At 35.1% G+C, this 72089-nt stretch overlaps 3 protein-coding genes across 5 annotated transcripts in view; 1 reads left to right on the top strand and 2 right to left on the bottom strand.

Annotated features, from left to right (window-relative positions):
• Positions 1-1333: 1333 nt before the first annotated feature.
• On the top strand, positions 1334-22761 carry LOC110455280. Of its 3 annotated transcripts, none has more exons than XM_021505314.1 (2): positions 1334-1645; positions 20584-22761. In XM_021505314.1, exon 2 carries the CDS (start codon positions 20680-20682, stop codon positions 22429-22431), a length of 1752 nt encoding a protein of 583 aa, XP_021360989.1. In that variant the 5' UTR covers positions 1334-1645; positions 20584-20679; the 3' UTR covers positions 22432-22761. The 3 variants fall into 3 exon arrangements, with proteins under 3 accessions (XP_021360989.1, XP_021361007.1, XP_021360997.1); XM_021505332.1 differs by lacking the exon at positions 1334-1645 and adding an exon at positions 16939-16963; XM_021505322.1 differs by lacking the exon at positions 1334-1645 and adding an exon at positions 19047-19156.
• Positions 22762-25268: 2507 nt separating this feature from the next.
• Positions 25269-57727, bottom strand: LOC110455559 (SCO-spondin-like). Its single transcript, XM_021505745.1, has 13 exons — positions 57477-57727; positions 47041-47234; positions 45958-46125; positions 44998-45171; positions 44279-44443; positions 42258-42425; positions 40090-40257; positions 38117-38284; positions 32896-33069; positions 32280-32453; positions 30108-30281; positions 29634-29804; positions 25269-27185 (listed from the first exon to the last, which is right to left on the bottom strand). Exons 1-13 carry the CDS (start codon positions 57578-57580, stop codon positions 26998-27000), a joined length of 2190 nt encoding a protein of 729 aa, XP_021361420.1. The 5' UTR covers positions 57581-57727; the 3' UTR covers positions 25269-26997.
• A 13271-nt stretch (positions 57728-70998) lies between these two features.
• Positions 70999-72089, bottom strand: part of LOC110455296 (C-type lectin domain family 17, member A-like) — a 1632-nt gene continuing 541 nt past the window's right edge. The window contains exon 1 of the mRNA XM_021505345.1: positions 70999-72089. This exon is cut by the window's right edge and continues 541 nt beyond it. Within this exon, the coding sequence (XP_021361020.1) occupies positions 71883-72089 (207 nt within the window). The 3' untranslated portion in view covers positions 70999-71882.

Here is a 72089-nt window from a genome sequence, read left to right on the forward strand (position 1 = left end):
ACATACGTATTGACGAGGTTATACTGTTCGCTTTGTCTACAAGTTAATGTACATTTGTAGCGTGCGTGATGATCGTTCTAACACGATTCTATGTCGGGGAGGTCACCCTGTGATACGCTCGGTAATTATTGATGATAATAAAACTGTTATAATCATCTGTCGCGACCGTGTTTTTTATTTCAATGATTTTAATGTATTTCTCTATGGGTTAGAGTTAAAGTCAATACAAAATTTTGTAAATATTTTGTTGGTTATTTGTCATAAAGACCGATCGCTTCGATCATTATTTGTCATGATATATAAAGTAATATGGTAAATCAACATAACACAGTTTTTCATTTTTTGATAGTTTTCAATTGTGTTCTATATTTTGCTCATAACGTTGTAAATATGTAAAAAAAACCATGTAAAATTGCTCTAAACATCTTAGTTTAGGTCCAAATATAGCTGTAACAAATCATCAGGTCCCTTTGATTTTGGATGATACTGCAAGTATTAGGGCTAATATTAAAATGTTCGATCAGGTTTCAACAAGGGAGATTACTCGTTTAACCCAAGAACGTCATTATGCTGCCAAATGTCAAAAGATCTCTTTCTTTCCCTGCCTAAGTCACAATTAAATATACCATTCCGTGTTATACAAAAATGCAATTATATCACTTGGTCTTTAATTAACACATTAAAAATTTAAAGTGTAACCGAAAACTAAGAGTGAAGTGGACAGGGGAATAATTAAGCAGATAAGGGGACGGGGCTTGAATTAAGATCGGGGCTAGAGACAGGAGTGAACAGTCGGCAATTGGAATAATACTTCTTAATTAAAGAAAAATTAAACAATTTTTGTTGTACTTGTACATACTTTTTAAACTTTATTGAGAGATTGACTGACAGTTCATAAAACATGAAATATACTGATAATAATTCTGTACATGGAAGTAGTACTAGCGCATGCCTACCTTTGTGGTAAAACTCCCACATGTACAATTGGTCGTTTAAGACGAAGTAGCGTATCTATCAATACATCTTCAAACTCCATTTAATATTTATAAACAAGATACCGGAGTTTGTTTACTTGTAGAATTCCTCCGATCTCACTTGCAGATAAGATTTTTTTTAAGGAAAACAAACGCAAAAATTGGCAAGGAAGAACAATTTAGGATGACAAAAAGATCTAATTTCAAAAGAAATTATTATCGTTGAAAATCAGTTACACACACTTCTGTTGAATGTGTCCCCGGGGTGGAAGGTTATCACGTGCCAGTAGACAGCACGTGAGCCGTGTCCGTCCAACCAATCGTATTTCAATACACATACCGGAGTTCATTATTTCACACTTAGCGGTGCCAACGTATTTGACAATGTACATAAATGCATGATTTTTATATACAGACTATGCAAACTTGCCTAGGTGTACAAGGGGACAGGTATACATACCTGTACAAAGTTTACCTGTGTGTCTAAGGTAAACCTGTTGTTACCTGCATATACACAGGTGTTCCCCGAGACGGGTAAGTCATCAACAGGATGGTATAACGATACTCCAAATACGGTGGTGTGCAACCAAGGTCCCGGACACTTTAAACCCATCGGACACACACAGGGCATATCCATGGATCTATGGACAGAATCCTACATGCTTAGTGAGGTGAGCGATTTATACGTAATTTTAAATTTTGTAAATGTTTAAATTTAGATGTTGACAACGTATTGTACGACTGTTTGTATATAACATAAAACTAATTAGGGCTCATTAGCATTACAGGTGTATTCAGATGAACATTTATATACCTCTGTCTGCAGATGTAGCGCTAAGCTGTCTTTTTAATGTTGTGTACACACACAAATATATTTATTTCTCCTTTAATTGGCAGAATCGGACAATGTATCTAGTTGCAAAGGTCTCTGGCAGTTAAAGTTTCTCGGCTTGAAGAAACCCCTTAGCATAAAAATTTCATTTAAAAATGTATTTTCCTTTTTTGGAAACTTCCCACAACCCGTGAAAAGTTTGGAGACTCCTGGACTGGTTGTCCGATCTGCCCCAGTGTATCTAAGTTAAATGATTCACTTTACAGACCGTGTGTGGTTTTTTTTGTGGTAGAGTAAAGCTTACATAATCACTGCCTACCCTATCTGTTTATAGATTCAGTTGCATTGTTCTTTCTCAGTATTAAGAATCTTTATTGACTTAACCTACTCAAATGTCTCAATAGTTCAGTGCGACAGTCTCTGTAAACATTTACGCCTTGGCGAGACAACAACAATTTAAAAAAAATTAGATATAAAGAATTTTTAATATTGCAATCTATCATATGGATTTAACGACATTTAACTACAATCTTTAAAGCTTATTTATTGCAGTCCTTTTGTATATTATATACCTTTCTTGACAGGTAAGGAATTTAATGTTTAATCTAAGAATGAACTATTGCATAACTACCGTACCCTGGACGCTCCTCGGAAATGAAAATGGGAGGGAGATGGGGCATCAATAAATAACTTGGTTTACATGCAGCGATACATCTACATTGTGAATCATAGCCTGTATTGCTATACCTAGTGTTAAGACAGTTTGATTGATCTTCCTGTTAATATTGCACATCTGGTCTTTTAAACCCCATTAAACTGCATTTTATTACCGGCCGTCAACTTTTATCAAGTCATTCTTTTCAGTCTTTTCGCACTTTTCAAGGCTGGGCAGGATTGTTTGTATTTTTACACAGTTGTAAATCACGACTAGTGCCTTATTTTATCTGTTTACGAGAATCGGTCTTTCGTTGAGACAGTGCAACGTATAACGCACACGGTAAATATCAGAAACCAAATTAACAATGTTTTGATGAACTTTACCAATATAATTCATCGACCAATACCAAACTCGTTTCTCCTATGCAGTCGAGGTAGAAATCGTGATTAATTTGCTCGTTCAATAACATACACTTTGTCCCCATACGTGTTTTCTTTACCGTTTGTTTTTAAGAAATTCAAGTTTCTTATTTTCAATAAAACCATGTTCGATTAATAAGCGTACAATACCGGGTTTTAGAACTATCATATGTACAATAATATCTTGGCGTTTTCAAATGTCCAAGCGTTACGCTCGCTTTCGCTCTCTACACAGCGAAAGTGTTCCTATCTAATCACAGCGAATCCACTTAAGATTCAGTTTTATTAATATTCATGGTTTTGGGACGTAAACAAGTCTAGACGATCGCCTTAACTTGCGCTATCAACAATCTCACTCAAACGACTGACCACACAATACAATCAAATCCACGCTAGTGTTTTTCACATGGCCTTTATGTAAATCATATAGGTTATATAACATTTATATATATGTCGTACTTGATCAATAAAGTCGATCTGCGAGCTCATGCCAATCTTCCATCGTTTTGAAACTGTTTTGATATCTAGCGATTTTAATTAGTGTAAACTTTCTTTCTTGATGAGATATTTGCATTTCAATCACATACATTTTTTTCCCTTAGAAACATACCCCGGTAGCAAGCTTATGAAGCTTACATAAATCCGTTTTCTATAGATGGAGATAAACTATGTTAAAATAGGTGTTACAGAAAAACACGATTTAACTAAGAAGTAAAGAGTTTCTATCGTAGTGAGGGAAGGGGAGGTGGAACAGTCAAACAAATTTCTGATTAAATAACTTGTAGATTCATGCTGAAAATATTTTCGTTAGTATGTAAAAACATAGATACATATAAATACTGACATGTTGATCTTATGTGTGACAAGTACAGCTCACCGATATATATACAAAACGTTTGGTATCAGCGATATAGTTTTGAACATAAAGTAAAGATAAACTCGTTTTCAACCAAAGGAAAATGTTTGTCTCATGAAAATATTTGCGACGTCTCTGTCCTTTAGTAGAAAATTGTAAAATGTCATATAATATTAACATTACAACAACATCGATCGTAATTGTCTGGTATGTAAGGTCTCCATACCACTGCCAAAACCTATCACTTTGTACAGGAGACTTTTGTCCGACATGACTAGCAATAGCTCATTTCTTGAAAGAAAACTATCCAAATTTGCCCTCCGAAACTTTCATGAAATAAAAATAGAAAGATTCTGAGTTAAAAACCAAATGGGGCCTGCCCAGGATTCGAACCCTGGTCCTCCGATCATTATACTTTTCCTTTAACTAACTGAGCTACATTGTCTATGTTTGCCCAGACAAACTACAGCTAGACATATCTTGCGGGAAGGGAGGGGTTGGGGCGGAGGCGGTGTACTGCATGTACTAAGAACTACATACAAAATGTAGGAACTCTCTAGTGTTTTGCTAGCAGTGGGACAGGCATCCTTAATGTTGTTTCACAGCGCTAATCGATTTCCATAGTCTGTATCTCATTTCACTCGATTTTCTGGATCATCCAGGTGAACACAAGCAAATATTGAAAACCGTTAAAACATTCGTAGGATAGGTCGTTTACACTTTAAAATACTGAAGCGCAAATTACAGTTACAAATGTAGAGTCCTGCATCATGGCTGAACAATATGGTGTCACCTAATTGTGTCGGGTTAGATCATTCAAGCCTACCAGTCCAAGTAAACGTTAGGTTCCGAGCTGTATAACAAAATGTGTTTGAATATCATTTTAACTTCACCCCGTACACTCTAGTCTAGCATTACAAATACATACCTGGTACAATTGTAGGTCCCTATATTTACATGCTGTTCTCCCTTTATGTGAAACGTCGCTTTGATACATTGTTGCGTTGAACCTCACCTTAATACATGTGGTTACCGTACGTATATAATCTAAATTCACGGTTTGTAAAATACTAATATCACACATTAATCTTAAGATATTTTCGTTAATAACGTCTCTGATCTATACAAACTTTACGTGGCTATATTTTAAGCACTATTTGATATATCCATGTCTTCTGTAATGGGATACGTTGTTCTATTAAACACTCATTCTAAATTGTTAAAATGTCGAAAAGGAAAAACACATGAGGATAAAAAAGCTTTAACGTGTTTTAAAGTTACAATTAATGATTTTAAACAACCTTAATTATCCAGTAGCCTAAACCTAAATTTATCAAACTTAAATTAAGGGGTCGCTTTGTCGGAAAAGTGCAAGTTTTTGTCGCCCCTTTAACAATGCGCAAACGTCTTATTCCGTTCGGAATGTCTCAAATGGTTTATATATGGAAATAGAAATATCAGTTCCTAAAACGCGTGCAACGTTTAAGATATTTCTTCTATGTTTATTGAAAGACGTGTTCACGAAAATTGTAATTTTAGCAAATCTACTTGAAGGCTAGCGTATTTTACATAATTTAGAGTACTTAAGTATTTTTTTGTACATGTATATATATATCCCAACACGCTTGTTCACACTAGCGTGATATAATCCTCCAACGACATTGAAAGTCAAGACTTAATATGGCTTCTTGCTGAATTGGATGATTTCGGTGATAAATGAGGCGGAATTTCTTACAATAAACACGGGAAGGTCACTGAACAAAATGTATGAAATCTATCAAATGAAATATGGAGTTAGTTGGTGCGATAAAAAGTGTACTGTGCCCATTTTGAATTAACCTGAAGGTCATTGATCAGATGGTGACTTGGTGCCACGACTTTAGACACGTGCAGGGTAGATAGATAGATCGCATTATAACGACGCTACCTAAAAGGAATTTGCATCACTGAAACCTTTAAAGGGAAATAACTAATCTTTAACTATCCAGTGCAAATGATTGAATTGAAATTGATTTGATTTTAATCTTAACTAATATATATATGTGTGTATTTATTACGTTGTCTGTGCTATAAGATTTCGACGAGAACTTCGATTACGCGAGATGCAAAAACTAATCATAATTTAGCAAATAGGAAAATAATTACTTTATAACCATTGAAGGACATTGTATCACTCAAATATGCATACATCATTTTCAGAGCTAATTAAGTAGAGATATTTTGGTGCTTGAAATACCAAAAGCAAAATCAATGAATGCATGGATACAGTTGAAATTCGAACACATTACTGTTTCCAGTCTTAGAGATGAGCCCCAGAGTTACACAATTTGGTTAAATGATAGATAACTTTTAAATAACACTAAATTGATTGATAATGATATTCTAGTACAAAATGTAAATACCCCGTCGTTAAAAATTATTTTCGATGAGCATACATTCTTTAAAATCAAAATCGTTTATTTTTCTTAAAATTTGGATCTATTTAAACGTCCCGCTAATGCAAAAGATATTTCTATATATGTGTTTTTTACGGATATATATATATCTACATTTACACATTCTACGACACATTCTCAAGACCGGAGTTATCACATTCGTGAGAAAATAAAACCAGTTTCGTTAAAACGCAAAACAGCTGGTGAAATCAACATATTTCATACAAAATCATGAACATTTGGTTTCGCCTACAGATATTTCCGTGTGTTCATGCTGTTTTTCCTTTTGTTTCGGTGTCTCCTCTGTTCCTGCTGTTATGTATTTGACTAACTTGTGTAGTATCATGCTGGTGTTCTGGTATTTAATATTATTTCGCTTCTGAACGATGACCTTCTCAAAAAGTGATTTATAGAAAATAAAAAAACAAAAACAGATAAAACATGCGAACATTTTAATTTTGTTAAGTACAAACGAGACAATACAATTCTGCCATTCCCCAAAGAAGAACTAATCCAAAACCACTAAATTTACTGTAGTGTGTTCGTTGCCAGTGTAAGCAGAAGGACTATTCCTTGATGTCGTTTTTATGTTATGAACGTGACATATAAAGAAAAAATATCTCACAAAGGAATGTATTCAATGAGCCGAAGAAAAGATGTTGGGCTGTGCTGTTAGATTATGTAAGCTAAGGTACATTTACATGACAGCATGAAATGATAACACTTACAAACTCAAAATGATAAACGATCTCAGTTTTTAAAGTGTCCTTTAATAAGAATGTATAAATACAATTTAATAGAATAATTGGTATGTTAAGTTTAACTCATATTTGATTTTACATTTAATATATTAAAGGTCATGTTTCTGTTTTTGTTAAATCTCAGATATTGAAGACACATTTTAAAGGACATTTCTATGATAAAAGTCAGGATTTTTAATGATAATGCAAACACATTCTAATGAATAGAAATAATCACTGTTTTGCCATTTAAAAGCAAATACAGCCATGACCTTTTCTATGCTTCCGATCGATGGAAAGGTAAATATTAAAATGGCTTACAGAGAACTTAAATTGAACTCTTTTAAGAATTACGGTACATGTATATCAATATGTATATATACATTGTAAATCATATGTTTTTAACTATTGTGAATGTTCAGCCGGAATGACGAAGGCACATATATTCATAAGATGTGGAAAATATGTAAATGATTACTGGACTATAATGACGGTCTTACATTGATTGAGTAGACTTCCATGACGAGACGTTTATGCCAACACATTTCATGTCTTACATAATTTAATTTATTCTGTATTAAGCTAACCATACAAAGCCTGCTTAATATTACTTTACACAACGTTTGCCTTTATTTTGTGGTAAACTAACATTACATCGTCTCTGTTACATTGTTTTACATAACGATTAAGTGTGTCCCACGGTACATGTATGCTAACCGTGCATTATCAGTCTTGTATTGTTTACATAACATTTGACTGTATTTTGTAGTAAGCTACCCATACATTACAAGGCTTACACCTTTTCTACAAATTGCATAACATTTGACCGTATTATGTGTTAAGGTAACCATACATTACTTACCTTACATTATTTTGTCTACATTTTTTTAGTATTCTAACCATATACCCTTTTTCTTACATTATCTTACAATTCATTTGACTCCCCTGTTGTGAGCTTACCATATATCACAAGTTGCTTATTCTACATGACTATATTCAGTTACAGGTTAAAACGATACTGTGGTTTGCTAGCCACACATTAGCAGCTTTAATTGTTTAAACGACAAACTGTATTCAGTCCTAAGTTTAACATATATCATCAACCTTACATTGTCTATTGACCGTATTGACCGTGTTTGGCCGTATTGTGTGGTAAACTGACTATACACTTCACCTTTTACACTGTTTTATAAACTATTTGACTGATTCTGTGGTAATCTAACCATACATTGCCAGTCCTTCATCGTTAACATTTACCTGTATTCTGTGGTAATCTAACTATACATTGCCAGTCCTTCATCGTTAACATTTACCTGTATTCTGTGGTAATCTAACCATACATTGCCAGTCCTTCATCGTTAATATTTACCTGTATTCTATGGTAATCTAACTATACATTGACAGTCCTTCATCGTTAATATTTACCTGTATTCTATGGTAAACTAACTATACATTGCCAGTCCTTCATTGTTAACATTTACCTGTATTCTGTGGTAATCTAACCATACATTGCCAGTCATTCATCGTTAACATTTACCTGTATTCTATGGTAATCTAACTATACATTGACAGTCCTTCATCGTTAATATTTACCCGTAATTTGTGACAACATTGTCATACAGGACACGTGTTCTGCAAAGAAAAGAAAAACCTAACAAGACATTTGCAGTCAGTCATTTAAATCGATAAAACACCAATATTTCTACAGTCGATTGTTGAAATAACCTATCTGATTGGTTTGTAAATACACTAACAAGTTCTCACGATCGGTGCTAGAGATTCAATTGGACCACTATCTTACTTTATATTTAGTTTAGATCATGAATCATATCTCGTTAATGATTTTGATATGGAGCGTTCTTTAAAACAATACAATGATGTTGAAAAAATACACCAATTTGAACTCGATTAAGAGCAATACCCATGTTTTACTATTTACTTACATTCCTAGACGCATGTCTAAGAGGGTCATTAAAACAATATCTTGTAACACTATATAATGTAACACTATATAATGTAAAAGAAGTCTATATTTTGTTATACATATCTATGATAACAACAGTGTATATAATGTACCCAATTTTTGTTTGAAGTACAGAAACAATTCCTTACATAAGGAACAAATGCTGTGTTAGTTTATTACACACAGTCAATATATCGATAATATTTTTATCATATGTATAAAATCATGTTCTTTTTCCAGGGGCAGAATCTAACTTTTTAAACAAGGGTCGTCTTTGTAGTTAAAAAATATTGAATGAACATTGCATTATAAAGTATCCTAATTAGCAAATCAGGACAAAACATGGTATATGTATTCCAGTACATCAAATATAATGATTTTTTAACCAAGAAGATTTTCCTAAAATGGAGATGGTTGCCTGTAAGCGTTCTTAGTTTTGTGGATAAGTCACCATAAGCACATATACGTGCATTGGGTAACCTACATGTGCCATTCGAGAAACACCCTTTCAGTGCTTTCATGAGAAATAGTGCGAACAAACTTCAAATCTCAAAATTAATTAACCTTCACCTTGGAAAAGTCTCCTGGTATAAAACCTAGACAGGGGATCGTACTTCGTCTAATACAATATGAAACGTCAATCACACCATGATTTGTAGGTAAAAGTACGTATGTAGATAATAAACATTCTTCAATAAAATATTTACAAACGGAAAAATTCGAATACAGAACTTAAATATATGTTAACGGTTTCTAAAATATGAAGATACCAGAAGAAACAAGGCCACATTACGTACCTCGATGCAACTGGCACATTATTTAGCTGGTGAACAACATCGTTTAACAGTTTTTTGTATGCCCAAGCGATGTTTCAGTGATAGGCAGAGAACCCATTTATGGTTTAAAAAGTCCATGTAACTGATAGGTGACAGTTTTAACACTGATGTCCCGTTTTAAAAAATGCCACTTAGTTTATGATTGATTACTACTTTGGTACAATTTTAATACACCGTCATACGTAGGTTTATACATTTTGTTTTAAAACTTGCATTGTAAGATATGTCAATTTAAATGAACAGATGATGAGTAATATAAGATTAATTATAAGTACACTTAGGATACATGTATTCTAGGCAGAATAAAAGTTGCCCAGGTAACTGCTACAACACGGCTGATTAAGTTAAGTAAAATAAAAGTCAAAAGACACAATCTATCGCAGTCTCAACGAACAAAGTCATAACAAAAACAAAACGAATAGACATGAACTCCCACTAAACAGAAATGGTAGCGGTTTCTGTACCCGTCACAACTTTTCCCGTAACATGAATGGAAATGTGTAGTTACATATCGTACGTATGATTTTAGAGATCGAATAAATCTCTAATCATAGTTGGAACTGGAGTCTCATAGTTTGAAATCGGGTCAAGATTAGTACTCTATAATTTCTTTGGTGTATATTGAAACATCTTCGGTAAGAAACCTTGACTAGGAACCTTTTGTAGTATTCATAGGAATTAATTCATCTTATACCCTGATACTTAGAGTAGACTTTGGTGTAGCGAATCAAATGCAACACAAGCATACATGCTAATGTGTTACTACCAAGTAAAGGTATGTAAGCGACGGTGAAACTTCAGTTGTCACTTTCGTCAAAAGTTGAAGGAGTCAGATACATCTATGTTATATCTTATACTGTCTGTAGCAGCCGTCACAATGTCTCCGGCAAAATTGCAGGAAAATCACCAGCATACTCTATAGAATGAAAATGTCGTAAACATATTAAGATTACTAACGGTATTCTAGAGAGGACCCTCCTCGATATCCAGGGGTTACATTCACTTTCGCTTTAGAGCGAAAGTGAACAATACGAAAGTAAAGTTTCACTCAAAACCGTCCTGTCTGATATGCAGGTAAACATTAATTTTTACGAAAGTTTAATTCGATTTTTTCAGTTGTAACATACCTGCTTTCCCTGTCAACTGTGGTTTGCAAGTCTGAGTTCACCAGTTCACCAAGAGCCTGTCACTCTTTAGGATTTTATTTTGTCTGTCATGTTTAAATGATTTTCTCCTGATCACGTCGGTAAATAAACGTCTTTTCTTTCTTTTTGGGGTGTTTTCTGTTAATGGATTTGTCTTTTATTTAAGGTTTGATTTTCTATCTTGTGATTTTCCATTGACGGTTGTGTCTTTTTCTTACTTACTTTGCCTAATAGATACAATTTTTTGAAACAATCTTTCTGATATGAATTATCGTAAGATTATTGAAATGAAGTACAGTAGTCTATTTTAAAATATCCCTATTGCCAGTTATACATAACTTATGCTACATTATAAGTATGTCCGCTCATATGAAGAAGTATACTGACATAGACCATTGTCTTTAAATACCTTAGCATAAAACCTAATATATACCCAACACTTAACACCAAAATGGCGGATTTTTGACACGAGTTGACCCTGAACGGTGAACAATACTGGTAAGGTCGATCGCCACATTCCTGATTCTTGTCTCAAATTCAACTAGTCTTCGCGGTGTAGTCTGTGAACAACACAGCGGTGTATAAAAGGCGGTCTCACAGATATTGATGAAATTGTCATCTAACAAATTAAATGTTAAGGTTTAAATGTTCCCATTGTTGTGCCGAGAACTCATGACTAGAAAAATAAACAATATATTTTTACAGGACAGAATCGGTCTGATGCCTATCTACACTAGGTATATAGACTCCGGTACAGTTGATTTCCTGGTCAATACAATCGTTTCCTCGGTAGCTTTTAAGAACCTATATTTGAAGATTGTTCACCAAGAAGACGGAATAATGGCTATTACCACGCGTGTGGCTGTTAAGATGTATCACTGTGCCAATTTTATTGATAGTTTGCTTCGTAAAATAAACATTTCCGTGATTTTTGCCAAATTATTTTCTGTATTTTGTTTGTATTGTAAACATTGCCCCTTGTGCATACCTGGTTTGTCACCGCGTGGGGTTGGCTTTTAAATGCGCTTTAAATGTCACATTTTCAGTGTTTAGACTAAACAAATGACATCAGATCTATGAATCATACAGATTTCATCATTTTCACATCGATTGCCCTGGAATGATATTGCTTGGCCAGGTTTGGTAAACAGTCTATTTCATCATGGTTATTTTCATGTTAAAAGTTGAAAAGAACTTCACTTGTGCCACAAAATTAATGTTCCTTTTTGTTCACATCTTTGATGGTTTAATCAATTACTTCGATTGTTTTATCGTGACAAAATTATATATCACAAGATGTATTTTGTAGTGAAATAAAGGTAGATATTGTGTACATCGTTATCAGACTCGGATATCACTTGGATGAGGATTTTTGTTTGTTTGTTTTAGTAATTTTTTGTGTAAAGATAACTATCATCACCTCAGCGAAAATCATCAAATGACGATCATTTTATAGATTACGTGCAATGTTAAAAAAAACATGAAAATAAATACAGAGATGTAGGTTCGCGAAATTAAACGCGTTCAAACTAAAATAAATACACAGTTTCAAACCGAGACTGCAAGATGAATGTGTCTTTTTAATTAATTCACCCCTGGAGACACAATTGAACTCCTCTCATTACAAGGACGAAAACGTTCACTAAGAAATTACAGGGGTAAATGAATTAGTCCAACAGAATTGGGCAGTGAATGCTAATGTAAAGTAAACTTTTTTTTTTTTTTTTAGATATTTTTAAGTTGGATTTGAAATTTGCAAAAGTAAATATATAATAGAATATCTGTTAAATTATATTACAACGGTCGGTGAGCGAGGACTGAACTAGAGTTGGGCATTCAGGGATTACTTCGTTAATTTTGATACCGTAAATTTCCTTTACCAGTAGTAGTATTAGAGCCTACCAAGTTCATGGAGTTAAAATGTCACAGTTCATGTGTTACTGTAGAGCCTGTTTTCAGTATCAGGAATTTTCTGGCTATTTACAAATAAACTAGTAATGATTTTCTATCTGAAATGTTATGATCTATGTTGAAAATATCCAGCTATGGTATTATTGTTGTCCTATTTTTGTGAAAGTTTGAAACTTGTTCACTGTGTCAAAATAGCTGATGAATCTTTGCTTCTCTTCATATTAACTTTATTATTTATATTACAACAATTATGAAACGAGTTATTTCAACTTATATTAATCACTCTTGTTGGCCCGGATGTTAGCGCGCGTGGGGTCTTATTGTGGGAGGAGACCGGAGTATCCGGAGAAAACCCACGTGGTCGGGCAGGTGACCCAATACCTTTACACGTCCGATCGGGGAATCGAACCCCGGCCGCCTTGTTGAAAGGCAAGTGCGCTATCCACTGCACCATCCGACCACCCACTGTGTTTGCGTCTCCTCCATTCCGCTAGTTATAGTCCGAATTTCGTCCTTGTGTATTCACGCTTGAGTATAGTATTCAATTTATTTCAGAGGCTGTGTTAGCTACATCCACTCTAGATATAAAAAATATGACGTAGCTATTTGGGCCGATATTGCCGAATAATTTCATGATATAGTAAGTGTTGTTGAGTTCTACAATAATGTGTATTCGATATCACGATTTCTATATAGATCATACATCCAATGTTAGCTGAGGTATTCGGTTTTATAATCTAAATATTTTATAGTGCATAGACAATGAATATAGCAAACATCGATATGCTACATTTTTATTAGCATATGAGCTATTGTTGTATACCTTTATAAATTCAATAGTATATAAAAAGAAAACGTCAGTTATTTTCATCGAGGAAAACGACCATTTAAAGATAACTAATTATCAAAGATTTAAACTACGAAGTATGAATAAAATCAATATAGATTGTGATCTTTTATGAACATCAATATTTGCACAACATATTATAAACACTGACACACACATACAACGCTGTTTGTATCGTGTTTCAATCCCACCAAAGATCTAATATATCGATTGATTATCATTGTGTTTGAATCCAACCTAAGATCTAATATATCGATTGATTATCATTGTGTTTCAATCCCACCAAAGATCTCATATATCGATTGATTATTATTGTGTTTCGTCATTGATCCCGGTTACAGAGAACATTGAGACACCTTTTATCAATTTCAGTTACATTTTAAAGAATAAGAAAAAAACCCACATGGATATAGTATATATTAAATATAGTGTTCTTATCAAGCAGATCCAAGCGATAATTGAAATAACATGAAACGTATTGATATATGTCATATTAACAAACTCCATCTGTTTTATTTAAGATATACCTGTATTACATGTATCTAGATGATACATTGATAGACAAACGGTACGTGATAGTTTACATAGTTCGGGAATTTAAATATGTTTACCTGTCGTGTTCACTACAGAGAGTAAACAAAGGGGTATTATTTTGTGTATCAATCTCACGCCCTTTCTAATGTAAACAAGTTGTTGACATAGACCACGATAGACACAGTACACGACACCATTATAAAAGGTAACAATGACTTCTTAATCAAGCCTATCGGCCGTCGTGTATCATGCCTCATTTGGCATTAAAATAAATTGATTTAAATATCAACAAAATTAATTTACGGCTAAATGAAATGTCAATTTTATTTTTTAATTTTGTTATGTTTCTTCATTGTGTTACGCATTAAGTGAATGTTTGAATTAAAAACATAAGAAAACATTACTTGCCAATAACAAATTTATTACAACAAAAAAAACAGTTTATCATAAAGAGTGGAATTAAGAAAAGTATTTCATAACTGAAACGATGATAATTTATCTTGATGACAGCTAAATCAGCTACACCATTAAGCTGCAACGAACACGGAACATACTGAGCTAAACAATCATTTATTTGTCAAACGATACATATTATAAACAAGTGACATTTCACAAGTGAATTGTGTTCAATGATGGGTAAGATATGATTTATAACAAATAGATTCTGTTTAATGGTATGAAACAAGAGAATGCTCGAGTATAGAATAAACACAACTAAAGAGTTCTAAAGATGGAGGACATTTTAATCATATCAAGAAAAGCAAGTGAAGTTGTGCGGTCTAAACAATCGAGCATATGTGACCAACACTATATCTTCAGGAAAATGCGTCTGATGAAGAATGTAGGACCTTGTAGCTACCCGTAACAATATGTTAAAGATTTATCTAACAATGATAATATTACATTGATAACGTTATTGTGTTTCCTCTATCTCTATATCTGGTTGGAATACATGCTACTTGCTTTTGTATTGTTCAGGATTTAACGTCTTGTACTTGTCATATTATAAACATATGCTTGTAATTTGCTGGGAAAGGGCTTGATATAAGTTTAATATTTGTGCCAAATCCATTTTGCTTGGCAATACAATCTGTTGAAACTAAACCACCGATTAGAAAGAGTAGGTAGCAAAGAAATGTCAAAGGTTTAATTTCCTTAATGTCCTTTAGACAGAAGACAACAATGTGGGATTCTTTTCCCGACCCTGCAGGTGGTTTTACATCCAAATGCTATTCTAATGAATCTTGGGTTTCGTTTTCGGGAAAGAAATTAAAGGCAGTTAGCTATGCAGAGCCAGTGGAATGAATCTATTCTGTCCAGTGTTGTCCTTATGAACTAAATTCAATATATTGAGTTTTGTAGAATACAATGTTAGCTTTCGGAAAATTAGAAATGTACGTCAATTATAATTTTACCGAAATCAAGTTATCCGTACATCCGCCTGCTCTTTAAGGTTCATAGAAGAAGTCCACTTTAAATAGCACAGGTGCACAGTGTTGTGCAAAATATATAATGCTTTGCTCATACAGTGTATCATGACATCATGTGTGTTATGACACGTCCATGTTCACTGGACCTCAGAAACATATCTACTGGAATCCATCCTTAATTAGCAGCTTATCTAAGTCGACACTAATTGTACGAAAAGTATCAGCACATAAAATCAACGTCTCAGTAAACCACGAACATGCTCGTATAATGATATTTGTTTCGGAATTTTTTACAAACGTTACAAATACAGCTATAACAAGTTGATATATTTCAACAGCATTTCTTGATAGGTTATGACAGATGAGTTTAGATCCGTAAATGAATACAAAATAGCCCGGTAAATAATGGTTATTTAGCTAATAAAGAATCTTTGATACTGCTATCTTCAGATGTGCTGACAGAATATTGGCACATGGTAAATACAATATGTAAGAATTAGCTTTAAATGTTATACAAAGACATGGATTCAGAAGAATACACCAATTGTTTCTAGAAACAAACGACTGAACACGGGGGGCTAGTCCCAAAGAGAAGGTGTTGAGATCGAGGCACGTGTCCCCTAACAACATTGCTGATACACGTGACCCGGTCCCTAGATACTAGCTTGTTCCACAAATGATCTCTGCACAAAGCATGTAGGGGAGATTCATAAAGACCTGTGTGCCCATGCAGAAATCTGTGCGATATCATAGGCCGCTTATTGTTAGGTCGTTACAATAGAAGTGTGGATTTATAAATGTGTCTATCTCTCGTCCTTATCGTAGCCCTTTAGCATGGTCGGTGATGTCAAATGGCGGTAACGTCCTTGTATCTGGTGTATAACACCATATAATGTGTTCCACAGGTTTATTGTGTCGGGGGTCTTGATAACTACCTAATATTTTTTGTTATTCGTAGATGTTTGTTATTGAAATGAATGTCTATTAATTTATTTCAAATATACAATATCAAAAGAAACTCATGTTGATTGTTCTAGTTTTAAAAAAACCGTTAATCAAGAAATGATATTGCTTGTCACCCAGGTAAAATACTAACCGCTTCCTACCGAATCGGCTAGGGAGAAATTCCCTTTAGCTCATTGGGTAGAGCGTAAGACTAGAAAACATATGTCCTCTGTTACATTGGCGCCAACGTAGGGTCCCGGGAGATATGAAGGGGGAGTATGTCACACTGGTTAAATACTAGCCGCTTGCTACCGATTCGGTTAGGGAGAATTTCTCTCTAGCTCATTCGTTAGACCTTAAGACTAGTAAACCAGAGGTCCCAGGTTTGACTCCTGGGGAGGCATTGACAACATAATGTGCCCTGACCTAGATCTGCAAGTATGTTGTTTTATAACGTCAATATTATAACGTATGGTATATGCAAATATTTGTTCTTGTCTGTTTGGTCACTTTTTTGACGTTCGATATTAGTGCTATTCTTTTTGCCATGGTTCATAATCGACGTGAGAACAGCCAATTTCAAAATCAAGTCATACGTCGATAGGATTTGATTTATAAAACAATTGTTCCTCCTTTACAATAGTCGCATAGCTTTACTTGTTCTAATGATTGAAATATTCTTGGTATGTAATCGAAATAATATCAATTTGTTCAAATCTTTGAATTTTATAATTGAAACAATTTCAACCATTATTTTATAATGTGAACAAAATGTGTTTGTTAGAAATATCTATCTTTTTTATTAATGTATGGTACTGTGAATATATATTAACTTGTTGGTGTATAACATAGTAAATATATATTAACTTGTTGGTGTATAACATAGTAAATATATATTAACTTGTTGGTGTATAACATAGTAAATATATATTAACTTGTTGGTGTATAACATAGTAAATATATATTAACTTGTTGGTGTATAACATAGTAAATATATATTAACTTGTTGGTGTATAACATAGTAAATATATATTAACTTGTTGGTGTATAACATAGTAAATATATATTAACTTGTTGGTGTATAACATAGTAAATATATATTAACTTGTTGGTGTATAACATAGTAAATATATATTAACTTGTTGGTGTATAACATAGTAAATATATATTAACTTGTTGGTGTATAACATAGTAAATATATATTAACTTGTTGGTGTATAACATAGTAAATATATATTAACTTGTTGGTGTATAACATAGTAAATATATATTAACTTGTTGGTGTATAACATAGTAAATATATATTAACTTGTTGGTGTATAACATAGTAAATATATATTAACTTGTTGGTGTATAACATAGTAAATATATATTAACTTGTTGGTGTATAACATAGTAAATATATATTAACTTGTTGGTGTATAACATAGTAAATATATATTAACTTGTTGGTGTATAACATAGTAAATATATATTAACTTGTTGGTGTATAACATAGTAAATATATATTAACTTGTTGGTGTATAACATAGTAAATATATATTAACTTGTTGGTGTATAACATAGTAAATATATATTAACTTGTTGGTGTATAACATAGTAAATATATATTAACTTGTTGGTGTATAACATAGTAAATATATATTAACTTGTTGGTGTATAACATAGTAAATATATATTAACTTGTTGGTGTATAACATAGTAAATATATATTAACTTGTTGGTGTATAACATAGTAAATATATATTAACTTGTTGGTGTATAACATAGTAAATATATATTAACTTGTTGGTGTATAACATAGTAAATATATATTAACTTGTTGGTGTATAACATAGTAAATATATATTAACTTGTTGGTGTATAACATAGTAAATATATATTAACTTGTTGGTGTATAACATAGTAAATATATATTAACTTGTTGGTGTATAACATAGTAAATATATATTAACTTGTTGGTGTATAACATAGTAAATATATATTAACTTGTTGGTGTATAACATCGTAAATATATATTAACTTGTTGGTGTATAACATAGTAAATTAAGCATCAACCTACCCGGAATACTACGGTATTCGTGATCAAACTTCATACATACTTCAAACAACTCGTAAAGACCCTCACAGCGTTAGATATAGATATCATCAGGGTAACGGTCCCTTTGTCTTAGTCAAACACACCTGAACTTAAGAGTCCACTGCCTTATGACAATGGCCAGGCATTGTTTGTGTACAGGTTTGAGATATTAACCATAGAAATATGAGTTACTTGAGAGCTAGAGGCTATATATTTCCATTATTTTATGTCAGTAATTTATTATATTTTCAATACAATAACTAATAAAGAGAACTCTTAGCGTGTTAAAAAGCAAAATTACTTCTCAAACAAGAAAACGATTAGCAGAAAAATTGCTGGTCAGTGTTAGCCAGCGTTGAGATTCATTAATATGGTTATTTATATAATCACCACTGACGATGTTGACACGAGGAATACATATCAGCTATCTGGGTCTGCTGACTACTGGTGTTTCCGTTGATGTTGTGGTCAAGGTACACTACGATAACGTATGGATATGATTCACATCGAAAGGATGGATTTTCGGATATTTCCCGTTTATTTCAGTACAGGTATGTTTGTAGCAATACGATCTAAAGTGTCTACTTTGTAAGGTTTATTTAAAGATCAAAATTGATTTTCCAAAAATTTCACATAATAGTGTCAGAATATATCATGATTGTTGCATTATGCTTTGAAACTGATGTTCGAATTTGAAACTAACAAAGTATGTTACTTCAATCATAAGCATTACACTTTTAATGCATATGTAAGCAAAGTAGGACCTAGGGAACATGTTAGAGTTCATCATCTATAGAAATTGTCAGGTCATGCAGTGACATTTACAATCTATCACTATTCTTGCATAGAAACGACTACTGAATTTAAACCATCAATAAAACCATCAATGATAAAACGACTAATGAATATTGATAATTTTAAAATAAACTTTAAGCTATCAAAAATAGACACATGATACACGGTAAAGTGAACTGTATATTTAGGCCAAGGTACACCAGGTCTCAAATAAAGCATCAACATATATGTATCTATCTTGATAACGACCGACCGGGTCCCCTGAGAGGGATTAGCTGCTTTCACTTATCAACAGTCAGTAGCCTTAGGGGCGTTACCCTTTTCATAAATCGTGTTACCAGTAACATCCCCGGACAATGCCGAACAATGCCGAACATTGTCGAACCATGCATATAATCACAACATCAATAAAATCCCACCTACAGGGTGACAAGTTATTTCATTGAAAGTAAATCCCTGATAATCAATTTCTTTATCATGTTAGCCCCAGCTGGTATGCCATTCTTGACAACATAACATTCTCATATTAACTTTTCCGTTCAGTGTAATTCACTGTACCTTAGTTATGTCGTAAAAGTCATCCCTTCATGATAATGTAGAACACACGAAGAACAGCCTCTAGATAACACAACATACACGACTGCTAATTGTTGGTACACATACATTGTATTGGTGATTATGGTTGAACTTAAGGATGTAAACTCATATTAGATATGACTTGTACAGGAAATGTTGAGGAACTGTTGATATTCAGGTAATGTGATGTATAAATTAAACGATGTATGTTTGGTATATTATACATACTTCATGTACATGTACCATGATAGTGCGTTTGTTTTTTTAGGGATTCGAAATGAAGCTGACGGAATATTGGCTTTTTTCATTCTTTCACAGAATACAGGTTACGACATTGGAAAGGAAACAAAGTTGTCAAATCCTTTATTCATATACCTCATTATTTAATGCTATTTTTTTGGAGCAGAATCGAAGACCGGTTGGTCGAGACATCCAGGACTTTCGTACCTACCAATAGTTTTATTATTTAATTGTCTTGTTAAAATATCTTTGAATTCGAAGTACATCTTAATCCAAAAGACCCGAGGACACCCGAAGTTTACATTTGCATGGTTATCCTTATCATCCTATAAATATTTTACTTCAGTTCTGTTCTTCTTTATTGCAGGTAGAGAATGCAAACACTGATATGTAGACGAGAGAAGCAGCACAGGACGATTGTCCTCCTACTCTTGGGATAACTCTACAAAATACTTCACCAATAATGGAGGACCCATTTCAGAGCAAACATGGTTACCTACCTTCGCTTTACAGACAAGCTACACAACAGCTTCCAAGCTCAAAACTCAGGGATGAGATTGACTCGACAATGCACAAAGTCCAGGAGGAAATTAAAGCACCAGCTGCATCAACCAAAGAAGCCTTCTCAGCTTGTTTTAAACATATTATCCCACACATCAAGAACAACCAGTTCGGACTGGAGCTGAAGGACATGCCAATTTACGCAGGGGACATATCCGCATGGAAACCGTACAAACCGGGATGTCCTTGTTATTTACTAACGATGAAGGTTGGTAAAATATCTGGGAAGGAACTTGATCCAGGATACGTTGTATTTCCTATGCCAAAAATAACGCCAAAAAGTATCAAAGTATACAACCTTGACGTCAGATCTGAGGACAAGCAACATTTGTGCCCAAAGAAAATGTATCTTGCCTTATTTCAAGTGTTAGAAACTGGACTAGATAAATTGCGGACTATTGTTGAGAAGGAGAAGTCGAGAAGTCGATTAAGTCGACGCTCAGACGCTACTATCAGGACAGACGCAAGTCCATCTCGACGAACGGAATCTAAACGTAGTCGTAAGAAATCAGACGCGAGCGCGGCGTACAAATCGTCAGACGACGATCCGGAAAATCATCGGAAGGATATCCCAAGTAGGACTAGCGTCCGCACCAACATCAGCCGTCAGAGGTCAGAACGATCGATGAGTCGGATGAGTGTAACGACCAATCAAACTGCTACAACAGTCAATGACCCTCCAAACGGCACCGTTAACGGAGGTACAAACGGGGTACCTCATGGAATCCTCCCTCAGCTAACAAGTGAAAGCATCCATCGAGCTGAGGCCATGCGTACGAGAAAGCGATCCGATGCTAGTTTCATAACGGACAAAAGTCGTCCAATGTCGGACTTAACTTTGTTACAAGTGCCCTTCTCTTTGGAGTCGCGTTCGAGTCGACGAACATCGACGACGTCAGAGCTCCGCCGACCCCCGTCGGAGGTAACAGTGATATTGGTACCACAACAGCCAGAGGAAAAGAAGCCGGATCCGGCAGCCAAACCTCCTATAGACAAACCAAAGAAACAGCCCAAGCCGGTTGAAATCATAGAAGTTCCAGATATCAGTTTGATTGAGGAAGAAGACAACAGATTTTTACTCATGACTCTTAAAAACGGAAATGAAATCGAACTCATCCCCACCATCACTGCCTCGAACGGAGGGGGTCCGCTTTTTGTGGCAAAGCCGCATGAGAATGACGAAAATGGCAATTCAGACCTTCGTTGGCGAATCAGTTTTGCTCCAAATGAGGAAGTGATTCTTAAAGCTATTACTTCCGGTGACAAAAATCAAAGATTGATGGCAGCGAAACTTGTCTCTAACATGTGCCAAAAGGAGTGGAAACTCCGGTCCATTACACCCTACCATATCAAAACTGTGCTGTTACACGATATTGACTTCCAGGTAGACAACACCCCGCGCTGGCAACGGTTTACTATCGACGAGTGCGTGCGCAACATTCTTCTCAGGCTCCTCAGCTTCATCCGGAGTAAACAGCTGCCTCATTTCTTCGAGAACGAGTTCAATCTCTGGGGACATATTTCATCTCAACAGTTTTCTATCATGAAAAATGCTCTAGAGAGGATCATGAGAGACGAAAGGGAGATAATTCGTGTTCTTAAGAGAATGAGGATACCCCCTATCATTCACTCCGAAAATGATAATTTCCAGTAAAACTTCTTATTTAATTGGGACTGTATGTAGCTTTTGTTCTGAATGCCATGTGATATAGAATATTCTATAGAAAAGTGAGTTGAGTCTAGCAGTTCGTGAGATGAATGGATATTGTTGTAATGGATATTGTTCTGTCAAGCGTATCTTTGAGGATCCCTGTACCACTACACAATTTGTTTTTCAAACTGTAACTATGCATTGGAATCTGTTTTTATCAGCATGACTACAGTTATATCCGGCATGATTATATCCGGCATGACTACAGTTATATCCGGCATGACTACAGTTATATCCGGCATGACTACAGTTATATCCGGCATGACTACAGTTATATCCGGCATGACTACAGTTATATCCGGCATGACTACAGTTATATCCGGCATGACTACAGTTATATCCGGCATGACTACAGTTATATCCGGCATGACTACAGTTATATCCGGCATGACTACAGTTATATCCGGCATGACTACAGTTATATCCGGCATGACTACAGTTATATCCGGCATGACTACAGTTATATCCGGCTTGACTACCTGATTGACGGAAGTACGTGTCCAATTTCTCTACTACAGTTATATCCGGCATGACTACCTGATTGACGGAAGTACGTGTCCAATTTCTCTACTACAGTTATATCCGGCATGACTACCTGATTGACGGAAGTACGTGTCCAATTTCTCTACTACAGTTATATCCGGCATGACTACCTGATTGACGGAAGTACGTGTCCAATTTCTCTACAACAGTTATATCCGGCATGACTACCTGATTGACGGAAGTACGTGTCCGATTTCTCAACTACAGTTATATCCAGAAAGAAGTTAAGGGGAGGCTACCGTATTTAGAAAACATCACAGTGGAATCTCCTAGCGTTTTGTGTGAAGTGTGACAGGGATCCTTATGCTGAAAGTCCTTTACCTGAACAAAATGAACGTACGATTATCTTTCCCTCTTTTCCGTTTACAGCAGTGAATACTGAAAATCAGTTTAGTTTCGCGTGCTCTTTATATACAAACTATGCTTGTAGGTTTTATTCGCGAATACTTGTATTCGCGATTGATATGGTGATATTTGGTCATCGATAGTAATAATCAATCGAATCAATATTCACGATTGATTGTAAACCATGGATGGGGTTTCTCACGAACTAACAGGTAATAAACTTCTCCCGAAAATAAGTTGATTTGCAGTAGGCTTGTTAGGGTAATCTACACTCGTCTTTGCACCTTTTGTCATGTTTCCTCAATATTCGCTGTGGTATAACGTGATATATGTAAACTTTTACTCAATATCTCAAGTTAGTATCAGTTGACGCTTATTTGAATGAAATAGTAATTCAGAAATTGGATAATTGAAAACTTAGAATAAGGGAGGCAACTCTTTATAAAATGTGATATAAATAACCGATAAATAAATCAAACAATAATCCTGTACAAATAGAATGTAAAATGTTTAGGCAAGACTTTTACGTTGTTGTGTCTGCTTTATTGTAGGTATATTGCAATATGATATCAGTACATGTTCGGATTTCTATTTATATAACGCATCCTGATTATGGCTCAATATGTCTATAGCATTTTGTTCCAATTACCTATTCACATCTTGTAAACTTTTATGATTTACGAATACATTTTACAAACATCTGTTAATTTGTTAGAGTCTGTCGATTCGTGTGGGTTACGGGACTTCGTTATTTTTCTGTGGAGTAATTTTATTTGTCATTTTAAGATAATTCAAACATAGATTCACACCTTGAAGTTTTTCGACGATATTTTACTTTCTGCATTTCTTAGTACGACTTTTGCACTCGTTTCATGCTATGTAGACATACAAATCAAATCAAGCAGAACTGGTCATTGATATCCGCTGTTTAATTAAAACAGACATTACAAGTATTGTATATTTGGAAAGTTTCGCCCAGTCAAACGTTCACCGTTCAAGGACAAACAAATATAGAACAAATAAAAAATGAACCAGAGGAAGATATTTATACAGCGACATAATATCAGATAATGTAATATATGTATATTTACAATTCTCATCAAAATGAGACTTCTGTGGATTTCATAGCCGTGACCATTGAATGCATAAACAATGTATATATATTATATATAATAATGACAAACAAAATATAGTTACAATATCAACATGTAATAAAATCTTCGTTGGGTTAAACCTCGTGTTTGCGTGATTTGTACCACGCCATCCTAGACGATACTGACGGTAAGGATTATCAACAATGATTTATTTTTTAAAAAATACATCATTTCATAATAAAGCAGAAGAAGAACAGTGTTCGTTTTATGTTCATTCCATGTGATATGTTAAAGATGGGTTTCCATTTATTTTAAATGATACACATGTATAAAACACGCTTTAGTGATCTATTCCACATATAAAGATGTTATAAACATTGTATGCATCAAATCAATGAATGGAATATGAACGATAATTTCACACAAAAAAAGACTTAGTAGGGGCCCACAATAAGCATATGATGGAACCACCTATACATGCCTGGGGTTTATACAGCTAATTCGGTAAACGTCAAGTCTAAAAGGTATAGTTGTGTAGGTATATATTGACTCTTGAGTAATTGAGGCTAGTTAAACCTGGGAACCAGTGGGGGGCACAGTATGCCACATCAAGAACTACTATTTAGTGAACAGCGGGTCCGGATGACAAACAAACAGAAATAAGAATGCTTTTTTTGGATCTTAGCTTGCTGCTCATATATTATTAGCTTCGAATAGCACCAGCAATATATTTTGTACTTTAATAAGATATAGAAATTTTGATTATTTTGATACATTACAAATAAAAATGAATGTCAATAATGAAAAAAGAAAAAAAATCGGGATCCTATCTTCAATATGAAAATTATACATACAATTTTTCTTGGCCTTCCATTAATGATTTTATAGTAATGGTAATAATGTACAACATTAATAAAGCGCCCTTTATATTTTTTGTAAAATTACTCTAAAGCGCTATACAATATATGGATAATAGTATCAGTTATAATTAGTAAACAAAAATGGCTTACTATCATCATTATACATTATGCAAGTACATGTACAATCATATTTAGTCTGAAGGGAATTCTTCAGAACGCACTTTTTCTTATAAGTGTATTGTTGATGGCCCTGATTGATTTCTGTTGACTTAATAAGATTGTGCAAGAGCGAATTAAAAAATGAGAAAAAGAGGGTTCTTAAACATTATTTTCATATGCAGAAATCACGTTAAAGGGAGTTAACTCTTACTAATCACACCATAATTCCAACACAGTCGCAAAATGTTTTAAAACGTAGAAAAAAAACAGATGACAATGTTTAGAACTAAGATATCACTCTTTCACTGTTGAATCATGTTTCAAACAAGTTGTGGAAATCCTTTTCTAAGATAATTCAATCAACATGTTTTCATCGAATAAAAAATGAACAAAACATAGACAAAAATAAAAATTAGTCCCTGAAAGGAATTATCACAAAAATAGCATTTGCGAATGTATATCGTTTAGACAAATACTTTATTATCCCTACTAATTATAACTAATATGATATGAATAAATTCTTAAAATTATGGATAATAATTTGATAGGAAAAAGATTGTTTAAAAAAGACATTATTATTGTGCACGACATTATATGTCATGATGAGTATCCTGGTTCGTTAAAATGAAGCAACAGAAATATAACTTAGTGTTACGTTTACCTTGTAAATGCCATTGACAGCTGAAAGGGAATAAAATGTACCGCACTGTGAATACGCAAAGACAAACTCTTAACATTATAATAAGAAAAAAAGAAAAAAAATGAAAAAGTAACTGAGACGGGAGAAAAAACAAACGAGAATATGTCAAGAAATCCTCACAAAATACCTGAGGCTTTACTAGGTATTTCGTGAACAACATGTAGCACAAAGTTAATTTAAAAACGGCTGTTATTTCTTTAGGCTGACAGCTGAATTAATAACAACGTACGAATTGTACCACTAGAGGATAAATCTGTATACACAAACACTAAAAAATAATAGAAATGACAACTACAAACTGATATAATCACTGATGATTTACAAAAATATCTAAACGAATTATGGATTTTTATCTTTACAAAATAATTGTAGTTGAAAGAGAAATAAATATATTAAACTAAAGATATATACAATGCCAGTATTTATATCATACACAAATTCACCGAAACTCTTTGACTTAAAATATATACAAAATCTTCATAAAAGATTGAAATAAAATGCGATAAAACGAACAAAGTAAATATGTTAGAAAAACATAAATATGCACCGGATTAAAATCATGTGTCGTATGAACGCTAGAGTTATTTCCTCTTTTATTTTAAGTAAAAATGTTGGATTGTTATTTACAATTGATATATACAATGTATGGTCCAACGTTTTATCACAAGTAATTATAAAAATAAGAGATTATAGACGTATTTACGAGACCCATATAAAAGCGATTTAAAAACAATAGGATCTAGATGAGAACTAATCATGTTTAAGATTAAAACGTAACAAGGGAGCTAACTGCTGTATCCCTGGAGAGTCAGCGACAGTTGGGTATCCGCCATTTGTAATCGCAAACCCCTCTCTCCTGGACCCATCCTGTACCTAACGGACACTGCAACTCCACTGGTATGGTCCAAAGACAATGGAAAAACTTCGTACAGTCCGTCAGGTGGGGGTAGAAGGTCCCGGACGACTGGCACACAGGGCGGATGTCCTTTATTTTATCTGTGACAACAAACAACTTGTATTTGACAGGCGTGTACATTATAATCTTATTTAAACAATTTATTGGGTTTTTTTTGTTTGAATACAAAATAATGTGTTGGGTAGGAGGACAGGAAGGTCAAATGTGTGTTTTACCTTGCCTTCGGAAAAAAAAAAATCTGTACTTAATTTTCTTTATATTGCATGTTTAAAGTTCGCTTTTCAGCTCTGTTATCCTATTTCGCTTACTGAAACGTTAACCTCCCCTGTCCTACATGTCCTCAACTATACATGTGAATCGCTGTTGTTTTATGTAGGATCATGGATGTGTAGTGGACACACATCCTTGGTAGGATCAATACATAGCAGCGATAGTAAGAAGTGTAGCTTTGGTCTATAAACCCCTCAATATGCACGTGCTGAATGTTCCAGCGGTCAGTCGCGGTTGCGATGTTTTGAGGTTCAGCTTATTGAAACGGTTGAACCGGTACACGAAAACGGCCATAATATCCTAAAACTTATCCCAGAGAGAAACATCATTTAAAATGTTTACAATATTTAACTACATAATGTCTCTTGCCAATAATGATTTATATTCAATACAAATTGTTAAAATATTTAATGATTTAATAATGATAATGAATATCGGCATTACAATGTAATTACTAATACTAGGTTTCCTCCGGGGGGATTTCGTATTTTTATGTAATGACTGTGTTGGCTAAATTATGTTATACATATTCCTACATAATGTATGTAAATATCTTCCCTTTTAATTAACGTCATAGTCTAATTTTATACTTGACTATAGTCATGTAAATGTAATCAAGTCAATGTTGTAAATCGCCTGACAAAGCGTATCCCCTGGGTTAAACCAGATACACGAAAACGGCCATAATATCCTAAAACTGATCCCAGAGAGAAACATCATTTATTTTTTTTACAATGTTTAACTACATAATGTCTCTTGCCAATAATGATTTATATTCAATAAAAATTGTTAAGATATTTAATAATTTAATAATAATAATAATGAATATCGGCATTTCAATGTAATTACTAATACTAGGTTTCCTCCAGGGTGATTACGTATTTTTATGTAATGACTGTGTTGGTTGAATTATGTTATACATATTCCTACATAATGTATGTAAATATCTTCCCTTTTAATTAACGTCATAGTCTAATTTTATACTTGACTATAGTCATGTAAATGTAATCAAGTCAATGTTGTAAATCGCCTGACAAAGCGTATCCCCTGGGTTAAACCAGATACACGAAAACGGCCATAATATCCTAAAACTGATCCCAGAGAGAAACATCATTTATTTTTTTTACAATGTTTAACTACATAATGTCTCTTGCCAATAATGATTTATATTCAATAAAAATTGTTAAGATATTTAATAATTTAATAATAATAATAATGAATATCGGCATTTCAATGTAATTACTAATACTAGGTTTCCTCCGGGGGGATTACGTATTTTTATGTAATGACTGTGTTGGTTGAATTATGTTATACATATTCCTACATAATGTATGCAATTATCGTCCCTTTTAATTAACGTCATAGTCTAATTTTACACTTGAATATAGTCATGTAATCAAGTCAATGATTTAAATCGCCTGACAAAGGGTATCTCCTGATCATAATGTTACTTATCAAAATGCACACTATTATCATGGACCTCCAGCAGATAATCCGGGTAACCGAGTCAACGTTTGTGATACTTATTAACTAAGAACATTTTTATATAAAAGGTGGTAATCTTATTACAGTGAAATCAGATATTTTCGTGGGGCCCAAATTCAGTGAAATCCCGACAATCACCATTTCGTGGGTACATGAATTTGTAGATTACGAGCACCCACTCAAACAGAGAATCGATTTATATCAAATTTGTAATAACTTCATGGACCTATGAATTCGTGGATAAAGATTACCCACTGTTTCAACGAAATTAAAAGCCCCGCAAAAAATAGTAATTTCACAGTATATATTTATATTCGAATGGTAAACTGTTGCCTCACTGAATTGTACATTTTCTCTCCTTGCACTGCCACATATATGTGTACACATACCTATTAAGGTCATATGAGTGTATTGCTAAACGGAAGCAGGAAGTACATCCCTAGTTGAAAATCCAATGTAGGGAGACAGTATCACAATTCTTGCATATTCTAATGTTTAATATTAAACTGATGAATATTGTATGTTTATTATTGACAGAACAGTGTGTTCTTTCAATATTAAAGTATTTCAAAGCAATCCAGGCAATAATTCAGTTGTTTTTTAATTAATGAGTCACATGCGTCCGTTGTTCTGTACTTAGGAAACCGGCTACCTATTTCACTACTGTGAAGTTTTTCAAGTCTGTCACACTTTCCTGTATTTGTCGATATGCATTCCCTCTGTATACTGACAGCCGCCCATCTATTCACCCCTCTATACACTGCCATACTTACCAATACATATTCCCCTCATACACTGCCGGTGTGTCGACTCCAGCGCCTGACAGTCTGACCGTCCACACGATCGTACTCTCTGAAGAGTTTGGAGTCCCGACCCACAGGACCGAGAACACGCCCCAATCTCCATCCAGGGGCTCCATGACGTACAGTTTTTATCGCACGTGTCTAATGATAAGAAAGCAAAAATAGTAAAAAGAAGTGCCAATACGTAGAGTTTACGATGATAATATTTGTTGCCAAAGAAGTAAGACTGAATGTGTGTATGGTTGTTTTTATGAACATAAAGGAAATACAAGTAAAACATTTGTTTTCACGTACTTTTTGTAAGAAAAAATAATAGAAAAAAGGTCAAAATAAATAATGTCAGCGCCTAAAGTGTTCAGAAACATATTTAGAAAGACTGCAAAATATTGATATTACATGGTGTTCTATGTTATATCATAGAGCTATATCCGAAACGACACGTACCTGGACACGTGCCCATGTTACAAGGTGCTGTCAAATTTTCATAAATCCCGCAATCTTTATTCTGGAACCGACACGTTCGAACCCTGGTACGCATGACAACACCTTTATCGCACGTGGTAGAGCAGACCACGCCCATCCACTGGCTCCATGGGTTGCATAAACGGTCACAAGTCACTGTTGGTAGGCAAAAATGTGATTGATAATAATTGTACAGCTAATGTATTATATTTACTGGTAAAATAACAATCAGGAGAAAACGAGTGACTGTGTGGAACTAGTACGTAACTGCATCTTTAAAACACAAGGAGTTTGCCATACATACATCATAATGTACCACCCATGGAATATTTCATGCGGACAATTAGGTCTCTGTACTCACAACTTTGCGGATGGTAAAAGAAGACTAGTTTGTTTTACGCCAAAACAATCGTGCGGCAACATAACGGTAAAATAGACCGGGCTTGAAGTCGAGTGTCGCTCCTCCGTAATCCTTAAAGGACAAGTATCATCTGAGCTAGATGTTACTTTCTTTTACCTTAAACGAACCAAAACGTTACTGCGTGCCTTCGATTTAGTCGTGACATATTCATCGGATGTAGAAAGGACATACACGTATGAACCGAGAGATGAATCCTTTGATTTTGATGATGCGGCATCTGGAGAGTTTATATTTAAATTTTATCAGTATCATGAAAAATTATCTCGTTATTTCGACCAACCTGTCTCGTTATTACGATATACCGAGACTTTTACGGGTACAGTAACTGGTAAATATGAGATACAATGTTCGTAATTACGAGGTGTCTTAAACCAGGCGATAGTAAAATATTATTACGAAATGTTACTTGGTAATTACAAGAAAAAAAATATAAACTGAAAATGTCACTTTCGGCTTCCGTAGAAGACAACGTTTTTAATTGATTTTAGGAGAAATTCACAGAGAGAGCTTACTTTTAAAACGTTCTTAATATGAACTCATTTTCATTTTGATATTCATAGTTTACTATATGATGGAGATCTAATTTCATGGTTGTGACGATAGGAAAATTGATTTTCCACCCTCCTAGCGAGTGGGGTTTACCGGCAGGTTATTGATTTCTGCGCCTGGGCATGGTTTATTTATCATAAAAATGGATTCATAAGGTTACACTACTCTTTATCGACCAGGTTTATAAGCTAATTAAGGATCCCCGTACCACTGCAAGAAATTGTAACTATGCATCGGAAATGTTTTTTTTCTTTCTGTCAAGAATGAAATTTTAATAAATCATTTCCGACAAGGATATGAGACTCTTTCATGCCCAGGGTTGTAGGATAGGGAAATTGCACTCGAGGGATTTTCAAATTTGGCAAAACCCTCGGCTTTCGAGTATTTTCCCGAGGGTGCTTCGCGCATTTATGCAAAATACACACATTTTTTCGGTATATATCGTATAAACCCAAAAATAGCCATGGGTATTCCTTAATTTTTTTTTTTTTCAGTCAAAGTATTTGAATGACATTTATCGACGTTCTTTTTAATAATTGAAGTCTATACGTTTAGTACAAACCAAACTGTGATGCAGTCTTTCCAATGGTATTAATAATATTAAACTCGCTTCATTAAGCAAGTTGATATTGTGCCACAATATGGCGTCTGCACACCTCGTTGAATCAAATGGTAAGCAATGCAAGACTATATTTTTACCATTAACGAATTATTAAAGGGTAGAAATGTCTCGCTCCCGGGAGCATAATTGGGGATCAAAAACCTAAAGGTATGCCGAGGTTTTTGATTCCAAATTATGCACCTGAGGGTGGGATATTTATATCTTACATATTTACATATGATCAAGTCACATAATCTTTCAATTTTGTTATTAAAAAATTAATATAAAAAATGCAACAACAAAATTGTTCTTAAGGATTCGATCCCTGTACTTCCGACAGTTATACTGTCGATCTTACCGAAAAAAACCAAAAACGTAAGAACCCTTGTCCAGTCGCTCTATAATGATAACAATACTACAATGGAATTTTTCAGAGTTTTGCTTGCAGCGGAACTGGGCTCCCTTTTTCGAGTAAAATTCCCGGACAAAATCGTCTTTATACTTTAAAGCTAAGCATATCTGGTATGCTCCTTTCATTGTATTTAAATAGTCTTATATTTTAGAAGAAATCCTATTTCCTTACCTGGACATGTTCTTAAATGGCATGGTGATGTTTCTTGTTCCGAATGTTCACAATCCATTATTTTCGCTGGACACTTCCGGAACCGCTTCCTCAAATGACTTCCGGTGTCACATGTTGTAGAACAGGGGCCCGTCCTCCAATCGGCCCATAGGCTACAGTTTACGTCACACGTGTCTAAACAATTTATATGTTTGTTAAAAAAGTCAACATTTGCATCGAGTTCAGGTCATAAATACACGAAGCAAAGAAATGATGGGTATAAGATTAGCAATTTGCTTGTAATTATGAAGATGTTAGATTTTAAATTTGCACTGACGAACGTGCTTGATTTAATTGATATTAAAAACGATATTGAATCAATAGAAACGTTTATTCACTCTATTGCATTGTGTCTACTGCAATATGGTTAACTTTGTTCATTACCGTATACCTTATAAACGAAGCAATCTACATCACTTGTCAGGTAGACATTGAAAGTGATTACTGTTTTATAGGGAAGCATTAAAGACGTATTGTTGAGATTTTTTCCTTTTTAAACTATTTCTTCGTCTGCAAGGAACATTCTATTATTAAGAATATACAAACAAGAAAGAATCGCAAAGAAGTCAAAGTTTACCAGAGCATGTTTCCAGATAACATGGTGATTCCACTTCCTGTTTTTGTCGGCAATCTCCGACAGTTGCCGGACATCCGCGAAACCTTGTCCGGATGACTACGCCTTCATCACAGCTTTTGGAACAGTTCCCTTCCTGCCATTCTCCCCATGGACTGCATTGCAAATCACAAGTACCTAGAGGAAGTACATACAAAATACATCATACACGTTTAATGATCCCTGTCCCACATTACTAGGACTAGTACACTTTCGTTGTCCAAATATCTCAATTGGCTGTCGCGATAGTATATAAATCTGAAGTCTTGGGTTCAAATCCCAGCCTAGCCCCACTGATTTCTTTTTCACTGAAAACGCTATTGTTGATTATCTTTTGTTTATTTCCTTTTTATTGGTTATCGTTTAAGTCCCGAAAGTCATGTTGTTGTTTTTTCAAAAATGAAATATCAAAACTTTTATCATGCCAGAAAACACAGTTTCCAACACTTCGCTACAGTTTTTGGCAGTGGATCAGGGATCTTTTATAAAATGCTACAAAACTGACGAAGTGGGGGAAAGATGCCATCTTATTGGTCAGTCATTAACCCACTGACCTGCCATCAAGGCCTAGATATTAAATTGCAAGGGGAAATCTGTTGATACAATATCTCATCAGTTTTACCGGATATACCCGAATACATTTTATCGAACAATGCTAATGTATCATACTGCAATCCAAATATCTGCAACTTAAGTTGTTATTAACTTATTCTAAAAATGAATCTTAAATGAAAATGTTTGAAACGTAATGATAAAGATATGATATAAGTGTTGTTCAATGTTTGGTTTGGTTTTATTTTGTTTAACATCCTATTAACAGCCAGGGTCATTCATAGGGATCTACACGTTATCAGATTGTCTAAGGCTGATAACAGTATTTTTAATATCAAACATCCCTATGGTCCTATTAACAGCCAGGGTCATTCAAGGGGATCTACACGTTATCAGATTGTCTAAGGCTGTTTACAGTATTTTTTATATCAAACATCCCTATGGTCCTATTAACAGCCAGGGTCATTCATGGGGATCTACATGATGTCAGATTGTCTAAGGCTGATAACAGTATGTTTAGCATCAAACATCACGGCTGTCCTGTTGTGTTATTGACTCGCAGTAGGATAAATAAACGACAAACCCTTGTTCTTGCTTCGATTTCGTGTAGTTTATCTCAAACTTTCGATGGAAACTCAAGGTTACATCTAATTCATACATCATAAACAGAATACGGACAATAATTCCGGATACTTCTCTGGTGGTCACAAAATATATATAACATATATATAACATCCCCCCGCTCAAAAAAATGAACCCCAGTGAAATTGTAAACAACCACCAAGGAAGTATCCAGACATACAAAACAACAGAGCATAGAGTAGTGAATGAAAAAAGTCAAATGGAAAAGGAATTATATACCTAGATCATACAAGATGTAAGTACTAACTGTACTAATATTACATTAAGGCAATAAATTATGCATATAAACGTATAGAAAATGTCCAACAATGGCAACATTCATAGAAAACTTTGACTTATACAGAATGAATGATTGGACTACCGGTTTCTACACAAAGCAATGGAAGAATTATTGGCATATTATGAAATTAGTACGGCAGATTGCCATTGTTATCAATCACGGAATGTCTTCATTTTAGAATATGGGACAATTTACATCTCCAATGCCAGTAGATTACACATGTGCAGGTAAGTCTTTCCGCTGGCCAGTCAGATATGCAAACAGATCTTTACTGTTGATAGACATTGAGTTGAACTGCTCCGAGTTGGAAACATCATGAGCATCAACAATTCTAGGTGTCACTTTAGTCACTGAACAAACAGCATAATCCGTAGAGGTTCTGGTGTTACCCATTCCATTCACAGTCTCTGACGTGGTGTTACCCATTCCATTCACAGTCTCTGACGTGTTAAGTCCTGACGAAGTGTACGGTGTTTCTTTAGTAGCAAACGACTGACCTGAAAATGACTGTTCACAAAGTCCAGTTTTCACTCGATCGGGCCTATAACCAGAACTTGTATCCGTACACGGGTCACCAAGATACTCTAAAACAGGCCTAGGCGTGTCCTTTTGTTGGATGTTACTCTTACTGTCCAAGGTAGAACCAACTGTCTCTGGGGCGTCATCTGGAGCACTGTGTACCACAACATCAGTCTGGTTTGCCCTGTTTATATCAACACACACCTGATTTGTATTCGCCTTAATAACTGTAGTAATCGTGGGTTGTTGCTAGGCGTAGATACAAGTGCAGTACTCGGTACCTTACTTTGGTCACAACCATTATCACTTCCGAAGTCCTTGTTACAATGAGATAACAATTTGGTCCATGTGATAGAAAATGACAAAGTCTGTCCATTCTCCTTAATAACATACGATGGAATCCAATTGCTGTACTCGACACTGTAATGATCAAACACCTTAAGTAAATAGTCCGGAAGTAGCATGGTTGAAATTATAGCAGTTACCAGTTCAAATATCGATACATCTTACATCGCCGCCATTACCACGTGTTCAGACCCAGGCACTCTGTACCTTCCTATAAACGGGGACACTCGCTTGCTGTGGTCCAACCAACAACAGTCGGCTCGAAATGTCACGAAACTAGATCTTACGGGTTTGGATTCTCCACTGAGTTGTGTTATTGACTCGCAGTAGGATAAATAAACGACAAACCCTTGTTCTTGCTTCGCTTTCGTGTAGTTTATCGCAAACTTTCGGTGGAAACTCAAGGTTACATCTAATTCATACATCATAAACAGAATACGGACAATAATTCCGGATACTGCTCTGGTGGTCACAAAATATATATAACATATATATAACAGTCCTATTGACAGTCAGTGTCATTCAAGGGGATCTACATGAGGTCAGATTGTCTAAGGCTGTTAACAGTATTTTTAGTATCAAACATCACTATAATTCTGACTATACGCTGCCCTGCAATTCTTTTGATATACATCAACAACTTCAGTCTATTTGTATCATCCATCAGGTAATAGTCAAGCGTATCTTTTAGAAAGGACGATTTCCTTTCAAAATAGTTTGACGTGTTCTTTTTTTTCTGCATAGATTTACCAATGATGGAAATAACAGAGAAAGCGCCGTGAGGTTGTTACTCAGCATTGTAGTGAACACGTGACACATTGTGTCCCTATAGTAGAGTTCCCACAATGTGGTCCCGTGACCGCTTTTCCCGGGCCAAGGTTTGAAAGTTGATTTAAGTCAATTTTAGGGTGCTGATTAAAATGAGCTGGGGTGAACCTCATGAAAATGTGGGCTAATTATAACTCGGCGAAAATTCAAAATGGCCGCCACCCGTCGTCTGGTATATCAAAAAATACATATCTTTGCTTGTAGATGATCGTTTCTATGATTTTTAGGTCTTAATATACATTTGAAGGGTTAGGGATTTTATTTGTTAGTATAATAACTTGATTAAAGTAAGCGTTAGAACGAAAAATGGTCTGTTATTTTTTTTGCTGCCAAAAACCAGGATAACCGAAAGCTGACTGAAAAGGAAAAGGCCAGGAAGACACCCTTAATGGTTTGGATGCATCGTTTTCATCTTCAACCAGTGTAAATTAGATGAAACAACCATTGTATGAAATGTCTGGTCAATGATTTTGTTTATATCTGGTTTAACGTCATTGCAACTGTACTTTGCATACATGCACTGTCAATAAAAAAGCAGTTGCGGAATAATCCGTGTCATTTAAGCGATTGATTAAAACTTGTAACTTTTCGGATTGCCAAGCGTCACAATGACAAAAATGCACATAACATCGAAACCAATCAAAATATCAATTATGTTTCATATTGTACTACAGTATGAACGCTGTTTTCATTTGAAAGGTTCGTAAAGCAGACAGGCGATTCGAAACTGAAATAATTTCAAAATATGAGCGCAAAACGACTTGCAGTCTTCCTTTGCCAAACGTTTTACTGAAAAGAGAATGTTCGTGTTCAACTGGAGAGCACAAACGATGATATATTTATACATATAGCCCGTATACAATAATTATCACTTCGTGTATATATTTCAGCATAATCATAGACTATGAAAGCCGACCATGGTTATCAAAAGGAACTCCTCGTACTGGAAAACGTCCTCTTCTATTTTTGCATAGCAGGCCTAAAAGATCCCCTCAAAGTGTTCGATCAGAAGTATACATTTTTAATAGTGACAAGAAACTTCCAAAAGAAAGGACTGCAAAGCGTTTAATACCCCATATATATGTATGACCGTGTATAACAACTATGAAACAAGTTACATTAACTCATATTAATCACTCCTGTTGGCCAAGATGGAAGCGCGCAGCGGGTCGTTGCGTGTGAGTATCCAGAACTAATATTTACAATGTATTTACATCCTATCGGGGAATCGAACCAAGACGTCTTAATGAAAGGCCTATACCTTATCCACTGCGCCACCCGACCAGTTGAGAGACGTCTAGAATACATACACAGAAGGTTATACTCCAGATATAACCATGTATGGTGATGTGTTCTAACTTCTGACGAGATGACGTCCCTATATAGGCTGACTTGCTGATAGATCATCAATACATGAAGCTATTTTGGGATATATCATTTATTGCAGAGGGGTTAGACGAACAGACAGACACTCACACGCCAATTCAGACTTTACGGACTTACCTAAGGTAGTTTATGGACACATGGTTGACTGTACATGAACGAATGTCTGTGAATTATGTAATTGGCGCTTGACTTACCTCAAAATATCTTCAAAATACATAAAAGTTATATGTGAGACATAGCGCTATCAACGTTCTACGTCAAGCGCTCCAGAAACACAACAAAATTTACAAAATAAAATGTTTAAATTATAATTTATTTTTACAACAATTATGAAAAATGTATACAATCACTCTTGTTAGCCCAGATGTAATCGCTAGAGGGGTCATTCTATTTTGAATTTGGTCATCGTATTTTAAATGAGAGACAATTTGAATCAAACTAAGGTAGTATGCTGTACATAAAATGTATGTTTACTGCGTCTCCTGTATTGACAGATGCGTCAACTGTTATCGCCGATAAAGCTAAGATCGCGCGATCGCCCGCCAAAGATTTCATGGAGCTTGTGAGAAACCCACATATATACAACCCAAATGTATCATTACAAGACTTCAATATAATTAATCGTAAAGTTACCTGTACATGTGCGGTCCCTGCACGTGTCGTCCTGTCTGTCCCTCTTCGTACAGTCTTGGTGAGGACATGTCCGGTTTCTGTAACGTGTCCGAATGCCATCATCGCATACAGACGAGCAGTTGCCTTCCGACCATGCACCCCATGAACCGCAGTCAACATCGCAAGTCCCTAGAAACGTGAATGTATGAGGACGATTTAGTTGTTATATTTTTTTCTTTCGATGAATTTCTTCATATTAGGACTGAACGCCATTTTTTTTCAATTTCATTCCGCTATGAACGCAAATCAGTTACATACTCTTTCCATGAAGCCCATCAGGGCTTAATGGTAAATATACCTCATACCAGTATGAACATTGGAATATACCATTCAATCCTGAGATTTTTAGTTATCATTAACCTAAATATAGATATTCCCTTATATTTTCGATATTAAAGTGTCTGTGTCTTCAGTGCAAACAATATTCACGGTACAGCCTAACGAGACCGAACTGTTTGATTCTAATGGTTGTTTCATGTTAATCCAGGCGTGAGGAGAAGCTTCAAAGTGACGCGGATAGAATTGCGTTGATAGCTATATGAACGCAATTTCTCCTAGTAATGCTTATGGAGTAACTTATAGTGGCAATGTAAATATAATAAAAAGATCAACACCTCATTCATTCATTCATCAATCAACCTCTACCAATACCTTAACTTTTAATATCAGTTACTGAATACCACATCAATCAATCAATCAATCAATCAATCAACAACAGCAACACAGCATCGTCAACAGCAGCACTATTCCAGTGCATGGTACAGTTGTATGCCCCTTTTTCTCCAGTTGCCGTTTGTTTTTTCTTGCCGGCGATTTATTCCTCATTTATGGATAATCCCCTTACTGTATCAACCGCCTTAATCATGCCAGGCTGACCCGTAGCAACTAAATGAAGAATCAATTATTTAATTATTTATCATGTCACTCCCTTTATTCCCTATTGCATTAGAATGTAAGGTAAGCTAACTTTCAGCGCGTGTTTTCGTTCAATGTAGGTCTAATATACATTATGTGATATCAATGCAAAGGTAACAAAAACCCCACGGTTGTAGAAACAGCGGTTTGTGTTCATGCTGGTAGGATTACAATCTTATATATATAATAGCCACCAGCACAACCAGGCTTCTCTATTCGCTTTAATTTAAACCTTTTCATGTATACCAGATTCAAGTGCAATCCGCCCCTTTGAGAGATCGATGGACGTGATTTGTTTGTATCGGTGACAATGTGGAACAGCCGGGTGTGACGTTAGGGACCTAGACTACGGCGGGATAATTAGGATTTGCCGTTGGCACTCCGTACGGTTATGAAGCAAGTTCTAAAACCCATTATGAAATTAGACAAAACTTCGTAAATTTCTTTTACAAACTAAAAACATAGTTTTGGCTTGTACGGAGGGCTTGAACCTTATACCTTAACATTTCCTGATAACTCATTCATGCATTCATTATTACAAATGTACTTCAAAGCTTGTGGTTTAGCAGTACTGTATATATATATATATATATATAAACAATGCAAATAAAACAAAAATACAGATATATACAAACAAACAGTACAACACTCAGACACACAATGTATACACGACCAAGCGATAGTATAGAGAGTAACTGCTTTCAGCTAAAACAGGATTGAATCTCCGTTTCTGACTATGACTAAGACATTTTGTTTAATTGGACAGTTCTTTATTGTTCGTTGTCATAAGATATGAAATTATTTGCCATACTAGAGTTTTTATAATANGGTAGTATGCTGTACATAAAATGTATGTTTACTGCGTCTCCTGTATTGACAGATGCGTCAACTGTTATCGCCGATAAAGCTAAGATCGCGCGATCGCCCGCCAAAGATTTCATGGAGCTTGTGAGAAACCCACATATATACAACCCAAATGTATCATTACAAGACTTCAATATAATTAATCGTAAAGTTACCTGTACATGTGCGGTCCCTGCACGTGTCGTCCTGTCTGTCCCTCTTCGTACAGTCTTGGTGAGGACATGTCCGGTTTCTGTAACGTGTCCGAATGCCATCATCGCATACAGACGAGCAGTTGCCTTCCGACCATGCACCCCATGAACCGCAGTCAACATCGCAAGTCCCTAGAAACGTGAATGTATGAGGACGATTTAGTTGTTATATTTTTTTCTTTCGATGAATTTCTTCATATTAGGACTGAACGCCATTTTTTTTCAATTTCATTCCGCTATGAACGCAAATCAGTTACATACTCTTTCCATGAAGCCCATCAGGGCTTAATGGTAAATATACCTCATACCAGTATGAACATTGGAATATACCATTCAATCCTGAGATTTTTAGTTATCATTAACCTAAATATAGATATTCCCTTATATTTTCGATATTAAAGTGTCTGTGTCTTCAGTGCAGACAATATTCACGGTACAGCCTAACGAGACCGAACTGTTTGATTCTAATGGTTGTTTCATGTTAATCCAGGCGTGAGGAGAAGCTTCAAAGTGACGCGGATAGAATTGCGTTGATAGCTATATGAACGCAATTTCTCCTAGTAATGCTTATGGAGTAACTTATAGTGGCAATGTAAATATAATAAAAAGATCAACACCTCATTCATTCATTCATCAATCAACCTCTACCAATACCTTAACTTTTAATATCAGTTACTGAATACCACATCAATCAATCAATCAATCAATCAATCAACAACAGCAACACAGCATCGTTAACAGCAGCACTATTCCAGTGCATGGTACAGTTGTATGCCCCTTTTTCTCCAGTTGCCGTTTGTTTTTTCTTGCCGGCGATTTATTCCTCATTTATGGATAATCCCCTTACTGTATCAACCGCCTTAATCATGCCAGGCTGACCCGTAGCAACTAAATGAAGAATCAATTATTTAATTATTTATCATGTCACTCCCTTTATTCCCTATTGCATTAGAATGTAAGGTAAGCTAACTTTCAGCGCGTGTTTTCGTTCAATGTAGGTCTAATATACATTATGTGATATCAATGCAAAGGTAACAAAAACCCCACGGTTGTAGAAACAGCGGTTTGTGTTCATGCTGGTAGGATTACAATCTTATATATATAATAGCCACCAGCACAACCAGGCTTCTCTATTCGCTTTAATTTAAACCTTTTCATGTATACCAGATTCAAGTGCAATCCGCCCCTTTGAGAGATCGATGGACGTGATTTGTTTGTATCGGTGACAATGTGGAACAGCCGGGTGTGACGTTAGGGACCTAGACTACGGCGGGATAATTAGGATTTGCCGTTGGCACTCCGTACGGTTATGAAGCAAGTTCTAAAACCCATTATGAAATTAGACAAAACTTCGTAAATTTCTTTTACAAACTAAAAACATAGTTTTGGCTTGTACGGAGGGCTTGAACCTTATACCTTAACATTTCCTGATAACTCATTCATGCATTCATTATTACAAATGTACTTCAAAGCTTGTGGTTTAGCAGTACTGTATATATATATATATATATATAAACAATGCAAATAAAACAAAAATACAGATATATACAAACAAACAGTACAACACTCAGACACACAATGTATACACGACCAAGCGATAGTATAGAGAGTAACTGCTTTCAGCTAAAACAGGATTGAATCTCCGTTTCTGACTATGACTAAGACATTTTGTTTAATTGGACAGTTCTTTATTGTTCGTTGTCATAAGATATGAAATTATTTGCCATACTAGAGTTTTTATAATAATATTTTTTTAAATGAAACGTTTTCTCAAATCAGTATAATGATTACATTCAACAATACAATACTATTCGTCTGCGTTATAGCCACTGATACAGTATATACACATTCTATTTTTTTCTTTCTGCCATCATATACTATCAGGCTATTTGACTGAAATTGACATGTTTGTGGCGTGAATATTTCTGTAGAGCTTTTATAACGTTGTGCATTTGTTAACGCAGCGAATTGTCTACTTTGTTTTGTCTTTCTGCGAAATCAGCCGAACTGAACCAAGAATAATGTAGTTGTTTTTATTAAAAATAGAAATTACTCATGTCAATAATTTATTAAAACCGAAATGAGTTCATAAACGTCATCACAAATCAGATAAGGATTAAGACGCTACTTACTTTGACACGCATGGAAGTTGCAGCTATCTTCCATTACGTTCTCGCTAACGCAGTCGGAGTGTATACAGTTTCGAACACTGGTATGAAGACGCGTGCCGCCCCCACAAGTGACGGTGCAGGGTGAGGTCGTGACGTTTCCCCATGGTGAACACGTGGTCTCACACGTGGCTGAAAAAACGTAAGTTAACTAAGTTAATAGCTGGTTATTATTCATCTCAAAGGTAAAATGAAACATGAATATGTATATACATCAATGCATCGCACACAATGGGCGAAGTTAAAGCCTTAATTTCCAAAAAGGGAACAGAGAAGACATCGAAACAAAGGGACAGACACGAAAAACAAGCGTCATATGATTGGTACAATGTGACCATTATGTCGGATTTGGAACAAATAGCAGGATAATTCCGTGGTGGTGATATTTTCGCGATTTTGCGGTGATACGTGGGTTCCTAGCAGAAAGAACTGCAATTATTGGTTGTAATCTAACAGTGTTTTCATTTTGCTTTTGTTCCTTCCAGATTCCTTCTTTTGCAATCAAGCCGGACTTTATTGATCACTAGAATGCATGATCTTTAACATCTTAAACATTTTTGATAGTTCAAATATTCTCACACAAAAAAAATATCCCAATACTCCGTATTTTTTCAATGGTTATTATTTCGGTCACGACAAACATCAATTTGAAAATATTCGGTTTTTTTTTTATCAAGTTTTGGTAATTAATTCCGATAGACCCGAATGAATATCCACGTGTATTATTTTCTGATGTTATATCCTTTGATGTTGATATTTAGAGATGGTTTTAAGCTTCATTAGGTGGGTGTAAAACGGACGTGTAAATATTAGCTACTGTTCGTTAAAGAAAAGTATTCCTGAAAATCGTTACATGTACACGTTTTTTCTCATGATGCGTTCGATAACTCCATGTCCAATTAATAAATGTTGACCGATTGAAACTCATCTTAACAGGACATATGAAGTCTATTTTGACATTATGGTTAATATATTGATATTTACAACATAATGTAAATAAAAAAATCCAATAATGTTTTTAATTAGAGTGTGTCGTACAAACATAAAGGGCTCTGGTTGTCCCGTCACAAAATAAAGGTCTGCTCATCAAAAACGCTTCTTTCAAAGACAGTAAAATATCACAGAACATTTAAAGCGCAATGGAATTGTAATCAAAGTTATGACTATTGATATTGTATATTGATTAGATGGCACCGAGAGGGTATTTCTGTTAAATTCGAATATTGAGTTACGCAGTCACTGAGAAAAACGTCACCATGCAGCTATTTTTCGATACTGAAGAAACAATTGTGAAATGTGCAGGTGCGAAATAATTAGAAGTAGGCAGGAATATTGCTGGTCGTTTTTATTGTGAATGTAGGAAAGGCTGATCTTTCTCTAGTTGTGTAATTTAAGCACTGATTGCGACATTTTGAACAAAGCGGAAAACGGAAATGGAGGACATGGTATTAGCGAGATCTTGCTTATGTGTTGATTAAGTGACACTGCGGTGCTAATTTGTAATATACAGACGTAACACGACTAGAACTCTGACTGTAATATATGGGAATTAGAACATACATTTCTGACATTTACAAGTAAGCTTAATATTCCGCATCGGTATAGTAGTAGTACGTCACAAACGATAAATGATCGATTATCATGTTCATGTATTTACATTTGCCCTGTAATGCCACTATATGAACCAAGTAACTTTATTCCGGAAAACAAGAATATGAACGGAAATGAGTAGAAATACGTAATGCAGTTGGCATTCATATGGGCTATGAACCGCATCGGAAATCAGTGTAATGCTTAATTACACGAAGTAGTAATATAATATAAATTCACGAAATTTACCGAATAGTCTTCAACAAAACTAACCGAGGAGAACTAAATAAATTTGATAACTGCAGAAGCTATCCAGAGAGTGATCACACGAGCAATCATTCCGCCCCAACAGTACACTACGTAGAAGACAATCGTGATCCGGTTTCTTAACTTACATTGGCAAGTTTCCTTCTTGCAACTATCCACTTCCGTTGATTGTTCTGCGCATGACTGCAGTGGACATAATCTGGTTCTTGATCTGGCTGAGGTGCCTTCGCCACACGTGACTGAACAGGAATCGTTCCGCCAAGTAGACCAAGGTAAACAAATCTCATCACAACCTTGAATTATAAAAAAAAATAAATAAATTGTAATAGAAGTGTTAATTTCTCTTGATTGGAGATATGAAACTTCAGACAGTATTAATGTTGTTTTTTTTGTTTTTTTTTTAACACCCTATTAACCGTCAAGGTCATTGAAGGGGTTGTCCCATGTTTGTCCCGACTTGCTCTCAGTAAATGTAACATTAAATATGAAATAAGCTTGTCGGGTATCATTTTTCTATAACATATTTGATAAAGGTATGTAAATATTACAAAATGTGTATGACTGGAAGTTCAATTAACATGACTTTAAACGCATTAATGAAAAAGTACATCATTACAAATGCAACTCTTTATGCCATTGTAACGATGAGGTATGAGTGTGCAGCATCGAACGGAAACACAGAGACGGAGGGAGACACAACCGGAAATACCCTCGGGACAATAAAGTCTTAGCGTAGCGTAGCATTTTTCTTTTTCATTGTGAATGCAAGTAATGATAAACTCTCCTGTAACCTCTATCACATATATAATTCTAGTCCCTCTTTCAACCCCTCCATGGGCATACTTACAGACGCCGTAGTTGCAGGGTGATGTGCTGGTTTCTACAGTAGCCGACGTACAGTTTTGACCAATGGCAAGAGACCTACACACTCGCTTCCGGTTTCTAATTTGAACCCCTTGTCCGCAGGTGACGGAACAAAGACCATAACTTGACCAAGATGACCAAAGATCACAGGAACATTCTGTAAAAAATATCAGATGTATCATGATCATAAACTATCATTACCCCGAGTCTTTACTCTTTCAGTCATGTATTAGATATTAGGTATTAACTGGAAAAGTTAGTTATTAGGTTCAGCCAACGTCGAGAAGGCTTCTGGTACATTTAGTACGAAACCGGTCATTTTGACTTTTTCATAATTTGTTTCCTTTATAATAGAAATGAAATACAAAAACAATAATTCCTAACTCTAAGCTGCAATAAAAATCTCCCAAATCATTCTATTTTGCCTTGAGTTTCAAGGTATTTGATGGTGGCGCCCTTGTGAAAAGTGACAAAAATTACAAATACCTATAAAAAACAGTTGATATTATGACTGGCAACATACATGATCTCTATAGGTATACAACATGTATGCACTCTTTCACTCATTCATAAGCAAAACATAAATTATTATCCATTCTATATCATTGTTTAAACACTTAAAGATGTTAAAGATACATTGTATATCTGTTACACTGAGTATGTTAACAAACAAAAATGAAAACAACGCGGAGAAAAATACGTTGGTATAATTTGATAAATAAAAATGGTAACGTTAAAGCTAAAATTACGAAAAATCAACCTATTTTTTTCTTTCCATAGTCTTGACGAGGCCCAATGTTTGTACATATATAAGCACTTTTGATAATTCAAGAATCTTGCAAAATCTGAGATTTAAGTAGCTAAATATGAGTGGCGAAAAGAATATTGGGATATGGAACTATACAAATATTCAAAGGACTTGCGAAATATAAATTTTGCTTACGTGAACAGGGTTTGATATTACAGGGTATTAGGTTCTGGTCTTGCTCTGGACATCCCTGATTTCCCTGGCATTTCCGGTACCGTGTCCTTGGGAGGGACCCGCCCCCACAAAACACGGAGCACGTGCCGTTTGTCCAACCACTCCACGGACTGCAAACCACGTCACATCCTGTTTGTGAAATAACAAAGTTCAAATTTGAAATACGATATCTTTGTACAACATTTTCTTTTTTACGAAAATACATCTAACGATAAGAATAGTAATATTCTGATGAAACTATTTCGTATCTAGTAACCATTAATCACAACGGGTTTCTGCTGTTTGATTGATAGCGAATTGCTAACGACTATATTAATTATTTATTCTGAGATACCAGATAGGACACACTGTCCATGTAGTGTTTTCATTGAAGATGATCTATTAAGGACTTGTGTGTCAGTTTTGCTTTCGTAAAAGGCAGATGGGATAGAAACAATAAAAATATTCTTTTCAACATATCATATATGTAATTTTTGTTCTTTTGTAAAATAATACACTTTTTGAGTAATAGATAATTAGACAGGACAATGGGAAACCTCCAAAGCTTCACCTCCTATTGTCATTCAGCATTTAGTTCAAATAAGGTATATGTCGCGTATGTCGCAATAAACAACCATCGCCCGGGAAGGGTCAGTGGTATCCAACGTAACAATTTTGACGTCAAAATAATGATGGCGTCAACAGTTCAGTTTAAACATATTTTATTGTACAAATTTACAAATGGATCGGACAACAAGTTTTTACAACTTAATAGACGTCAACAATCGTCCATTTCATGCATAGCCTATATGAATGCCAACTAAATTTGGTAGAATTATACTAGTTTCAATGCCATACGATGGTAAGAATATATGTTTGATAAAAAGACAAAACGGAACTTAAAATCGTTTCCAATTCCTGTTAGATTTATGAAACTCATCACGAAATTTTCTTCATTGTAAGGAATGGAAACTGCTAGACAAAGTTTATAAATATCACATGCAAATAAAAACTTATCTAATATTCCATATTTACTGGCCCCTAATGACTGATCTGCTCACTTACCGCAGTCCTGTGTGTTACAGAACCGATATTGAGTCGCGTGCCGGGTACATGATACTTCCCCCTGTGACGTCATAGCCACAGTTTGATTGCAATGACGCGTTCGGCTTCGTCCCTGTTTACCACGTCCGCAGTGTTTTGAGCATGCGCTGAAGCCAGACCATGTATCCCATTCAGAACACTGGCATTCCGTGGAACTGCGGACAAATAAATGATTTATTTCAATAATACACTGTATGCTCATTAGGAGACTGGAGTGAACGTCTATTTGTTCATTGACGGATCTAGATGCATATGTTCAAAAAGTCTTTTGAACACAACATTAAGCAATGGTGTTCTGTGGAGATGAACACCCTGTTAATTTGGGGAAAACGGCAGGGGAGGCAAAATGTTCGTTTTACCATTCCCGTTCGATTAACCCAACACATTTATAAATGTTCTTTTGCAGTTCGAAAAGGAAATAGATATTGTTGTTGACAATTTCATGATTTATTTTCACCATGAAAACCCGATTTAAGAAAACAAAAAATACATAAATAAAGGTAAAATGTCAAATCGATGGTGTAAGAAATGAACATTGAAATGCCATGTTCGAATCTCACAGTAAGTTAGAGTTATCCCCCTTATTGGTATGTGTTTTTATATTTACGGTTTGTTCGTTTATATGTACTGCCTAGGATAGCAAAATGATAAGATATAATCATTCCGTGTGATTAACCCTACACATTTATAATTTTTCTTTTGCATTTCGACAAAGAAATTGACATTGTTGTTAACACGAACTTTCAGATACATGTACATGTAACTTAAAATAAGTTAACAGGCATTCGAAATGATGTCCAGATGTATGCTTTTATTATCAAGGGATTTTTGCCTACAGTTTCCGGCTATAGGTAGGTGTAGGTAAAATTACATTCTATATAGGAACATACCAAATTTGTTAAAGTACAAATACAGATCAGAAGTCTGATCCATGATTTATGTTGTCTCATCGTATAGATAACCATCCACTGGCAAGACATGAGTATGTGAATGACAATAGTGATAACGTTTGATCGATTTGTCTCTCACTGTCTGAACGAACTAAAATATATTAATATTCTCTTGCCTCGGCGATACTCTTTATATCTCTACTGTATAAAGTATTCTAGAGTCCTTTGGGGGAATACAATATGACGATCTTATTACTAGATAAGAGGTAGTGGCTGATTTTTTGCCATTTTATGGTTTCGTCTTTTCGCCCCGTAAGGACGACAATTAAGAACCTATATCATATCAGCGAAACACCTGGTTAAACACGTTCCCTATTTATTCTCTTCAGATGACAGCACAAATATTATTACTTTGCCGGTAGGCATCAATTATTTAGTATGTTAACAATATCAAATACTTATTAACAATACAAAGAATATGTATTTTACAAGATTAACATTTCGTTGTTTCGTCTTTTCGCCCCGTAGGAACGACAATTAAGAGCCTGTATCAGATCAGCGAAACACCTGGTTAAACACGTTACCTAATTATTCTCTTCAGATGACAGCACAAATTAATTACTTTGCAGGTATGCACCAATTATTTAGTATGTTAACACTATCAAATAGTTATTAACAATATATAGAAAATGCATTTTACAAGCTTACCAAATCTTAACTTAAACATTTTCTAATTTCATCTTAAAGAGGTATGGCGGAAAACTGCCCGTATTTCCCTAAGTCGGCATTTATGAAAACGGGAAAAAAATTAAGGAATAAAACATTTCGTGTATCAAAAATGCATACAAAAGATATAGAACCAATTGAATATGAATTTTTAAACTGCTGAGAAATTAGGTATTGCCAATTCATTACTGCAAATATAGCCATATACACTCTATCTATGAAAGTGATGGGGTTTCACGGACTTAAAAAATACTTTCAACACTTTCCCATCCGAGGACTTACTTTTGAATAAACTTTTTTGTGACCGTGATGTAATATGCAAAAACAATTCGTATTACGGGAGAGTGGTCCTCCTTTGGGAAAGTGCTCAAATAATGAAAAAACAGGGTTGATCAAGTTTCTCTAAACTGCGACAGGTGTTTCTCGGGTTTAATCAGTTTGTAATGCAGTTTTATATATTATATATTATTTATATATCATGTTGCACCAAGAAGATATATTGATCGTTTTATTTGTGTAAATGTTTTGTATCGTATTTCACGTCTTATTCATTTTCTACCACAGGATCTATTCACACTACATTGTAATAACTCTGATTTGTCACCCTGATAGATTTGTACACAAATGCTTGATTTTTGACAATGGGTAATGATTATATGTCACACAGGGTGGCAATCGGAACTTTCTATGCCAAAGCATACGGATATAAAATGTACCGTTTCTATTTTTTCTAACTACATTTCACTTTGCTTGCCTATTCATGCATAGTTTAAAAAAACAACATAGCAAAAAAATGTGTAAACTTGTTGAATGATTATCTTATAACGCACGTGAACAATTACGATTTTCTGTTTATTTTGCTGTTGCTAGTATTACAGCATATGGATGTTGAGTCAAGCCCTGGTCCCATGGATGGCGAGCTTTCTACTTTTTATTTTAATATTAGGAGTGCAAGGAATAAAATTGAATACATAGAAAACATTGCAGGTGAATATGATATAATTTGTCTCACCGAAACGCATCTTGATGTTGAGGTCCCCATAGGTGAGTTATTGATAGAAGGCTTCCACTCTCCTTTTAGACTCGATAGAAATTTTGCGGGCGGGGGTATTTTAGTATATGTAAATGAGGCTTTAAAAGCTAGTAGGCTGGTTGACCTCGAAGGCCTCGACACCGAAGTATTATGGTTTCAGGTATTTCTTCCTGACAAATGTCTAATAATCGGGACAGCATACCGTTCTGCTTATCACAATAATCAATTTTGGGATAATCTTCGGGCTTCAATAAACGATGCTGTAGAATTATCGAGAATTATTATTTTGATAGGAGTCCTCAATGTTGACATATTAACCATGTCCCAGAATCATGCTTTTGCTGACATTATTAATACTTTTAATTTTACAAATATAATAAATGAACACCAGGTCTAGTTTACTTGATCCATATTTAGTGTCAGAATCTTTGTCTTGCACCGACTCCTACGTCATAGCTACCGAAAACTCCTTTACTGACCACGAAGGTTGTGTCGCATATATTTCTGACCCGTTATTTATTAAACCCGTCTACAAACGAAAAATTTGGTTATATAAAAGGGGTGACTATGCATTATTTAATCACCTTATCGAGGAATATGACTGGAATACTCTTTTTGCTACATGTAACTCTGTTGATTCGGCTAGCGAACGCTTTACTGAGGTTTTTCTTGATTTTGCTTGTAGAACAATACCACATAAAGAAGGTACTATAAGACCTAACGATACGCCATGGATGAATTCAGACCTGAGAAAAAAAATGAGACTTCGCGATAGATTACGAAAAACAGCCAAACATTCTAAGCATCCACGGGATATATCTAAATTCAAAAAACAGCGAAACAAAGTTAATAACATGAAAAGCATGCTCGAAAATCCTTCTATGAAAATGTTGGAAATCCTATTGATTTTTATTAATCATCTGATCCTAAAAACTATTGGAGACTGTTCAAGAGATTGATGGGAAATTCAGGGAAGTTGAAGTACACTGCAAAACCTGTATGTCACCACTTGATCTTCTTTTTAACTTATCGTTATCTAATTGTATTTATCCTGATATTTGGAAATTTGCTAAAGTCATGCCGCTTTTTAAGAAGGGTGATAGGCATTCTCCTTCTAGACCGATTTCTCTTTTGTCCATGGTTGGTAAAACATTTCAAAGGGTTGTCTTTAAGTACTTGCATAATTATTTTTTTGAAAATTCTCTATTTTATCAGTACCAATCAGGATTTATGCCTGGCCACTCAGCTGTGTATCAATTAATCGAATTATATCATAATATTTGTCTTGATCTAGAAGAAAAAAAGCATACTTGTTTAGTTTTCTTTGACATCTCAAAAGCTTTTGACATAGTCTGGCATTATGGTTTATTAGTCAAGTTAAAATCATATGGTATCTCAGGAAATTTCCTTTCTTGGATCGAAAACTACTTAAGCAGCAGACAACAGAAAGTGTTTATAAATAATTCTTCTTCTGATGCTGGTTTGATATGTGCTGGAGTTCCTCAGGGTTCAATTCTTGGACCATTGTTTTTCTTAATTTAAATAAATGATATCGCCGAAGTACTAGAATCTACAACACGTCTTTTTGCTGATGATACGTTTTTAAAAAGCTCTTCATCTTCTTGTCTAGATAAACAAACAGTTTTGAATAGGGACCTGGGAGCTTTGAATAGGTGGGCTAACACTTGGCTTGTTACTTTTAATCCAAATAAGACGAAAGTTATTTTCATATCAAATTCAAATGATATAGATGAAGATCTTGAACTGAATTTTGAAGGAAATATTTTGAATTTTAACAGTATGCATAGGCACCTTGGAGTTACATTCAATTCAGATGCAAAATGGTCAGATCATGTAAGTGATATCAATAAATCGGTAATAAAAAAAAATAGATATTTTGCGAAAACTCAAATATATGTTGAAGCGGGATGCTCTCTTAAGAATTTTCAAAACTTATATATTACCAGTTTTAGAATTTGCATGTGAGGTTTGGGATGGTTGTACTCTGGTCGATTCTGAAAAGTTAGAGAGGGCTCAACGTGAAGTAGCTAGAATAATTACAGGTTTACCGTCATATGCTAGAAATGAATCATTATATACAGAAACTGGTCTTGAATTACTTTCGGATAGAAGAAGAAGACGAAAACTTCAGTTAATCTACAAAATAGATAGGCATCAAACCCCAAACTACCTAACAAATCTACTTCCCACTAAGGTAGGAGAAACCCGACATGCTCTTAGAAGTAATGATAACTACAAAATTCACAATTTCAGACTCTCTACTACTAGTTGATCCTTCTTGCCTTCTTCATTGAAAATGTGGAATACTCTAGACTATAATATTAGGTCCATGTCTTTCTCATCTTTCAAATCAGCTCTAGTCCCCAGCATACCATATACAGTACCCCCTCATTACCTACGTGGTGACAGAAAACTAAACATTCTCCATACTAGACTAAGACACGAATGCAGTCCTCTCAAACATGATCTATACCGTGCAAACGTGGTCCAAGACTCAAATTGTTTAATTTGTGGCTACCATTGCGAAAATGCCTATCACTTCTTCTTTGAATGTCAACCTTATACAAATGCTCGTACTGTACTTTTTGATCATATAAATAATTTAAATGTACATTTAACGTTGAGATTATTACTGTCTGGAAATGAAAATCTGGCTTTGGATACAAATTGTGATATATTCAAACAAGTGCAAACTTTTATTAGATCCAGTGGAAGATTTTAACATGTTTCGATTATGAACTTGACTTTTAAATATGTTTTTGTTTTTGTTTGTTTGTATGTGTATGTGTTACTTTAAAAATCGCTTCATACTACTATGAATTGTAATTGACAGTCTATATCATCATCTGTTGTTTTGAATTATTGTTGTAAGGAGATGGCTTCAGAAGTTGTAATAACTTCTGCAAATCCTATTTTCCAATTCTGGTTAATAAAATATGTTAAAAGTCAATATCTATATGTTCTATGTAGCCGAGTTTTTAACGTAGTTTACTTGTGACTAAAAGATAAACGGTGCAGGTTCGAATCCTCCCTCATTTTTTTTTTTTTTTTTTTTTTAAATATTTCGGCATGTGATCATTTTCCTTAATAAAGCAATATTTTGTTTTTCAGATCGATGGAATATTTTGTTTACGTTTTAATAACATGCCTATTGATTTATTAGTTTTGTAAGTAATAATTTCGTTACTATTTAGTGCGACATACTTCTATCGAAGCATGTCAACAAATCCCTGTACACGTATACAGTACAGCTACGCTTTGAAGGTAAAACACTATTTTTGATGAAATTTATGAACTGTTTGACCCTCCAACTGGCAAACTATTTATATCTAGTGCTCAAACACCAACAAATAATGCCGAAATACCAAATATGTGGGATTTGTTGAGTCAGAATAAAAAAAAAGGCCAAGCAAGAAAAATGAACTATTGTTATCGGAAATATTTTACCGAAAATGCGGGAAAACTTATCAGCGAGGACAGACTCATTTGCTAGAAATGCGGGAAGACTGCAACACAAAATAAGGAGTGCAATACACATGTAAGGCATCCCGTTCCAACATCATATGTTATTTGCCATTCCAAGGTGCTGGAAGAACCAAATCAAGATGTGTGTGACAAATGTTCCATCAGAGGCAAGTTTGCAGGTCTTTGTCAGTCATGGTGTTTTGATTTCCCAGGGAACACGATGCTGCAAGTCACACCTACATTGCCAAATACTGAAACAAGGGGTAACAGTAGATATGACGGCATTGGAATCTAATTCAAAGATGACCACAGATGATTTAACCGTTCTTCTTACGGGACTCGGTAATGTTGCGGTAAACACACACGAAATTGATTTTGACAACATGAATATGACAGATGATCAATTACACAATACAACATATTATTGTACATACGCTTACAACGTAGCCGAATCGACATCGATTGTGTGGAAAACTCAACCACATTTTACTCCTTTGTGTGCATACGCTAATCACTACTTACCAACCTGAAGTAATGTATAAAAATATCGGTTCATGTACATGTACTATACCGAATCATATTGTACACTTCCTATTTTAACCAAATGTTTATGTATCAATCTGGGTTAAATCATCCTGATGTTGACACGTTTCTTTAACTTTAGGGTAATTGCAACATTATGTGGAATCAGCAGCAGGCGGAAGTTAGCTCATTACATCGCAGCAGCAAAGAAGGCTTTGAAAAAGGATTTCGTACCATCGCACCTAGAATTTCAACATATCGTTGGATCAGACATCCTTAAAATCCATACAACCGATTTAGCCGTTCAATTATTTTCCAACATCATCTCAGATTCAGTCATTCTCATCGTGGATAGAACATATTTATACATACAAAAAAGCAGTAAGCACAGTTTTCAAAGGAAATGTTTCTCTATGCATAAGTACCGCCTTGATAAAACCCATGATGGTCACGACAACATATGGCTACATAGTAAGTGTTCTCGGTCCTTACTTCGCTAACGGTAGAAACAATGACGCGGCAATAACACAGCACATGTTTTAGACAAATACAGATGGTATATCTGAATGGGTGAAACAGGAAGATATCCTCATCCTTGACCGAGGATTTCTTGATGTTCTCCTTTTTCTCGAAGAAATTGGGATCGAAACGCGCTCGCCAGCGTTCCTAGAAAAAAGGAAAGTTTTGGTGGATTTCTTTGCCAATATACGCAATAAAAAAGGAGAGATCTACTCAAAAAGATCTCTTATTGCCGTCAGGCAAGGTTTTCGGCGGTATTTTCAAGGACAATCATGTGGAGAGAATGACAGTCATGGGATGTACTAAATCTATTATGACCCTTTCCCTCGGTAACAGTTATCTTATAGTGTCGTCTGGGTAGGTAAAGTGCCCTCGCCTCACGGCTCGGGCACTATACCTCCCCAGACGACACTATAAGTGAACAGTTCCATCAGGAAAGGGCCATACTAGAATAGTATATATTATAAAACGGGAAACTTTTATATTTTCTATTTATTATATTTTCTTCATATCGTGCGTACTCAACTATTGCCACATCAGAAAAGCGCAGGAATTTGTAGCGTTATTTTTGACGCCAGGTTCTAATAACGTCACACTTGACAACTATATAGAGCGCCATTTTGAATGAGTTTCTCAAGGGAAGATTGGTAAGATTTCTAAACAAAATTGTGTATTTATGTAAAAAACATAATGTATGTTGCAAAGATGGAACTACACAACCACTTATCTGCCGTCGATTCATATAAACTTGAAACTGAAATCCTACATAGTGAATAAAATATACCGTTTTGACTGGACAATATTAAGGGGAATTTCTTCACGTGTGAAGATATTCTATTTCGTGTATGCTTACCCCATTGCAAAAATGTTTTTATCAAATAGAGATTTCATGATATTTCACTTGTAAAATGTAATAAGTTCGGATATCGCAGAGGTTTACTATCATATTTTTGTAGATAGGAAGCGGCCTCAATTACCCAAAAGGCTTTCACGCACGGGGAAGAACCGGAAGTAGACAAAATGTTTACATATAAACCCTTGCGGCGCTTCGCGCCGCTTAGGAGTTTGAAAAAAAAGGTTCGAGAAATGAGGCCGATTAGCCTGTCCACGTTTGTTTCCATGTCGTAAACAGTCAGTTATGTACTTTGAATATTTTAATTGGTGTAAATGGATTTGATTACCTCAATTAGACCTTATGTTCTTCAGGTCAATTTGACCTCATGATCTTTATGTTACATGATAACCTTTACCATATGATCTGATGACCTTGATGTGATCCTATAACTTTTTTGTGATCTGATGACATTAGCATGATCTCATGTCCTCAGTGTGATCTTATGACGTCATACAAAGTGTAATACCATTATCATCAGCTGCTGCCTCTTGGTGCCAGATAGCAAGAACAGAGAGACACTGGCAGCAATGATTACACTGAAACATGGCACCCTACACCTTACCGGTCCTATTCTGAGAACACTATTCCTAATCGTTACTAGTCCGACCCTGGGATTATACTAGCGTAGCTGCACTCAGGAAAAACTTCAGGTAAAATATTCAGGAAAGAAATGATTAGTTATGTATTTAGAGATAGCAGTAACGACCTCATAGCCAATCAAAATACTCTCTTAAATATTCAAAGATAGATAATACTATGAGGAATCTGAAAACAACAGCAAAGCAAGTTAAACATTACTGATGCATTTAAGTTGATCCCTATTTCACATGATTTGTGGCATCTCTAGGGTGTATGTTAGAGTGGGAAGTTCTATTGTTTCACTGAATTAGCTTTTAGTTGTAGGTCTAGTCCTAAGATATTTGACAAAATTTCGCAGGCCTTGTGTTGAATTCTTCAACACAATTATCAAGTTAGATTCGTGAGCTATAAGATGTTTGATGGGAAAAGGCTTTATAGAAGTGGGACAACTTGTCCTATTGTGCATTGCATTATGCATGCAAACAAAAATATGTTCAACTAAAAACATCTGTTGGATGGCTTTTGTTACTATCGCCCTAACCAAGTTTGTTACAGATAGAACCAGCGCTACTTTATCACTGGTTCTCAATAGACTGAATGCAGGTCGGGGTTCGGGAAAAGAATATGCCTGCTATTATTCACTGCATGTATCGTAAGAGGCGACTAATGCGGGAATTTGTGCCCTCTACTTTGGGACCCAAAAGCGACCAAAAAAAGTCTGCTCTACCCATTGCAACATTGGATCTTAATTTTTTTTCAACTTCTAACAACCTGTTATTTCCTAGCGCTTTGCTTGGCAATTCCTCGCTTCTGAGCGTTCTGAGCGAAAGCGAGGAAGGCAATTGGTTCTGTCCCCATGCCGGGACATACCAAAGTCGTTAAAAATGATAGTTGTTATTCCTTGCTTAACGTTTAGCATTGGGGGTAACAGCAGCAACTTTTTCTCCGTTGTCAGTATAATGTCACCGGGCGGAATGCTGTGCTGGGTGCCTTCGGCGTGGTGTTTCAGTGAGATAGCACGTTAGAGTCGGCATCAGATCCGCAAGGAGGCAAGTACATTAACATACCCGCTGCCTCCTGCAAACATACACACATGCACGCTTATATGACACACATGGAGGCGCGTCCTTAAATGACCTAAGCTGTAAATAGGACGTCAAACAAAATAAAACAAAACCAAGCCAAACATAGGTATTATACTAGACGGTCAAAACATAAAAGCCAGGTAATCAAGCGACGAAATAGGCAGAATCAAAGCTAGTATTGCGAACGTCATGGCTTAGCGTACAATAACTAAGCGAGAGCTCTTATCCTTGTTAGGCAATCTTAATTTTATTTCATGAGTCATCGTTAATGGTAGGCCATTTGTTAGTCTTTTAATGTATTTTTCAACAACAGTGAAGAAATTACATCACAATATTGACCTTGGCAAGAATAGTCGAAGTGATATACAAAGGTGGAACAAACTCATGGAAACTTGGAATGTGATATGCCGGTGTCGTTACATCTATTTATTATCTGATACGATAAATAAATAAAAAGGAAAGAAAAAAAAAGATAGAGACAAATTTTTTAAAAAAAAATCTGAAATGTTGAAATTAAATACAACAAAATAACGTTTCAAAGACTTAATTGTTCGGTCTAGTTGGAGTTGTCTGCAAAATCGGACGCATGGCGTCTGGAGGGAGTAGTCTGCAAAAACGGACGAAGGACGTCTGTATTATATTACAGAACAAGAAGTACTTACCTTTGAGAGTTTTTAACATCGCCATTTTCATCGTTCGTCTCCTCCGTATATACATATCCAGCATACAGACCAAGAACTAGAATGGAGATCCACAACACTTTCATCACAACACTACAGCTATCCTAACAAATCTTCCAAGACGCCTCTGATATTCGTACCTTCGAAATATCATGGCTTTACTTTCTCAAGAAAGGAAACAAACATTGCATTGGTGATACAACGGCATACAGCTGTGTCGTTTAAAAAGCCATTTTCTTATAACTGTGATAGGTAAATATGAAAGAAATGTTATCTTAAATCTAACAGTAGGTCATATGCACGGGTCAGTGAATCTGGAAGGCAATTCAGATGATCAAGATGATAACAGAATTGTGATCACTCAGCCATAACATTTCTGGACTCCATATCATGTCATAGTGTACAGTGTTACATGCATTTCAGGATTACAAATGCTTTTATGATACTGCAATACTGCTACATATATGCAATATCTGCAATTGCCGGGCTTCTTACATAACCCCGATAACCATTTAAACATTTGTCCTCAAAGACATTGACATTAATCTTTTCACTTTATTTTACATTTTAGAGTTACTTTTCAAACGACGTATTTGCAAAATATTGGATTCGCAAAAAACAGTTTAAAAAAAAACACAGTATTATAATCTTTTCAGAAATACATGAATTGCTTATTACAAGATATTCTCGCGTTTCATTCATACGAATACATTAACACAATGTATTCATTTATTGTTAAATAAAAGTTTTTTTTACAATAATAGGCTTTAAAGTTATTGTTTTTATCCACATTTGTTGTTTATCATCGTGTTGGTTTCGTTTATGCCATTTCAAAGAAACCTTTGTACTGCAGTAACGAAAATGCATTAGTATCCCTGTCCCACAATAGACAAAACACTGTAGAACTGCATTCGGGCTGAGTCAGGAAACTACTGCAGGGCAGGTGGTTCAGTCGGTAGAGCGACCGTTTACACGTAATGATCGGAGGTCCAGAGTCTGAATACAGGCCTACCCTGCTGCAATTTTTACTCTCTGGACATTTGTTGAATCTTTTTTGTTTGTTTATTTCATCTTTGTTACTTTTTCACAGAGCTTCCACGGAAAAATATGGCTTTCGATTAGAAGATGAATCATTAAAGCTTTTAAAGATTAAAAATATATATATAGTTATAAATTTTGCAGTGGTGCGGGAACCCTTAAGTAACGGCGATGTAGGTGTGCAATGTGTCACACCGACGGATTACGTATTCCGATGGTAGTGTCCTACCCTTGAGGCAGATCGTGAGATTCTTAACGTTGATAGCGGCGATTTCTCGGGGCGTGAAAATGCTTTTTTTATCTATCTTTGTTCTATGTCTCTATTGTATGTAAGTTGTTAAGATGATTACACAGTTCAAACAGACTTTTCAGGGCGAACTTTTCCAGCATTTTCACTCAGATTCCCAGACTCTTCCAGAAATATTGACGAAAATTCAAGTACTAAACCATAATATAACTATTTTCCAGTAAATTTTAAGCACTGACCCCGATTCCAGTACATTCAAGAACTGACCCCAATTCAAGTTTATTCACGGCATTTATGTACCATATACACGTACAAAGTACATGTATTACGTTTATAAATATACGAAACCGTGGATATTCTCTACGAAACAAAAGAGCTTTAATACAAAGAGACCTGGGGATTTGTTACAGCTATATTTTGACTTAAACTAAGGTGTTCAGAGTAATTTTACACGTTTTAGGGGTATACATCAATTTTCGGTAAAACATGCTACCCTCTAGTCAAATATACAATATTTACGGGTAGCAATTTGACCAAAAAGTGATCTAAACCCACAAAACGTGTAAAATTACAATCAAAACCTCAGTTTAGGTCCAAATATAGCTGTAACATATTTTTAGGTCCCTGCTATTTTATAGTGTACACTTCCTCTACAGATATAAACCATACGGTATAGAAAAATCCTTTACTGACACGTTTTCTGTTTAGACATTTTTTATAGACAGGTCGTATTTACAGATAGGTGAGCATTACATACAGGTGATCCTTGTAGACAGGTGTTTGTATAGGTAGGTAGTTACATACAAGTGACGTTTAAAGACAGTTGATTTCCATGGACATGTATTACTTATAGACAGGTATTCTTTATGGACAAATGCTCTTTATATACAGGTATTCTTTATGGACAAATGATCTTTATAGACAAGTTGTTTATGGACATACACGTGATCTTGACAAAAGCTTGATCTCTATAGACAGGTCTACATTATGTAAAAACGACTTTTGAGTTAATTCGACGCCTAAAATAGTTACAGACAAACGAATCCTGGTCTCTGAAATATATGTTTCTGCATACTTGTTTTTGTTTGTTTGATATTAAAATATTAGGTTGTAGCAACGCCTTCCTAAAAATGCATGGTTGACATAAGGTTTGGTGCATTTCGTTTATTTGTAACCGACTGGGAAGGGCAGGGGAATATCTAAAGCTGATAGAACAAGCGCCATCGGGACTTAGATCGTATCTCAGACAAATCGCTTTTGAAATATATAACAGAAAACCATGAAACCCTTTGGCTACTTGAATATCTAAATGACTTTCGTCATGCATCAACCACCAATCAGATCGATTGTACTATCAGCCAGACACCAATCAAATCACGTCATGCATAGATGCACTTGCTCTCGGCAGTTTTCGTGTACAGATGAATACGGATATTGCCCAAATGTTCACCGGATGGTTGTTTCCTTTTGCACGCGGTGACATTAAAATGCGTGTCTAGGTGTTTGACCGAGAGGTAATTTGACGAGTTTATTATTCAGAACCTTTAATAAATTGAGTGTATTATAAACGATACAACTTCTTGTTTAAGGATCACTGTTACACTACAAATGAAACACTAGAGAGTTCGGTACTGGAATAAGCCGAGGTTAGCCGAATGATGACAGTAGCGAGATTGAGGCACGAAACTATCATTAATAATAATAATAATAATAATTCGAATTCTTATATATCATAACCTAATTCATAGGTCGCCTCCATTGATCGGTAGCTCCCTTGTGTTGAGTGACTGTCTTGTGATCGGAGGTCTAGGATTCGAATCCCGGTCGGGCCCAACTTCTATTTACTCTCAGGTTTTGCTTTGCTTATTCAATCTTTATTTTTTTTTCAAAACAGTTCCGTAAGGTTAGAGGTTAGATTTTTTTTCATGAATAATTTATGAAAAATATTGTCATGTCGGTAAAAAATCTATTTTAAAATTACACCTTAACTTTTTGGCAGTAGGCACGGTAATCCTTAAACTAAAAAAAATGCCTCATTTAATGATTTTTTTTTTTTTTTTTAAATAAACGTATTTAAAGCGGAATATTTAGACTCTACACTGTCTGCTTCTGGTAAAACGGTTGATTTTGTCAGAGCGAAATTAGAACATGATTTAAAGAAAGTGGAAGACTGGGGTTCTGAAAATAAAATTATTGTCAACGTAGATAAGACAAAATGTATGGTTTTAATAACTAAACAGAGGCGCTGTAAATTAAATGAAAATGAACTAAATTTGACTTTTAAAAATGAGAAAATACAACAGGTAGAGACTGAAAAAAAATTAGGAGTAAAATTAGACCACCACTTATCGTTTTCAGAACATATAAATTTCATTCTGAAGAGGGTAGGTTGTGGATTAGGGCTACTCCGTCGTATCAAACAGTATCAAACAGCATAGAGCTATAAGGCACTACTGTGATTCATACTTTAAGATAAAGAAAACAGTTTTTAATTTATGCTATATAAGCGTATATCCTGGTAATTTTTATACTTTGCTATATTAGCATATATGTATGTAAGGCTCCGGCCATTTAACTATTACTAGACCTTCAAGGCACGAGAGTTATGCTTTCTGTGATATTTGATGTATTGTACTATATAATGGCATGTAATATTTTCTGCAATCTCATAACTTATATTTTAGATGTCATTTATGTTTAATTTATATTACTATGTTTTAAGAAATACTTTATAAACACTAGCACATTTTACTAACATAGAAGACCCTGTGGGAGATTAGCCTTTGGCTAAATCAGGTTTTTTAATCCACAATAAATAAAGTTTATTATTATTATTATCATTATTAGATGAACAAATCAACGCGATCCTTATTGTACAGTTGTATAGGTAATACAGCTGTTTGGTTTGCCTATATCTTTATATAAATTAGAAAAAAATATATATGCAGAATAATTACTATAATTGTCTCATTAGCTGATCATTAGGGAAGTAATCGCTTACAAGGGTTCTTAAATGAACAGTATATTTACAATTCAGAAAACAAATAAGCCATTTATTTACTTACAGTTCGTTACTGGTATCTATCGCCAAATCAATCGATACTCGATTTAAGATTTAACAGAATATAAAATTATGTAGAAACGATTGAAAAACAGAAATAGTACTCCGGTACTATCGTCACTATTGATAAATATAGAACCCATACCTGAATGATAATCGAACTGTCAGGAGAAGACTTATATAGGCACTGCCTGTTGTCTACTCCTTTTGTTAGCTCAATAAAATTTGTTGAAACCGATAATCGAACCAAGAATAGCGTACCGCATGCAATTACAATTTAGTGTATATATGTATTTTTCATTTTCCCTAATGAACTATAGACCTAAGTCTAGTTGAAGTTGTCTTCAAAAACAGACAAAGGACGTCAATATTCCAATTATAGAACAAGAAGTGCTTACCGTTGAGAGTTTGTAACATCGCCGTTTTCATCGTTCGTCTCCTCCTCTGTACGTACAAAACCATGTTATAGAAAAAGAACACAATTTTTTCACCTCAGAGCTACACAATTAAAAACAAGTCGTACAAATACAAAAATAATCTTGTACTCGTTTTGATAAAACAGTCTAACTCTTCAATTTCGGGTCATTGAGTAATCATAGATTGTATATGTCTGTTTTGTTTTAAAATATACTCCTTTTAAGTATTTATATCCAATGTCAAAATTACATCATTGTTTTATTTTTCGATCACTAGTGTCTGAAAGTTGGAAAAAGGAAATTAATGCCAAAACATTTCCAGAATAATTGTTTGATATATGTGTCGTGATAGTCTATAAAATCCATGGATACTACACTGTAATTGAAAAGATGTAAGAACGGATCATGCAAAATGGTTTGATTTTTGTTTTTAATTTTTAATTATTTATTCCTACAAATATGTTCTATACTGCTCACGAATAACCGGACACGTTTTAGAGAATTTACTATTATTCAATTTTGTTTTAATTATTACGTAATCTGATTAAAACATAAACCTGTTCTAGTTTATTGAAAAAAAGATGTAATTTAATTTTGCCTATCTCCCCCATAATAATGTTTTTGGTATATATCGTAAAATACTTAAATAGAAAAATAACTAATGACGGAACTACTTTTTACACTTCAGAATGCAAAATTATAACGCAGCTTTTTTTAGGGCAATTGTTTAGTTTACTTAAAGATTAAATAAATCTTTAACTGTGCATTTACAACGTGTTTGTCTACTTTTTTAAAGTTAAATTATAAAGAATGCCCAAGATTTTGTTTCGGTATATACGGTATATAGCGAAAATAATGTGCACTTTTTTCTGTATATACCGTATATACCAAAACAAAATCTTGGTCATTCTTTAAATAATGCTTTGCATAAGCTGATGTTTTCAATCAGACTGACCGACTCAGCTTGTCGTGTCTAAACAACACCGAATATATGTACCCATCAATGATGTCGTCATTTCTAATAATTCGGTAAATTGGTATTTTATATAGTTGTTGATATCATGCATGGAATAAATAAATAGAAATGAAAAATAAATAAGGATATTTTACCAGTGTCGACTGTGTCGTTTGATAGATATATAGATACATATGCATAGACTTTATTCCGACAAAATTAAGATTTTTACAATTTTATCACAGTCAGCTCTGCAATAAGATATGATTAAATAAAAAAAAAGTATTTCAAAAACGTTTAGGTTTCGACCTTTTCTTTAAAAATGTATTTCTGCGCTTAGTTTTGCCAGTGTTCATCTAGTTTTTATTCAAATTGTTTAACTGTGCTTATATTCACAACATTAGACGGACGGTTGTTCAACAGTTCTATGTGTAAAAGAAAAGTTTCTTATATTTAAACTTGAATGCAATTTGTAACATTTTAAATTTGTTTCCAGCTGTAGATGAACTTTCCTGACATTTAATATGTTTGATACTTCATAGTCATATTTCCCAGGCAATATTGTGTATATCTCTATCATATCTACACGTGATCTTCTATTTTCTAATCGCTCCATATATGATAAGTCCTTTAGGCTAGGTACTTGCTTCGTTGCTCGACGCTGAACGTTTTCTATTGTCAATAAACCTGATTCGCGTATTCAAAGTGTGGTCTTACTACGGATGTGTCTAGCAACCTAAAACTCTGCGAGTTCATATATTTCATTGTTCTTCGTAGAACTCCCGTAATAGAATTAGCTATATTTAGATATATATTTATCAAATGATAATTTATTGTCTATGATGACACCGATATCATTTTCGAAGTTCACAAATTTCAAATCTTCTGCATTTTCCGTAACTGTGTACTTCAGTTGGAGTGTCCCACGAGCGTCACTTTGCATTTGTCTGGACGAAAACCGAGATGCCAAGCCTCTGACCACTTTTGTTGTATAATCTTACAATCTTCCTCGTCATTGATTGCCCTACATGCTTTCGTTTCATCCGCGAAAAATTTATAAGTTCTGAGACTTGTTACATCAGACATGTCATTTATTTAAATTACAAATAAAAGTGGTCCCAGAACTGACCCTTGTGGTATGCCAATAATAACATGGTTCCAGTTCCGACTTTTCTTCATTCACGGCTACCTTTTTGTTTTCTTTCAAGTAAAAATTAAGGTATCAAGGAGAAGAATATATCCGATATTCCATAGTTTGCTAGTTTATGATTAAGTGTTGATAAGAAACTTAATCAAATGTTTTCATAAAATCACAATAAATAACTTCGATACATCCTCCTTTATCCAACATTTCTGTCCTTTCATGAATAACCTCTAGAAGTTGTAACACCTTAGATCTGCCTTCAATGAAGCTATGCTGTGATTTGTGAAAAGTTTGTATTTTCGGATATGTATCATAATTTCTTCCCTAATTAGTGATTCTATTATCTTACTCCTAACGCTGGTAAAACATAATGATCTATAGTTTGAAGCTTTTTTCTGGTCTTCTGTTTTGAAAACTCGTTTACTGATAAAACAGATGAATACAGAGCCTGGATAATCTCAATAGAAAACTATGTATTTTTGCCCTTATCCCCGAGATTTGTCATGATTTATCTCGGGGGAAACAAAAATCGTGTTTCCCTACACGAAGTAAATACATATGTTATATTACGAAAATGAAACAACAACACAGCAGTCAGATTAGTACGCTTACACAACACCGTTGTCGTCTAATAAGCAAGGAAGAGGTTTTTCCTTATTTTATTCAATAATGAATAAGGAACGAACTTCATCGTTAGGTCCTTATTCGTTATTCAGGGTAACCTATTTTGTCTAAAATTCATTTTAACGAATAAGTTTATCAGATATTACATGTAAACAATGTGTTCATCTAAACTGATAAAGAGGCGGATCGCGCTGAAAACTTGACAAATTCCTTTGTCTGCACGTGCGCTGTCGTTATTACTTATTTGCCCATATATCCATTTACGTAACACGCATCCATCCACCATATGTTTGTTCTGATCCAGTGCCGATATTGGATCATACTGTCGTTATTACTTATGAGACCCATATATATAATGTTCATTGTAACGCCATACGTTGTCTGAAAAGTCCAAAAATGTTGTTGTTGTTGTTGTTGTTGTTGTTGTTGTTGTTGTCAATCTTAGTAAACAAAAGATGGAATTGTGATATAGATTATTAATCAATCAGCATAAACATATATAAACAACCATTGATAAGTATGCTTTTTTATTCATTTCATTCATGCATTGGTTGTCTATCCGAGTTTTATAGTTAAATGTTAACACAACTATCACTATTGTCACTATTGTATTATATTTGTGGAAGTCGTTTACAAAAGAAGTCTTTCATTGTACCTATACAGTTGGTGAAATACTGCGAATCCATTGACATCATCAGCCGGGTCCATCAGTCTCTAGACGTTTCAACCCTTGTCCCGGAACGTCCTCGTGATGGTGGGTCGACAGTGGCGATCAACTCACTGCCCGTCAATGGATGGCTTCCAGTCTTTCTCCTCCCGTCTGTTCCACAACCAGCATGATGCGCGCTCGGCAGCCTCTGCTAGCCTGCGCACCGCCGTCTTGCGTGTCTTTCCAACTAATCCCACAGCCTGCAATGTCTTCCAGGCTGAGCGTGCCGGGAACCCTCTGCATCCGACCTCCACAGGAAACAGCCAAGTACGCCACCCTCGCTCCCTACATTGTTCCATGAGCTCCGTATACTTGGCTCTCTTTCTCTCATTGGCCTGGTCGCACCGCTCCTCCCAGGGCACAGTCAGCTCGATGACTATAATCTGCCTGGATTCGGCAGACCATATCACCACATCCGGACGTAGCGTTGTCTGTACGACGTCCGGAAACACCAATTTCTTCCCCAGGTCAACTCTCATCTCCCATGTCTCTGCCCCTTCCAGAATGCCAGTGTTGCCTGATGTTGCTTTCGTCTCCTTCTCCCCTGCTTTTACAAACCGGATGAAGGATGGTTTGTGCTTACGAGGTGGTCTCTTCTTCTTCCTTTCCACCTCGAGAACATCTGCCAATTCCCGAAGCACCTGGTCATGTCTCCACCGGTATCGTCCCTGTGTTAGCGCTGTCTTGCATGCCGAAAGGATATGGCCCATGGTCCCACGTTCTTGACATAGCTGACACTTTGGCTCTTCGACTAGTCCCCACAGATGAAGGTTCGCTGGCGATGGTAAAGTGTTGTATACCGACCGCAACAGGAACTGGATCCTCAATGGTTCATAGCGCCACAGGTCTGTCCATGTAAGTTTTCGCTCCGGCAGCTTCCATTTCGTCCATGCTCCTTGAGAGCCCATTTCCACTGCCCTTGCTTTCCTGGTCCCTTCTTCTTCTCTGCGGATTTCTCCCTGTACCAGAGATCTTTTCTCCTTATCATCTGATCCTTCCCACGTCTGAAAATGGGTTGTCCCCAACCCTTGCCGGCCTGAGCAGGTTGCTCCGACGATGTCCCGGTGCTTGAGAGCGCCCTCGGCCTGCTCCACAGACTAGCTTGCAGACCATTTCCTTCCTGTCCTAGTCTGGATTCCTGCATTTCTTATCTTCACGTCCTTTGAATCTCGCAGCGTCATTAATTAGAACAAAATGTTGCGATGCATTTTACAGAAATATCTTTGTTCAAAATTAAGATGTTTGAAAATAGGAATAAACAAAACAAAAACCGGAAAAAAACTTCAGGGGTCGTTATCAGAAGCTTTCCATTGCAAAACGATCATTTTACTTGTAAAGGTTGTCATTCAGGAATCATAAATGCACAACATTACAATGAATGTCCAATTAATGGGCTGCAATGAATGTCCAATTGATGGGCTGCAATGAATGTCCGATTAATGGGCTGCAATGAGTGTCCAATTAATGGGCTGCAATGAATGTCCGATTAATGGGCGGTAATGAGTGTCCAATTAATGGGCTGCAATGAATGTCCAATTAATGGACTGCAATGAATGTCCAATTAATGGGCTGCAATGAGTGTCCAATTAATGGGCTGCAAAGCAATGAAAGAATTATGAGCTGCAGAAGAAACATAACCAGAGAGGGATATAAAACAATCCAATCCTTTCGCACTTTTTCTTCACCTCCTGCGTTTATAGAGAAAAGAGAATCCCCCAGGTCAAAGCTAGTCTCAGCGGAAGCATTGTTCCCGATGATAGCTGATGTAGTGGTACACACACCATTTTTCGACAGGTTAACATTATGTGTAAATTGCTGTTGAGTGTTCAACAATAAAATTCACATTTATAAGTTAAATGACAGCATTCAATGACAATCGATCAAATATGTTTTCGTATGTGTGAAACGATTCTAGGCATTAAACAAATTAATAGTGACCTTGAAAAAAGGAAACTAAACTTTCTACAGTGTCTAATTAGTAGCTCGCCAAATAGTACAGCAAAGGATATCTTCATTCGTAGACTCTTGAAATTCTTAGAACAAGATGAAAGATTGAAGAAACAGGGAGGATTCGTGCCAGATATAGTTGAAATTCTTCAAAAATACAAATGAACATCGTATATATGTCAATATGCTGAAGATGGAAACTGTCCAGCACGACGCGAGTGGAAATACATCGTGAAAGCAGCGATGGATATACGCAAAAACACACTACTGAAAGCAAGAATGAACAGTGATTGTGATTTTAGTCGTTTTAAAAATATATATTTGACATATAGTGAACCGTATAATTTGTTAAAGCTGCAAAACACGGACAAGAAAGTAAAATTATATATTTGCAAAATGATAACCTGCCCACCAGTAGAACATAATAAAATATGTAGCAAGTGCAGGACTGTAATGTGACATTCATTTTAAGGGACACCTTCATGGACAAATACACTATATATGTACTATGGTGTTCAACCGTATCTGCTATTGTCTCAAATGGCAGAGGAGGAATGTGTAGTAACTCTATTCAAAGGGACCATAGACACTCATGATTTTGATAACAAAACTGTGTGCTGCGAATTTGCGCAGTACAGTGCTTATTTCCTTTGGAAAGCAGCACAGATATATTTCAACGCTGCAGACCTAGTATAATGTACACCAGATTGAATGTAAGGGTGAATACACCCCCCCCCCCCCCCCCCGCAAAGAACAATAATACAGTGAACGATAAAGAAAAATGTATTAATTGCAATTTTTACATTGTATTATTTTCCTATTCATATTTTGTATTATACACTCTCATTTATGAGGAATAAAAGAGTGATGAAAGAGTGATGTGCTGGTAAACAAACAATCACTGGTTCGGTTTTATTTTGTTTAACTTCCTATCATCAGTTATGGCGACTTAGTGACGTTACAGCAAAGACTAGCACATCGATTTGACTCTATATAACAATAAACTTGTAATACATATAGTTTCGTATTCATTTCTTGCAGTGAATGTCTTAAAACATTATTGTTTTTACACAATTCAAACTCCATAAACATTCATACAAGGCACGTTTGATACGTTCATTGTTTGTGGATAAAGTAAAACTTTGATATAAAATATTTTAAAACTGATGACTTTTATTGAAGAATACAATTCCCATCCCATTGGAGGTTATACCCCATTTTCACATGGTATATTACACGTGTAGAATACAATGTTCCTCAGTACGACACATGGAAATTGTCTGTATCCCTTAAGTTTTAGTTCACTCGTATGGGTCATTGCTAATCTCTATAGTAACATGTAGATTTACATGTATGCGGGGGGAAAGTCATAGTCCATATGAATGTAGCAAAACTTGCACCATAATAGTGATGTACACGTGTCTGTAGTAAGACTTGCACCACAATAGTGATTTACATGTGCCTGTAGTAAAACTTGCACCATAATAGTGATTTACACGTGTCTGTAGTCAAACTTGCACCACAATAGTGATTTAAACGTGTCTGTAGTAAACCTTCCATCACAATAGTGATTTACACGTGTTTGTAGTAAAACTTGCACCACAATAGAGATTTACACGTGTCTGTAGTAAAACTTGCCCCACAATAGTGATTTACACGTGTCTGTAGTCAAACTTGCACCACAATAGTGATTTAAACGTGTCTGTAGTAAATCTTCCATCACAATAGTGATTTACACGTGTTTGTAGTAAAACTTGCACCACAATAGAGATTTACACGTGTCTGTAGTAAAACTTGCGCCACACTAGTGATTTACACGTGTGTGTAGTAAAACTTGCACCACAATAGAGATTTACACGTGTCTGTAGTAAAACTTGGACCACTATAGTGATTTACACGTGTCTGTAGTAAATCTTCCATCACAATAGTGATTTACACGTGTCTGTAGTAAATCTTCCATCACAATAGTGATTTACACGTGTTTGTAGTAAAACTTGCACCACAATAGAGATTTACACGTGTCTGTAGTAAAACTTGGACCACTATAGTGATTTACACGTGTCTGTAGTAAATCTTCCATCACAATAGTGATTTACACGTGTTTGTAGTAAAACTTGCACCACAATAGTGATTTATATGTGTGTGTAGTAAAACTTGCACCACAATAGAGATTTACACGTGTCTGTAGTAAAACTTGTACCGCAATAGTGATGTACACGTGTCTGTAGGAAAACTTGCATCACAATAGTGATTTACACGAGTCTGTAGTAAAACTTGCACCACAATAGTGATGTACACGTGTCTGTAGGAAAACTTGCATCACAATAGTGATTTACAAGTGTCTGTAGTAAAACTTGCACCACAATAGAGATTTACACGTGTCTGTAGTAAAACTTGTACCACAATAGTGATGTACACGTGTCCGTAGTAAAACTTGCACCACAATAGTGATTTATATGTGTGTGTAGTAAAACTTGCACCACAATAGTGATGTACACGTGTCTGTAGTAAAACTTGCGCCACACTAGTGATTTACACGTGTGTGTAGTAAAACTTGCACCACAATAGAGATTTACACGTGTCTGTAGTAAAACTTGGACCACTATAGTGATTTACACGTGTCTGTAGTCAAACTTGCACCACAATAGTGATTTACACGTGTCTGTAGTAAAACTTAAGTAATATTTTACGTGAAAAAAGTAAAGTTTTTGACACAATAGTAATATTTCACATGCTTATAAAAATGCAATTGTGTAATTATAGGAATATTTCAAATTTTTGTTAATATACAAAATTGTGTCATTAAAGTTATATTTCACATGTTTATAAAAAAGGCAAAAAGCAATTGTGTCACTGAAGTAAAATTTTCACAAACATTTATTAGAAGTTTTGTACATGTAAGCAATATTTCACATATTTGTAATTAACACCTGTCCTATAATTAATTGAAAGCAAACGTAATAATGCGAGTTTTAGGTTATACTTTATAGTCGATGTCGCATCGCGATAGTTGAAGATTCTTGCGTACGGTTTTATATAAGGAATACAAATTATTTTTCTTTTCAACATTCATGTGGTCAAAATAAAACTGGACATATTCCATGAATCGCGATAGAAAACAATCACAAATATAGTTCTATTTTCCAAATTCGATTAGTAGGATTTATACAAGTCGTATATTATCATCGTATTCTTTACACACTTTATCATAGCTTTATAATAGAGCCAATCATGTTTAATGTCAATTCATATTAGCATAACAAAACTACATGTTCACGACCGACGTGAACCAAGTACGCCCTGTTCTACGTCATTATAGTGTATCAATACGCAGTGATGAGGTCACCTGTGTTATACAAAAATGAATGTCATTTTCGTCAATGGGTCAAGCATACAGAATGTCCACATTTTGTACCGACATGACATATTTATCACTTTCAATTCCTATGTACCCGAAACACACAGTTCCGAAATGAAGACATCACCCCACATATCAGCGTACAATACTACATAATAATTGAAAAACAGGATTAAATTATGAGGAAAATATTCTGCAATGAGGTTCATGACCAATATGTTGTAATATATTACGCTTGAGACGCTGACACCATAGAAGTTCTGGTACAGCCTAGTAAAACGTGTTCACCAGAAATATTCCCATAAAATACAGACATCGTGTGAATGATAAGTTGATGATACAGGATAGACGTGGAAGCTTAATAGGAACATGATTGAGTTAAAGGTTTTATGACAACGAAATGAACTTCAAAAATATCTCTCAATCAAAAATCTACTCGAAATAAATCGGTTTATGTAATACAAAATATTCGTTACACAAGTACACTGTCTATACTAGATTTTTTTCCAAAGCATTATAGACTATGTAGGATGTAGAAGAGGAACTCTTTTCCAACAGGCATTTTTATGGTCCCATCCTACCCTGTTTAGACAGACTATACTAAATCCATTGGGCAATTTTAAAACTATTTATTGCATTACAGTTTATAACAAATATTCACAGAAAACTCCCTAGAGTTTAAACTTAATCTTTTTCTCATTTACATATCAAATAAAATTAACGCAAGTTAACACATCCATTATTATCAACAGTTATACACTAATAAATGATGATTCTGGTGCAAACATATCGCGCAAGTTTTTTTTGTCAGTTTTTGATTTCTCCGTGGGAAAATTATTGTTTGAATATTACCTGAAACTAATGAGTAGATGGTAGACCGAGGAAAACATCACCTTACTTCACAAATGAAATATCTGTTCGTGTTACACTTTACGTCGTAAAGTTTAGAACCGGCTCCGAAAATTGCACAATTTTCAGTTGTTCCTCCATCTGGCTCGTTAGGACCAAATAATGTCATATCTACGTCACTGCCGTCAGAGAAGATCCAGGAACCCTCCGTGACAAGATCGGACGCATCTGTGTAAAATTGCCCAGT

Source organism: Mizuhopecten yessoensis, unplaced genomic scaffold, assembly GCF_002113885.1.
Source record: "Mizuhopecten yessoensis strain PY_sf001 unplaced genomic scaffold, ASM211388v2 scaffold923, whole genome shotgun sequence".
Lineage (NCBI taxonomy): Eukaryota > Metazoa > Mollusca > Bivalvia > Pectinida > Pectinidae > Mizuhopecten > Mizuhopecten yessoensis.

Bases quoted from the DNA above. Each gene is read 5' to 3' on its own strand.
- LOC110455559 (XM_021505745.1), bottom strand. From the start codon at position 57,580: ATGAAAGTGTTGTGGATCTCCATTCTAGTTCTTGGTCTGTATGCTGGA. The intron at 46,126-47,040 runs GTAAGTGAGCAG...TTTCACAAACAG, and splicing joins CTGTAACACACAGGACTGCG to GATGTGACGTGGTTTGCAGT. The intron at 38,285-40,089 runs GTAACTTTACGA...TCACGTTTCTAG, and splicing joins CAGGGACCGCACATGTACAG to GGACTTGCGATGTTGACTGC.
- LOC110455280 (XM_021505314.1), top strand. From the start codon at position 20,680: ATGGAGGACCCATTTCAGAGCAAACATGGTTACCTACCTTCGCTTTAC.